Below are 63,068 nucleotides of genomic sequence, written 5' to 3' on the forward strand. Positions count from 1 at the left end.
GCTCATGAGAAAACATGGACAGAAAAAAGACTGTGTGGAAACAGAGCAACCCACTTTTTAAATGTTCTAATACACCTTAGGAAACGCTGTGTCCAGGACAGATTTAAAGACTTCCCTGTGCTCTGGGGAGCTCTGGAGATGGAGGAAAAAGACCAGATTCTTCTGTTACAGCCACTTTTAATCTTTGAGTATAGAAATAATTTACTTAGGCAGCATTTAGGTATGGCAGTCAAAAGCAGTGTAAAAAATTATGAAGTAGATTGGTTTTGTTAGACTGTGATTATACTTATTCACAACTCTTAATAGGTGTCATGTACTGTGAAGCATTTTTAATTTCCTGAGAACAATGTAACTTCAGATATCTTTCTTCACCAGGCCATTTGATTTATTAGAAAACTGCAAGATCCACCTAGTGCAGACTCTGTTAGTGATTGTTGTGTACCTTTCCTGCTGTGAGAAAGTAGAGGCCTGGTTGCTTGGATGCGTTAAGTTGTCGATGCATGTTTTAACATGCAACAGACAGTATATATTATACATGCTACATACATGATATATTTCTGTATAAGGTCTATCAGACATAAACAAAACATACTCAGTGCTATCCCTCCACAGTCATTGTAAAGGAGAGTAGGAGTTGCCTTACTGAAGTGCTTTTTCTTCCTACGCTGCCACATGCGAAAGAGATTTATGGAAAATAGAGAAAACAGCACTGATGAGAGAAACAGATTTACAGTGAAAGCCACTATCACAATATAGCTACACTGTTTAGCAAACACCTTATGGAAGACAATACAACGTGCCAGCAACGCTGCTTTTATTTTACAGTATTGCTTTACAAGCTAATAGACAGTGTGCTTGATTAAACTAATCCTGTTATGATAGATGTATTGTCATTACAAGTTTGTTTCGTTTACTCCTTACAAAGTCAATATGTTACTTGAGAATTAAGCAGTTCTTTGCTGTCAATATGTTAAATTATTATGGGGAGGAGTAAATAAATAAATGAACTAGTAAGAGATAAGATAGGCATCCACCAAAAAGAGTTAAAATTTTGTCCAAACATTGACAGGCACGGCTGCCTTCAGAGGGCTTGGATCAATTCCCATGACTCACAGTCTTAAGAAAAAAAAATCAAATTAAAAATGCCTGAATGTTTGCATCCACAAGCTTAATTTTATCCATTATAAATCATGGAAGGGTATTTTGCACAAAGTCAGCTAGTGTCCGAAAAGTTTATAGCTGTTTAATAAAACAAGTAATTGGTATTATTGTGTTGCAAGGATGCACTTTTTTTTTCCAGATAGTAGGCTTACATGATTCTGACTTGTACAGTTCAGGTGCTTTTATTGGCAACTTTCACGATTTATTACTTGCTGAGTGACATTTTATTTCCTATTCAAGGTAGTAACAGCTTAGAGTCTTCAATTAATCACTTTTGTAAGTAAAACTGTACTGGGTATTTCTAGAGTAATATTCAGGCCAGGTTCCTGGAGAGATTCAAATTGCCAAGAAAACCACGTGGATGAACACAACCTAGTGCATGCAGGTATATATGAGCCAGAGAGGATTAAAGAAGGAGGCTGTAGCTGTAATGTCTAGACTAGCATTTGTGACTGCTAATACACTGCTAATATGGGTCTGTTTTCTCAAACAGAGGTGTTCAGTGGGAGCTTAAGGTCTGTTATGAGTTTTCCTCCTGTGACACAAGTGAAATAACTCTGGGTGGGATCAAGCTTTGTGGATTTCAGCTACAAAACTCTCATTAAGTTTCATTTCACCTTTTGTGTTGGTTTTGAGACCCTGTCAGAATTGCATTTGGCACAGAGAGAGCAGTGAATTCATTGAAGAAATACAGGGTTTTAGAAAGCATGATTGCTTTTACAGTCTTGTGGTGTGTAGCCTGGCAGGACAAGTGTCTGTACCCAGAGACTCTGTAGTTCATATCCCTGCATTGATGATGAGATTTAATTTCTTAATAAAAACACTAAGTGTGGTTTAGGGAAAATGTTGTAGTGAGATGATTAATGGTGGTATTAAGACGTGCTCTTACTGGAATTCAAGTGCCTTCCTCTGATTTTAAGGCACACAGTGATGAATATGCTGCTGCTCATGTGTGTTTTTCACTCTTAGCCTTAGAAGTTGAGAAACACTGAAGAGGTGTGAATATAAAAGCCTGAGGAACTAAAGTGGTGTAGGTATCTGAAGGGAGGTTTGTTCATACTTGGAAGAATAATGGCAAGTTGAATGAACAGGTTATTGTCAGAGCTTCTGCATATCAGGATTCTTTATGTGGAAGAGAATAACCTCTGTGATCTCATGGGATTTTGGCTTCTGAGAGGGCAACACACTGGCTTGTCAAGAAGACCTTGACATGCTGCAAAGGACAAAATGTCAGAGGAGGAGTTAGGAAAAAAATGGTTTCCTTTTCATTTCAGTTCTTGGCCAGATTTCTTGCACTTTTCCCGTTATTTCCTCCTCCAGTTTATGGCGGTGGAGATTCAATATTGTAAAAGCTCTTTGTGGTCTGTGAATGGAAAAGTACTCTTAGTTCTAGTAACTAAATATTACAGTCTTCTTGTTTGCTATTCTCAAGTATTGCTGTATTTTTTTAACTATTTCAGTATAAAGGTTAGTGAAAAATCCTTTCTTTTTTTTTCTCTAAAGAGGTATTTCTGATTGATTTCATTGTGAGACGCTGCAACATTGAGGGAATGGTGGAAAAAGAGAAATGCTGTCAATCCAGTCTTTTGTTGGTTTAAGTAGGATTCTCTCTTGTGTATTGCCTCCATTTGGAAGAATCAGGGAGTACTTTTGCCTGTTGTAATATAGTGTTTATTTAAAGGCAGGATTCCAAATATACTTGTTGGCTTTTCTCCTGAATCATGACTGTAACAGGGACATGGATACCTTAGAGAGCTCAATATCCTGCAGTCTGGTTTGCTACTGATGTGCATACATAATTTCCCTGACAGTAATGGGAGTTACATGTGTATAGAAAACAAAACAGACCTTTAAAAAATGTTGGTCAAGTCATAAAAGCTAGTCTAAAGAAGGGGTGGAAATATCGAGTAGGAGGGAGATGACTTTTCTTTTTTCAACCTGCTTTGGCTTTAACTTATCTTCACCCTGCTCATGTTCGCTTAATATTATTTTTATGGATTCCATCCTGATCTATTACAGCATGAGGGGTAAGACCATCCATGTGAAATAGGTAAGCAGAAGATGATTTTAAAATCTATTTACTTGCTTTCCCAGCTCCCAGAGGAGTGAGAAGTTTCCCTGCGTAGCAGTGGTACCACAGAGGAGCCTGCCCTACCTATGTGCTGCTGAAACTCTTTTATTATGCAGGAAATTGTAGTGCTGGCCCTGCAGCAAGGGCAGGGCTGCAGAGCCCCCTTGCCACTGGTTAGTGCATCCCAGTAGCATCCAGCACCCAAATTGTGAAACTGCCTATCCCAGTGTGTTTATTGGGACCTCTACTGTCCTTTGCATGCTGTGAGTTATTTTGAACTCTGAAAATGAGAAACATAACTTCTTTGGAGGCTGTCAGGGCTTTGAGTGTTTTCCTTGAGCTCCATTGAGAAGGGAGAAGCAAATTCCTGGATAGTTAGACTCAGTGCTCTGTAGCCCATCCCTTAATTCAATTCTCTGCAACCTGTGTGTTTTCATTGTTAGTCAATGGGCATTTGTCCTCAGAAGTAACTGACCCCGGGGAGTGTAAGAAAGGATAAAGGATAAAACTGTTCAAAACCCCAAGTTACACAAAAGGCATAAAAATAAAATTGTCCTTTTCCAAAATAGCTGAGCATTATGGCATCTTAATAAAGGGAGTGCTAGAATATGTTCTCCTAATAAACCTCAGTAAAACATCTAAAAATAACTACACAGATATATTCTAAGTTGATTACCAGTAATTGAACTGACTTAATGTAGTTGGATGATGTCATGTAGAATATTCCTCTAAAGTAATTTCTGTAGACAAGCCATTTGAAGTCCTCTTGCAGGCAGCATAAACATCTTCATGTTGCTAAACTGAGCGCTCGGAGTGAAGCACTCAGCGGGAGAGCTCTGACATCTCTGTTTTATCTCGTTCCTTTGGGTGACCCTGGCTTGCCTGTTAGAGGCAGCTTTGCCATGACAAATATCCTTGTTTTAGTGAAAACCTGGAACAGGTTTATAACAGTTTAGATCTGTTTGTTGTAGAATAAGAGAGGCTAAAGACGGAAAGGAGTTTTGAAAAGTGTGTGGCTTCCAAGTTTCCCTGCAGTCCGCATTTCCAGTGTTCTGTCCAACTTCAGCCTGCCTGAGCAATGGGGGCTGTTCCATCGCCTAATTCATTTCAAGAGAAGGAAGCTTGGAAAATGATTTTCCTAAGTCTTGGTGTTGTTTTTGCATTTGTTTATACATTTTCTGGTGTACTGGCTCTTGTATTTTTATAGCCTTTTAAAGCTTTGTAGCTGGTTAATGCAGATAGTATCTTCTTCCAAAATTTGTTTCGCTTGTTTTGTTGCTTTTGTTGAAATGGTTTAGTAAGGTTCTGCATGAGGTTTTTTGTGTGTTTTTTTTTACTGGTTGTTTGGTTTTTGTTTGGATTTGGGCTTCTGGGGAGATTTTGGTGTAATTTTTTTGGTTGGCTGTGTTGGGTTTTTTGTGTTTTGATTTATTCTTTGGGGGCAAGGCATCCATGACTGATTCAGGTATTCAGGGTGCAAGTGTGGATTCCACAGAAATAAAACGCTGTGTCTTTGCTCTGAGATTTTTCTATTTGCTGATCTAGCTTTGTTTAATATAGAAGCATCTCGGAGTTTTTCTCCATCAGTATTACTGATCATTTCCTTCTTCATGCCCTGAGGATACTGGGATATCTGTTGGGCAGTTTGGTTTACTGGGGCACCCGTATATCAATTACTGAATAATCATTTTGCTGATACAATGAAGAAATTCAGTCTGAGATTTGCAGATGCTGCTCTGCTCTTTACCACATCTAAAGTTCTGGAGCAATACCCTGTGAGAAAATGCCATAATTTTACTGTCTTTTTTCCTAAGGCCACAAGATTTTTTTTTTTTTTGTCCAGAAAGGTTGGTCAGTGAGTGATTCAGTAAAGCACTGATGTGCAAATCCTGTCAGAAATTTGCACTAACCTCCTGAACCTGTCAAAGTGCCAAAGGCACTGTTAGTTACGATGCTGCCCTTAATCAAGAGGCCTGGAAAGGCCAGAGCTGTGGCTTCTGTTCTTGTATTATTAAATATCAACAGCTAATAGCATGCTTAGTTAGTACTAGTTGATTCTTTAAATGATAGCTTATGGGAGAAGAGCACATCCTGTGTGTGAGGGGAAGAGTCATTAACTTCCCCTTGAATAATGACATTTAGGAGCAGGCTTTAACATGCTCATGTTTTGCCCCTTCCCCTGTTAGCCTTTGAAGAGGAGATTTCCTCTTTCTCTTGTACATTGTTTTGCCAACTGTCCTGGGTTCCCTGCCTGGAGCATTGAGTTCTGTTTCCCCAGAGACCCTGTGACATGTTTTTCTGGCTCCTGCTGGAGCATGAACATAGCTGGGTGAATGAGGATCCTTTTTAAAACCTCTGTTCTCTGTGCATTTAAGGGACGTGTGCATTGTAACCTTTTGCAGAATCAGATGCATGCCTTGCAGGTTTGAGAGTTGCTGGTGAAAGCTATTGTCTTCCTAGGCATGGAATGCCAGCAGGATGAGGACTGACAGATTTTGGAGTCTTTCTGTCGCTTAAAGACAAGTCTTAGTCATTCAGATCAGGACTGAACCTATAGTGTTTTGAGAGAGGCTGACAATGCCATTTTTATGTGCAACAGTGCACTCTCTATTCATCAAGGAAATGACCGCAGAAATGTGTACCCAGCTGTCTCTGTATCAGTAGCATCTATGAATAGCAGCTGCTGATTTTTGGGATCATTTCCTATCAGGCCCTTCTTATTTTTTGGTGGATAAGCCTCAAAATAATTAGTTAAAATCTTGGGACTCAGGGACACCTAAGAGCCAAAATCAAAGCCGTGTCGGTAACTCTACTGTTGCATTGCCTTAATCCAGCGAATTTAAGCCGACGTTGAATGATGTTCTCTTTGAATGATGTCAATATTCCCTGCAGTCCTTGCCCTTGAGTATCCCCTGCTGCAGCCCTGGTCTCATGCCACTCAGCCCAGAGGAGCCTCTGGAGTCCCACAGCACCCTTCAGAGGCTGGGTTAGCCCCGTGTGCTGTGTGGCTGTGGGGTGCTCACATCTCCAGCTGCTCAGGACGTGCCTGTGGCGCTGGATGTGGAGCATGCCTTGGCCATCAGCAGATACCATCTCAGCAAAGTCCTGCTCTAACGCTTTGATTTTTTGTTGTAGTTTTTAAATCTTTGTAGCTGCCTTCATAAAGAGACCTTCTGGCTCTTTTAAAGTTGTTTTTGAAAGTTCTCTTTGTACAGTTTTACAAGAATCACATCAAGAAAAGAGATGATATTGTGGCCAGGGCTTTAATCTATTATTTATTAGACCTCAGTTCAGTGAGGTGCCTGTGACAAAGCAGGGTGCATGGTTTTGGTTAAGTCCCCTGGGTCCCTTGGTATGCAGTGTTTCAGAACTGTCAGTGCAAAGCACTCTTAGAAAGGAACTTTCTGTTCGGACATAACCCCCTTACTATATCCAGCTTCTCTTTGCAAAAGAAGTTGTATCCTTAAAAGCAGATTGTAGGTGGATTGGGTCTGTACTGAAGACACATCTGTGTTAGAGATTTTACCTGATGGACATAGTTTTGCCATTTAGATATATCCTTAACCACCTGTGCCCCAGTTCTCCAGGTGTAAAACAGGAATAAGAGTCTCGACAACTCAAAGAAGTGGAAATACATTAAACGTGGTGAGACCACTTAGTACTATGGTGATGGGGAAGAGTTCTCTAATGGGGAGATACAATTTCACATTTATGTCTTTAAGGGCTTGGTAATACTTATCCACACAGAAACTGCACTGCAAATTTGTGTCCATTATTCTGTGAGAACCTGCTGCAAAGAAGGAGCCTTTTGCATCTCAGAATAGCTTAGAGCTGTTGTAGACCTGCACATTCCAACTGTCCTGTGTTTTTCTGTTTGGGCCAGTAAATATTTCTCACCCTAATATTGGAACTTCTTTTTCTCATCCTAAGTCAGGTACTGTGAAAAGAGCATGAGGTCTGTGAAAAGGATGAAAGGAATATCCTGGTGATTCAAAAACTTCGTTTCTACCAGCAAACCATGATTATGTAAACAACCATCACTTCTTTATTTTCTCCCTGTTTGTGTGATTTTGAACCAAATAGTCCATTATTTTGTGCTGTTGTGGTTTGGGCAGGAGGAGATATGGACTGGGAGACTTTGGATGTGGAGATTCTTTGTGGGTATTTTGCTCATCGAAGTGGCAGTCCCCATCAGACACTTCTCAACAGCCTCAGTTTTTCAGTAGCCTTAATCATCTTTCAAAGGATGTTACTTTGAGAGCAGAACTAACACACTGAGTACTTACAGGGGATGGATTGATGTTTAAAACCGGGTTAGCCTTTTTTCCAACCCCTTGACACACTGTACACAGAATAGGTGTAGCTGACAGTGGTGTGATCCAGGAGGCTGCTCTAAGTGGCTGCTTTTTCAACCACTTGTTAGAGCTCTCAGTCTAGGCTTTGCTTCCTGAGCCATTGAAGCCTTCTCTCTCAGATCAGTGGCTTGGAACAGTGATCAGTGCAGCAGGTTTCTTATTTGCATGGTTTCCTGAGAGGAGGTAGACTTTCTTTATTTCTAAGAGTTGATAAAATCAGAACTCAATTGCAGGGCTCCCAGTCTACATCCGTGTAAGCTGTGTATTAGCAGGATACCTTTGTTTTCCAAGGTGTGTAGATTGATATTAGACATCCCCAGTGCACCTCACATGTTATGCTGACAACAGTTCTGATTATTTATTCTGACCCTCTTTTTTTTTTTTTTTTTCCTCATGAGTAATGCCACGCCAATATCAACAAATTGTCTTAATACTTCAGTTTCACGGTTGGTTGCTTGTTTTTGTTTTGAAGTTTTTCCCTTTAGTTCTTTGAACAGTTGCAGTAGTTGTCTTCACATGGAAAACAGGCAAATTTGTAGCCATTACAAATAGTTCAGAGAGCAAAGCCTAATAAAGGGAGGAATTCAACAGTATGCTTCTCATGTTTTAAGGATGTATAGAAAAATACAGACTGAAGAATCGGGAACACGTTAAAACCAGATAGTGTATTCTGATAAGACAGAGGCACTTTTCTATGCAGGCATACTCACTGATGATTTGTGTGTGTGGCCACCTAAATATACATCAGTATCTTTTGGATAATGCACTGCTAAAACTGTACTCTTTGCAATTACCCACAAGTTTTGAGAAAAATAAAACCCAATTGAGTAGAATAGTGTGTGGAATATAGCACTTTCCTGCTCAAGCTGGTGTTTTAGAATCAATGAAGATTGATTTAGTGGTATTTTCCTCAGAAGAAGAGTTCAGAACACCAGTTTCCCATTTTTTCCTAGTATGTTGTCCAGGAAAACAGAATTGGAGTAAATTCTGTTGTAGTTACTGGAAAAGTCATGGAGGCTCTCCTCCTGGAAAGAATAATGGCCAATTTCATTGGGACATCTGTTTGGTTATTTGAAAAAGGAAAAAAAATGACATGATGTAACTTGATTTTTTTCAGAGTGGTTATTTGAAATATTATTCGGTTGAAAATAAATATTTTGGATTTTAATTAAGGGTATATCCAGTGCTTTTCTCCATGCACATGTTTATATACATGCAGAGGAGTAAAAAACATTGTCTTACTTAGCTGCTCCTTTCTGACACAGTTTTATTCCATTAATGGAAGAATAAGTAGAGAAAATATAATAATAAACTCTATTGTGGTTAATGCCTGAAAGATTGGAAATCATCTGGAATCTATGATCAGATTACCAACTGTTATTATTTCAAGTAACCATTTTCTGTTTCCATGTAAATAGTGATGATCAGTAGGGAACTGCTATATTACTTAGCATGTTCATTAGCAATTTTTTCTTTTGATGGGGCTTAAAAAACAAAGGGGAAAAAAAAAGGCAGTAGGAACTGATATTTCCCTTTGGAATGTTCAGAGGAGCAAAGTACAGACCCAGATTAAACTGTATGTGAATTCAGCAATTTTCAAGGCCAAAGCAAAACAGAAGTTAAGTTTTTTTTCATGTCTCTCTATTGAATTGTGATAATTTCATGAAATTACTCTGCAGTTGATCTGGGCAGGAAACCAAAGTTCTCAGTCTGAAGTCTGATTCAGATCTCTAACTCTGAGACCAAATTTGTGAACATGGAACTCAGTATCACCTCTTCACTTGTTCAGAAAAAAATTAATTAAGGCATCTTTTTTGGCTCACTTGTAATTTCAGAAGCTTGTTCCTACTCGTTTGCTCATCTCCCTCTGTATCTTGTTTCTACCAGATTTATGTAGCCAATTATGCTCAGTATAAAGATACATTAAGTCATTTAAAGTATGATAGAATTCACATGGTATGACCAGCCAGAATATTTTTTAGATACTTAGAACATGTTTTCCAAAACTACTTCATAAAAAAAATCTCCAAACTCATGGTACCTTTCAGAAGGAGATCTCTGTAATTTCTGGAGTCAATGTTATTGAGATGTAATGCAGATAAAGGGATGAAACTTGTAAGAGTGCAGTCAGCCACTAAAATACTCTCTGAATTCATCCTTAGATCTTTGCTGAAAGCTGCTGCCTTAAGGTGAGAAAGGTGTAAGGTAGCAGTATCGACTGGCATTTGAACAGTCTGTAGATGCACTTTCCCTAATATAAATTCTGCCTCTCAAGGTCTCTTGTCGTGGTGGAGTTCATTTTAGAAGAGCAACTAGTTTAGCTGTTAAAACATGATGGAGAAATCTTTATCCATTATATCCAGATGATGTTTTCCATTGCTTGTGCTAAAAATCTGTCTTACTGGCTTTGCCCACCCAATTATTGAATTTGCTTAACCTTGGTTTACTAGTTTTCAATACTTTGTTTTTTCTTATGCTTTTTTGATTTTTTTAAGGACATTCGTAGATTTTTGCAGTGCAACTGCCTGGTTAAATGTGTTTCCTCCATGTGCGATTTTGTAGGTATCCAGATGGACTGTGGAGGATTTGGGTGTTTTGTCTGTTGTTTGAAGTATAAGAGCTGTAGTTTGTTCATTAGGAGCATGAGGTTCAGGGTTGCAGATTAACCAGCTGCACTGCCTGCATTCATGTGGTCACAACCTTCCAAATTTACCCCATCATGAAAGGAAGAATTAATTATAGTCCTAATTGACTGTTTCCTTGGATATAAGCAGGAAGGAACTGCTAGGAGGCAAAGTGATTAATCAGTTAAGCTAGTTACATCAATCAAATGTGTGAGAAAGTTTATCATCCCAAAGGCAAAATAAAGTAATGCCAAAATACAAAAGCCATCAACTCTTTCATTAGGGTTTTGCCGTGTTTCTTTTGTCAGTTTTCTGAGGAATTGCAAAAAAAAAAAAAAAACAAAAACAACAACAACAACAAAAAAACCCCACATGGTGACTGACCCAGTGTGCTTGACAATCTGTCTGGATTATGGTGGAAGAGGTAATGCAGCAATCTGTTCTCTTACCAGATATTGCATGTAGTCCTCATTAAAAGACCTTAGCATACGTTTTTCATGCAGATGGACAAGTCACACGTGTCTCTCAAACAAACAACTCGATGCCACTATCCCATAAATCCTGTCACTTGTGCCAGTCAGATGGAGTCTCTTGGTTGCAGTCTCGGTGAGATACTACCCACAGGGCTTGGTCCAGTGAAAGCCTGAAGCTTTAACTCTCAGTGCCTCGTAGTGCTCTCCCTGTGTCCCCTGGCTGCCAGCCCTTCCTCCCATGGGGGACATGTGGGACCTTGAGGGCAAGCAAAAAAATTCTGGAAAACCCCTTTGAAGCATTATCATCTTCAAGCGAGGATATTTTGAATAATTGTTATTGGCTGGGTTGTGAACAGCAGCTTTTAAAGAGCAGTGAAGTCTTCCTTGCTTTGGCTGGCAGCCTGTGTCAGAGGGGGACAGAGGCGCAGTTCTCCTTTGCTCTGGAGAGCCTTTGGCGGCCGAGGCCCCGTGCCCTGCCCTGTCTGTCCATCCTTCCTGCTGGGCACAATGCTTTAAGCCCAGCTGGCTCCTTCAGTCCCACACTGTTCCACAGCTGAGGTGATGGGGTCGGGGAGGAGGAGACAAATGTGGGTGAGAACAGCTTCTGCTGGAATTGCCAATAACAGCAAAGGTTGTGGCACAGAGGTCCCAGAGCCTCAGCCTCGAGGCACAAGCTCAGCACAGCCTGCCTGAGTACCTTTGCTTCACAGGAACCACTTGTGTGCTTATACAGCCACATGAGCTGTATTTCCAGGACTGGAAACTGCATTGTGGGGCATTATTTTAGGAAACAATCCAGTTGCATTCACTTTTCTCTGTCTACACCTAGAAGCTGGTAAATAGAAGGCTTTGGGTTTGCTGGAGCTCTGGAGGGCTATGGGTGCCAATCCCAAGATGACCAAAGGAAAACTTGGGAAACAGAGCTGTGCAGGAGGTTAGGAGGGGTGTGAAACTGTTGTAAGAACAAACAGACTTCTGTAAGTTAACACTGGAAAAACTGTTTGCAATTCTATAAGGTCTACTAGAAGTAGTAATGTATTCAGATATAAAATCTGTACACACTTCTGTCCTATCTAGAAAAGAAGTGTGTGAGCATTTATGCTGAACAGTTCTTGATTGTCTGAAAGATGAGGGTTCAATGTGTGTATGTGTATCTGTGTTACTGTTTTCATTAGATTTTCACGGTGATTAAACCATTCGTGCTTATGAATGAGCATATACCAGTCTGTGCATAACCAATATGAAATATAAGTGTTGATATGTAAAGGGTTTAGATCAGAAGAGAAATATGAGCAGTGTTAATTTTGTTCTTGCTTTGTTTCTATATCTGAAACATTGGACTATGTAATGAAGATATGCTGAGTGTTAGCTAACAGCTTTATTTATGAACTTTCTAGGGTAAATTAATTGTTTTAGAAAACAGGGTTTTCTCCATACTTAAGAAGAGACAGATGTAGTCCAAATTGGTCCAGAAAAAAAACATGATTACTCGTTAAAGAAGCAATTTGAATATTTTTTGTGATTATAATTAAGGCTAGGCAGTGCAGTTTTTATTAGCAGATATATTTATTAAGTGTGGATTCTATGTATATTGATTTTGTTTGCTTTTACAAATATCAAATCCATAGCAACTTCTTAATGCAGCTGCTTTTAATGTTTTATCATTATGCTAAATCCTTGGCAGATGGCTCTTACTTTGTAAAAGGAGACATTTCTAGGAAGGTCATCTTTCGCTTATGTACAACTTAATTTTCTTGAATCAAAAATGAAGCGTATGAAGTACTATTGTGACTGTAAATGTCTCTGTCTGATCAAAATGTCTTTTGGCTGGTGTACTTCTAGGCTTGGCATAAAAAAAGGTTATCTTGAGTAATAGGACAAGTGGCTTTAGATGGTGTTGCTTGAGTAGGAGCATTGGACCAGATGATCACCAGAGGTCCCTGCCAACCTCAAGCATTCTGTGATATGTTGTTTTTAAAAAATCTATAGCACAAGACCACTGTTTCTGATCAAATACCATCTGTTTGTGCCTTCTCAATTTTTCTTGAGAAGTGGAAAAATACTGGTAACTATGCCTGAGAGATGGTCAGGGTGTCTCAAAAATGCACTGACCTCCCATGATTAGGGTAGTGCTGAGGAAATGGAGTGCTGTCTGCAGGTGAGCAGGTGGATCCAGTTTTCAGTGGATCCAAGACATACGGCCGTGGAAGCTGCACAGTCTATCCTGGGCTTCAGCCTTACAACCGCAGGGACCTGATGTATAACTCTACTCTCTGTCTCCTGTTCCAGAAGAGACAGAAGAGAGCTATATTTTGCTCGTACAGCTGTATAAGTTGATTTGCTCTGCCTTTTTTCAGAGAAAAGTGGATTAAACCCATAATGAATAAATCTAATTTTAAAATTACATTGTTGATCTTCACTGCAGCAACATGTGAGATCCTTTCTGAGGTTTGCCAATCAAATGTGCAAAGACAAAACAAAATATCTGCAGCTAGGCATTCCCATTTGCAGAGTCAGAGCAATATGATCTTTGTAAAAAGTCGTATTTCAGCAAAAATTGGGTCAGCCAAAAAGCTTTTGAGTAGGTCCACAAAATCCTTTTGGCATTTAATAAAAAACAGTGAGCTTAATGATATATAGACTGATTGACTCCACTGGGCTTTTTGGTAAAGTAGCATTCATTCAAATGGATGGGAATCATTGAAAAATTGCAATTTATGTGCCACATTAATTTTGGTTTAAAAGGGAATATTATCCAACTTAAAAACAAAATATTGCTGAATTAAAGCTACAGAAAACCACATTAAATTCTTAGAATAGCGCTAATTTTCCAAATACTATTTCAAACCTAAATTCTGGACAAAGATATTTAGAACAACATAGACCAGTACCCAGGGACTTGTAGCTGAGACTTTTAAATATATTTTCCTTAGCATGAGTTTTTAAAACATAGCACTTTCTCATTCTTTTTGACTAAACATTTTTGTGCAATAGTCCCCAAGCATGCTTCTTTTTCTCCTTAGGTGTAACCCATACTCTCACACATTTATGTCACTGTGGGTATGATAAAATTTGTCTTCTTATCCTGTCAGCAAGTGTTTGCAAAATGCTGCCTGTAGTCTCAAAGCTGGTGAAGTCGTACAGGGTTCTTGACCTCAGCAAGTTTGGGTGAGGCAGTGCTTGTATTAAAAATAGGTGTTTTTGTGAGAAAACAGTTGTCAGTTGTTGTGCAGTTGTGCAGCTGTCAGTTGTTCTGAGCCTGTAGCCTGGTGCAGGCTCAGCACTACTTAGGCAGCAGCATGAATTAGTGTTCAGGAGCACAAACTGTGTTAAAGCATACGGTTCATGTGCTCTTAATATGTGCTGTCTGAGGAGAGCTGGAGTGCTGCACGTCCGGGTGCTCCGCTGTGAGTGTGGGCAGGCTTGGCACAGTGGTGCCAGCTGTGGTATCACAGAACTGGTGGGGCTGGGAGGGACCTCTGGGGATCATCCAGTCCCAGCCTCCTGCCAAGGCAGGGTCCCCTGGAGCAGGTGACACAGGGACATGCCCAGGTGGGTTTGGGATGTCTCCAGAGAGAGGGGCTCAGTGATGTCCCTGGGCTGCCTGTTCCAGTGCTCAGTGGAAAAAAGCTCTTCATCATGTTGAGGTGAAACATCCTGCCATTTTACCTGTATCTCCTGCCCAGCTCTTCCCAACTTGTTTTCAATCTGGGACATGACTACTGATGAAAAACACTTGGTCCTTAAAACTTTGAAGCATTTAAGGAAACTTTTGAGTCCGCTGTGCGTCCTTAAGTGGGACATAGTTGTTAGTGTATGGTTTTTATGGTTCTTCTCTTTCAGAAGGACCAGTCAGATGGTGAGCTTGGAAGTTAGTCAGAAGTGCTGGCAAATAGTAGGTCTGTTTCTATGAATCTTGCCCTATTGTACTGCTCCCCAAATTTCCATCTTCTCTTCAGCAGTAACTGTAACCCATGTACAAGCACCTGATGCCTACTGATTGTTTTCCTTCTTTCTGAAGCACTCAGTTCTGTATGAGCAAGTATGTAAGCTCATGCAGAAGGCCACACAGTGGTCAGTGCTTTCAGTGCTCTTGACATTTTATTTTTTGTATAGCATTAAAACGTATATGTGATGCCTAAATATAGTCCTAAATATAGCGTTCGTCTAAATTGCTTTCCACCATTGTCTTGTTTCTCAGCTTTTTTTAATGCCATGCAGCATGAGAATCCCAGAAGTTTAGTTCTGTAGGTTGTTTTTTTTCTATTTCTCGTCTTCTTGTCACACTAACTTCACAAATTCTAGGAGCATTTAGCTTCAGCCTTGAATCCTGAACCTGCTGGAAGGAGGAGTCCACCCTACTGTGAAGCATATTCATGGTAGCTGTGGCATAGAAAGAAATCTGCAAGTTGTAAAGATTTCTGTGTTGTCATCTCCTTTTGGCATGAAACATAACAAGTGTCATTAATGATAAAATTGGAATAGATAAGTGAATGCTATAAACTTAAACTTTGTTCAGTTTTTATAATAAAGAGCATCAAACCAGGCAGCTTTTTATTCATGATGCAGGGAAACTGTTTCGTGAGAAGCATACACAAGTCAACGCGCTTGAGTCAGGTACCAGGAGTTTAAAATTGAGCTTGTTTTGTTGATGACAATGTTTGTGGTGTGTGTGGGGGGTGTTCAAGGCACAGGTAAAGAAAGGTACTTCTTAACAGTTGCCCAAGTTTTTAATTTGCGTTTCTGTGGTATTCAGTAGAAATCTGAACTTGTATTTTCATTATATGTTACAGTCTTCTAGACTGTGAATATTGCTGCTCTGATCAGGAAAGAGGGGAAGCAGAGGAAATGAGAGTTTTTACTGACACTTAAATTTAAAACATGAGCTCTTGATGAAGTAGTGCAACAGGCACCTTTGCAGAGGAGCTGAAAAATCAAAATGCCTTGATAAAGTGTGCATGGAGATACTGTGCTGTAACAAAACCTGATTACTTCATTGTGACGGGAGATGTCACTGGAGGTGTTTCCAGCTCATGGACAGAGCAGAAAGCATCAGTTTCACCATCTGAGAAAAATGTAAATGTATAAACTTTGTGTTTCAATATTCTTTTCGGGTTGGGCTGCCCAGGAGCTAATCGCTGAAGGATGATAGCACTTCCTTTGACTCTGGGTCTGTCACTTACGGTTTGTTTATACATCAAAAACGTGTGATCAGAATGACTACTCTGGTAGGCTGAGTTCAGAATAAATGTCAGCATCAAGGATTATCTGTGTGCATCAGTGCAAGCCAGGGCTCAGTGCAGACCTTGATGTAGAGGAAAAAGCTAATAATTAAAGACAGTATGAAGTTACCCAACAGAGAAACTGCAGCACATGCAGCAGTGTTAGCAAAATCTTCATCAAAAAGTGACTGTATGTATCAGAGATGCAAAGAATTGCTTCTCTTCTGTTGGTGGTGGAGGGTGTAAACATGGGGCAAAGTTTTAGTTGTTACAGTGAAAACGTTTGTAAAGTAAAGGCATTGAAATAGTTATGACATTTATTAAGCAAATTCAGTCTTTGATAATCAGAGGATTGTTTTGTGCATGCACTCACTTGGCAGTCTGTGGTGGTTTGGCATGCCCTCTAGCAAGGGACTGGGCTGGAACCCAGAAGTCCACTTAAAAGGAAATAAAGCTCTTGTAAAATCCTGTAAAGACCCCTGCTATTCCAGATTTTACTGCTGCTTTTACTATTGTTTCTTGCAGACTTCTCCAGTTCATTCCTATCCTTGTCAGTGATGTGATGTAGTTCGTGACTGTCTCAAAGCCAGTGGAGAAGAGCTGTCTGGAACAGGCAGCAGTGCCCAGCACATATCATTAGTGGTCTGTCGGCCCCTTTCCAAGCCTTGTCAATACAATTGTGCCCTTCCCCTGACAACATTTATGCTTTAAGACAATAGCGTAATGAGTAGCTACTGTGTGGTAATGACTGAAAGTCCCCAAAGGAAAAGTTTTGTTTTATTAAACAGGGATGTTCCCAGTTGGGATAGTGGGGGTTCTTACCTTCCTTTATTATTATTATTATTATTATTATTATTATTATTATTATTATTATTATTAAATGATGGCAGGTGTAATATAGATTTTTATGAAACTGTTTTAGAAGCAATCTGCTGTGTAAGACCACTTAGTGGAAATGTATTCTCTGCCAGAGTGTCTTAAGGAAATAGAGATTCAAGTGAAGAAGGTGTCTTAACATTATTTTAGTTCTTTTATGTATATGCATTAGAATGAGATAATAAAATAGAAAAAACAATAGGATAAGAGCTTATGTTCTGCATTTGATTTCACAGACCGACTAAAATATAGTAATCTTAACCTAAAGTATAGTGATTAAACCAAAATGCTCTGTTAATTCAAGACAAAACTTTAAATAAATCAATAAACAAATAAGCTCACAGTTGCAGTGAGATTTCACTTCCTGGACTGAAAAATTGAACTGCAGGCTCATAGCTCCCTTGAGTGTTTGGGAAGAGAATAGCAGCTCTTAATAACAGAGCACTTTGCTGTGAGGGGTGGACGTTCATGTCATTACCATTTTTCTGGCAACTTTTCAACCACCAGCAGCAAAAGTTTTCATTGATTGCCTCCTGCTGTAAGGCAGTAATTATACTGCTCTGTCTCTCTCTTTCATGAGCTGCAGGAATTGGAGAAAATAAGGGAAGCAAGAGATACTAGATATAGATAAAACACAATTCAGGCTGAGCTATTTCCTATGTTATTACATGAGGTCTAGCACGCTAATTTTTACACATCTGCACTAAATATAGAAAATAGGTTTTCCAGTGCAACAGTGGAGAATCCAAAGTAAAAATTCGATCCAGATGCTGTGAAGTCACCCACTCCCTAGAAAATGAAAAGGTATTGCATGCAGCTTTTCTCTGAAAATCAGTCTCCTCTCATCACGACCCAGGTGCAGGGCCACTGGTGTTGATCAAGAACAATTAAACATTATGTAATTGTCCCAAACTGGTACTGTTAGATTTGGTCAAGGTTCTGTGAATTGTTGCATTCCAGTGGTGCTGAGGGGGAAAGAAGCTATTTGTGAGAAATATCGGTACTTATTTCACCTGAGCGTGTTTTCTCTCTGAAGTTGGCTGAGGCAGAGGAAATGGATGGAGGTGTTTGTGAACTGCACTGAGCTGTCAGAAAGTGATCCCTTATGTCTGACTTCATCTATTTATAATTGACAGGAAGACTTGTGTTGTTTTGGTGATGCAGAATCAAGTGCAGCTGGAGGAAGAGAAATAGGGAAATTTGAGCTTAGGTAGTTATGGAATGCAGGAGTTTGTGCATATACAAATCTTTGTCATAAATCAACAGTTAATCAGTTTTCATTAATTTTCATGACTTGGGATTGTGAAAATGTAGTTCACTATATTTATTAAGGAATCAGCACAGTGATCTAGATCTGTATCTTAATGTAGGAAATGTATTGTGATGCCGATATCCTTTTAACTAAGATAATTTGTCTTTGCCTTTACGGATCTTTTGATCCTGCCAAGTAGGCTGAACAATTTCTGCAGATTATTGTCCCGTGATTTATTTTTATGTTTTTATGAAACAAATATATTTGGTTGTCAGTACTTAGTTCTCCAAATTGCTACTATAATGTTTACCTTCTGTATGAGCTCAGCACTGTTAGAGTAGATATAGAGTAAATATATGGGAAAGCTAATTAAAGGATGTAGAGCACTTGCATGTCACTACATTATTAATTGAGGATTTTTATGGTGTTGATGCAAGTAGTGGGTCAGTTTTAGCACAGAACAGTGAGACACGTCACCGGTCTTTTCTAGATTCTCATCGCAATCTTTGTGTACATACAATATGTAAACACATCCTAGAAGGCACATGAGATCATACACACAGTAAATAAATTCTGTTCAGTATTTATTAATATAATTTGTGTTGCAACACAATAGTTTCCTTGTCTTACATTTCAGCTCTGTACTTCTACAGAGCAAAATCCAGAGCAAAATTCTCAAACAATTGAGCTGTACTTTAAAGAAGAATTATTAATCACACAAAGAAGGAGAAGTAGCAGAATGAGGAGCTAAAGAATTTTCTGAAACCCCTGCAATCTCTCACAGCAGCTTCCCATGCATATTAATTTCTACAAGGGATAGTTCGAATTCTACTAACACTGGTATTTAGAACAATGAAACATCAAGAATGTCTTTTTGCTAAAGTAATAAAAAACCCTAAAACAAACAGCAAATCATAAGAATGCAAGAGAAAGGAATCTTCAGACTTTTTTGGCACTAATAGAGGCATTTTCTCAAACTTACCTAGAGGTATAGGCTCTGGAAGGAAAGTGTAGACACAGGTTTGACCTCGATCTGAACTCACAAGGGAGGCTTTAGTAGAGGTACTGTCCTGTTCTCTGAGTTGCACGGATTTTCCAGTCTTGAATTGAGACAAAAATGAAAACTGTGGCAGCTTTCACAAATCAAAATTCTTTTTTTTTTATACATTTGGGGTCTGTCTTTGATCTGGACATTTTTTATATTTATGTTCAATATGCCTGATATAGGAAACAAACTTTTCCCAGATCCATCTTTATGCTTTACCATGTCTGCCTTATTTTCCTGTACCAGAAAATCTTTCTCATTTTTCTGACTAGCAGAATATTTACTACTATACCTAATTACATATTTGTATCTTATATAATTATATGTTATAGTCTACCATATTTAATAGAATATCTGATATAATCTTTCTTTCTATACCTAATTTCTGTATTTTCAGTCTAAAATTCAGGATTATTTTCAATATGAGCGTGGGAATCTGGTGAGGAAAATCGCAAGAGAGGCAATTAAGTTAAAGCAGAGCAGTTTAACAGGTCTGGAGTATATTCCAGTTAAGAACTGTTTCTGCTTACTGTCACTTTGTAAGGACCTGTTCTCCCTGGAGGTATCATGTTCTGTAAAGCACATGTATTTCAGTGAGGCTGCTGGTACTGAAATGTATTCTGTTGTTCTCCAGCAATTGTGCTACATGTAAATGTACACAACAGATGACATTTAGCAATTATCCAGCCCCATAAGTTTGACTACAGCCACTGTAAGAAAATTCTAGTATGAATCTCTCCAGTGGTCTTTCCCCAATCCACTCTAACCTAGGCTCCAGAGGGGAAGCTTTGTGAAAGAAAGGGAAAAAAAAAAAAAGATTTTCACAGTTTCTTTATGTTCTTGGGTTCAGACTACATCTGTTACAATTTCTGTAGTGATCAGCTTAAAAATGACACATCTAAAAGTAAATAACATCATGCTGCTGAGCTGTGTTACTGGCTTGCTAGTCACTGGGGGGATGCCACTTGTTCTCTTTGTCACTGTTGTAGTGATTCTCAGACCCATCAGGAGTTACAGCCAGGCAGGAACCCTTCAGCCTCAACTCGACGAGCTGGTGGCAGAATTTGACTGAACTTCTTGGTGTAAAACCAGGAGAAGTTTTATGACTTGTGCTTGTGCAAGAAACAGCCTCACCATGGTTCCTGTCTGGGTGGGCATTTAGGGCAGCTCAGGGTCCCAGTGCCGCGGCTGCTGTGTCCCCAGCTGGCACAGGCTGGCTCCTGCCTGACCCACCTGCTCACCTGACATTTGAATTCAAAGTGCTGTTTGTAGCTCTGATGTTCCATACTACTTTTCTGTCAAGTGACAGTGTTTTTCCTAAATTACAGACTTTCTGGCTTATGAGGGCAAGTTTATTTCCTAATTGTGTAGAGACTAGAAGGGAATTAAGTGGGCAAGTCCTTTAATTTAAAATATAAAAGTGTATTACTGGCCTTGTTCTCTGATGAATCGAACATTAGGTGTATTAATACTAGTAATGGAACATAATGGCTACTTGTCAGAAGTAAAGATAATTATTTCAGGAACACAAAACTAACCTTGACAGATAATTGCCTGTTGAAATCTGATGCTGTGCAACAAATGGAGGATTATTAACAACAGACTCCCATGTTCATCTGTTATATCATTAAATCCTGTATGTTACTTTGACAGGGCTATCATTGCATTAAAAGCGTCTCCCTTTTCTTGAAGATGCATGTCAGTTCTGGATTAAAGATTTTGATTGCGTGGGGCTGTTCAATTCTAAATAAATAGTTTTGTTGTCCTTCAAAATGCTGAGAAGCTCTGAGTAAATTTTGTCAGATGTGGGTTATATAGATGTATACTGCTTGCTGAATGAAAAACAACCATTTCCATTTTGCTGATTTTTTTCCTTTTTTCTTTTCAAAAAACCAAACTGGTCCTAGTGTTTTTAAATGCACGTTCATCCACCTTGGTATCTGTGAAGAATTTCATTTACTGGACAAAAGTGTACTAACATGAATTAATGAAAAGAAATTTGAAGGTAACAGACACTAATGCTCGAGAGAGTTTTCAGTTATGTGAGCAATGAAACCCAAAATAACTTTAGCCAGTAATGTTATGTTTCAGCCATTTGAATTTTTTAAATTAAGAATGAACCTTTTGTTCAAAGGCTTAGTGTAACTTTAACCAAACAGCGGTCATTCGAACTTTGAATTTTGACTGTGGACTCCATAAGACATCTGCTACTCCAAAACTGTTTGTTTGAAGTCTGTATCTGTACATTGAAGGATGGTTACAGACATTGTTTGGGAGAATGTCTAACAGTCAAGTCTTCCTCTGTATCTAATAAAAAAAAATTCCTGCTCCTTCATTGTGATTTAAAAGTTAAGCTGAATTTTCTGCCATCAAGGTTGACATTAAGAATATAATGTTGCTGTAGTCAACAACAGTTTAACAGTTGTCATCAAGAGCCATGCCCAAATGCTACCCAAGATGATAGTGGCAAGCATAAAAAGCAGTAGAAACAACTAAAGTTTTGTACAGCAAATTGTGTACAGAAAAAAATCAATTTGTATCAAAAAAGGCATTATTTACCTAATCGTTTATGACTGAAAAAGGCCACATGAAATACTGCCTTATTTCAAAAGGCAATCATGAAGGCTTTAAAGTCCATGTAATCTCATTTCTCTGCTCTCGTTTTACCTGCTTTCTCTCCCTGAACTGGAAAACTGCTGTCATAACTGTATCTATTTCCTGTAGCAGCTATTAGTTAGTAGCATTACATCCGCTTAAACGTGATCACTTTTCTCTTCTGTGTGTTACTGATATGCTGTTATCCCATAATATTGCTCATCCATCAGAGGTTGCCATGTTTCCTGTGTTGATTGTAGTATGGAGAGCTGAAGCATCCTCTAAAAAAATGTTCAGAGATGGCAGAATAGTTTAATGATTCTGTGATTCTCTCATGTTATGGAGCACAACCTTCTTGTGGTGCATTTCAAGCTTGTAACGCAAAATTTTTCTCTGCTTTTAATTCCTAACCAAAAGCACTTTAACCATCAGTTTGAATGTAACTGTCTCAATTCTTCTTTATTTAAATGGCAGATTCATTAAAAACTCCATCTGGCTTCCATAGGAAGCTTGCACAAGTCCATGGAAATGGATTGTTGGTTTTTTTTTCAGGACACCAGGAACTGTGGCCAGGATTAGAACCTCTTCCTCCTGCAGCATACTTGCCAGATGGCAAGTTTATTGAATCTGGTTTTAACTCACTAGGGCTTAAAGGAATGAGCACACTCTGAGAAGTGGGTGCTACATTTCTACTTCAAAGGTCTCCTTTAAAATTAGCCCCCAAAGATTTATATGCAGAGTGTGGTTGTGCCCTGGGCAGTCTGTTGCATATCTCTCATCTCTTTCAGTGCTTGAGTCAGTGACACAAACCACTTTACAAAATCCCAGTAATTCCACAATATTGGGTGAATCTAGCTACATGGCTAAATCAAATATATATATATATATATAAATTTTGCAGCATTGTAAAGTCTCTACACTTCAAATATTTGTTTCCTAAGTAAAATATGAAAATTGAACATATTCACTAGTGTCACTTAAAACTGTTCTTGGATATTGTCCTCAATATGGAAGTCTGCTCTGTACTAAAAGCTAACACTTTTGATGGAGAGAATTTAGTTTAATCAGTTTTAGGTTTGAATTGAGTAGAAAAAGATCACATGTCTATTTAAATCTCTTACAGCAGCTTTTTCTAATTTCTTGAAGAGGCTTTGAAACTTGTGAAATACATTTCCAGCTAATTAGTGTGTAAATGCTAAATTATTTTATTAACAAATCCTCCTCTCTTCAAAATACAAAGCCTGGTTTTGCATTTCTGTTATTTACAGAGAAATCAGGATTTTTATATTACAGGATTTTTTTCCCTTTCTTTCTGACAATGGAGAAGACTTCTCCTGTGAAGTGATGCCAAAGAACTTCAGAGGGTCTGCAGCATCAATATTAACCTTTTCTTTCAAATGCAGAGCAGTCAGGATGCTGACTCTGCTGAGAGGTAGTTGTGTGCCAGGTTTCAGGCATTTAAGTGGCCATGTCTGTCATAATTATTCATGTACTTGGTTAGACTGGACTGTACCTGTGTGTAGTGTGAGCCCTCATTTGTAGAGCAAATCATATAAAGATTAGCACACTTTTTTAAGATAAAGAAGCAAATCATTGCAACTCAAAATATTCCATTTTTCTCTCTTTCCAACTTCCCACGTTACTCATTGATATTGTTTATATATACCCTATATATGCTCCTTCTGCTGGAGGTGATTTTGTATCTCTGCAGTGGTGCTGGTTCTTGTACTGTATGATGTGAGCACACAGGACTCTTCACCTCAGTCACAGAAATGAAATAACAGCTACCATCATATAAGCCTCATTTTTATGCATTTGTGAGTTGAAAGTAATTTTTTAGTCTTGAGTGGTGAATTTTCAGCTTTTAATTTTTCATTAAGATTATTTTCATTGTTTTAAAATTAAGTTTTTACACAGAATACCTCAAGAGAGTCTGTTTACTTGCACTGGGACGTGGCTTTGTATTTGACTATCACCTTATTCCTCTTGTAACTGAATCCATTTGTTAGGAGTTCTCGCAGCACATATTCCCCAGGTTTTCCTGCACTTCAAAAAGATGAAAAAAATACTGGAAATTTAATACAAATATTCAGGAATCTTCCTTACAAAGAAGAGAGGGTGATAGTGCCAGAATCAAAAATAATATTTTTTTTTTGTGGACAGAGAATGTGAAGAGTTAATGCTTTTCTAAAACTCTCTATAAGTCTCTGGTTGGCTTCTCTTTGAATTAATTCCTTTGGAACAAATTCACCTACCGCATTACTTTGCTACTTTATTCATATATTGCAAAGTATATGTAGAAAAAAAAATAATGGGCCTCTGAAAACCTGATGGATGTAATTGCATCCAAGGATACAGATGATGTTGTGAATCATGTCAAGGTACAATAGTTTCTGTGGTATTTCTAAATGAACTTAGAGGTCTCTTGTTTGCAGTTCGTTTGCAGTGCACTCCATTCAGTAGAACAGTGTATGGATCCAATACTAATACATAAATATGTGCTATAGCCTGATGCTATTTTGAAGATGTTTTGGCATTATATCCCTAATTTGACTGCTGTGTTACCATCATTTCCTGTTGTATCTGGTTTGATTTAAGCTGGGAGAGTTTTGTATTAGTAACATATGGAAGTTGTTACTGTTTATATTTGTTGAGCAAATGAATGAGGGTTTTTTATGCCTGATTCCTTATCAGTTGGATTAAATGCTGCATAATTTTGCAGTATTCAAGTATTCAAGAGAACAAGTACTGACTGACAGTCCATGTAAAGTCCAAGAGTGGCAATTCCAGGATTTCAGTCTGTGTGAGCACAGCGAGCATCACTTTGTCCCCTCCTTGCTAATCAAGCATTCCACTGTGATCACATTTGCAAGAAGTGAAATTGGAAGGGAAGCACTGCAGGCAGGTAGGGAGGTCATTGCACAGCGACCTGGTGAAGTGAGATCCACTGAAGAAACTGGCACCAAGGGGCAGTTGAGCCTTAATAAATGTAAATGCCTTCAGTGGCAGGGTGGGAAACGGTCGGGTCAGTCACAGCCATTGTACTAAATAAGAAATGTACATTTCCTTTCACACTCACTTCTCAGCTTTCCTATCTGTCATGTTTAAAATACTTAAAACATTTCCAGCATTTTTTAACAACTCCCATTTTCTGTACCAAAAGTATCATGCTGGCCTGTTAAGAAAGGGGGGTGCTAAAAAAACTCTGTCAGAGGGGGTTGTGTAACCTGAAGAAAAGTGTGCAAGCCACTGATAAATTTTTGTGTTTTCTCTCAACAGAGAGTACGTGTAAAGGCTTTTAAAGTGTGTGATTTCATCAAAGATTTTTTCCCTTCTTTGAATATCATCTGTGAGGTGATGGAATTAAAACTGAGAGCGCCAGATAGGAAGGAACTTAAGCAAAATTTGGCAAGCAGAGCTTCCTTAAGTGTTCATCTTAAACTGAGCCATGTCTACAGCAAAGCAGTTTTGCTTTCAAAAAGCAGATAATTTTGTAATTGAACATAAATGATAGGCTATTTTTTTGGTGTCTGGGTCCTAGGCTTCAGTGAAGTAGAACTGTATTTTTTTTACACCAGATGAGGATCTGCCTTTTTCTACATCTTCTAAATGCTTCTTTACTTCTTAGAGAATGAAACCTTTGTTTCTTTGGAAACACATCTATTAAGAAAACACCAGTGCAAAAATCATTTAACTGGGACTGCCTCTTCTCTTGTGTGCCTTCCTTTGCAGTGGCCTTGGGTCTCTACTTCCCCAGGAAGGACTACTTGGAGAATGTGTACATTGACGAGCCAGCGGGAACACCGCTTCTGCGCATCCATGCCTTGAAGGATTCACAAGAGGAAGGGGTCCACTTTCATCTGTGCCAGAATCTCGTAATTTCTCGAGCAAGATCACATGAAAACAATTGGTTTCAAATCAGAGAAAAAACAGGACTTCTCTACCTCAGCAAAAGCCTGGATAGAGAGGACTTTAACATGCTGTGTAAGTATGAGAAGACAAACTTTTCTTCGCAAAATAAATTCAGACAATGAGATTTCTTCATTGGAAGATGAGCATCAAATTTAAAAGCCCTTTTAAAAGGAGGAACCAGACGCTATGAAACCCCACAGCAGTGTGCCAAAGTAGATGCCGACCTGGGACAGATTCTGTTACTCACGCTGGGAACTCCAGTTGGGTGGGACAGTTGCAAAATGGGAAATATTTTTTCTGCATTTCACAGCTGTATAGCTCACAGCTTTACACTGAGATTTACAGTTTGTTCCTCTACTGATCCAAGTGAGACCACTTTCATTGTGTTGGGGATTCCCAGACAAATGCTGTGAGAATGGTTCAAATTCTTACATAAATGGTCCTTGAATTCTGGTGACATGGATTCACAAAGTACATTTGCATGTAACACCAAAGAGCTCTTAGAAGAAATGCTTAATTGTACCTTTCTCCCTCTCTTGAGATTTGGCTTTGTTAGAGAAGCTTACTACAGAAATTCATTATCTCAGTTTTTTTTTTCTCTTTTATGCTCTAGCAGTAAATTGGTTTTGGTGATTTTGATCTATGAGGAAATTAGGTATCATTAGGAGGTGGAGGAGGAAATGGATGAGGAGTTAATGGCATACCACTGTGATCAGTTGCAGAAATTTTACTGTTGAAGAGAGTCTGTAGTAACTGTCTTCAGTTTGTAAGATCCATGTATCAGCACTACCTGCAGACTTAGGTGCCTTGATGTTGAAATTTTCAACTTCAGACACTTAATGCTTTATTTTTGAAGTGCTGAGTGTTTGATATTTCATCCATTTTTGGTACTTGCCATTCATGTATATCAAATATTTGTGCTGAACAAAGGAGGAATAGCTGCTTAACACTTGAGAGCCTTGTTTTGTTCATACAGATCAAAGTGACCTAGAACAACTTTTCAAGTGAGTTAGATCCTTTACAGAGATATTACTGTGCTGTCTGTAGTGAAGCCAAGGGAATCAAAACAAGGCTTGAGGATGTAGATGCCACAGGTTGATTTTGACTTCTGTTTTATCTTTGGTCCACCTCTTCATATTTCCAAAATGGTGAAGCAATCTGTTCTCTGAACCTAGAGACTTTGGTCCATACTGTTGGAATGCTGTGACTGAAATGTTAGTCCTGATAGAGGTTTGTCCTTAGTAGCTGTTGCCATCTCATGCATTGTGTTTCTTGTTTCCACCCCGCTCTTGCTCTAGCCCTTTTGAAAAGCAGTCCTGTCAAAGAGCTGATTACTGCCAGTGACATGGTTTTATGTCACTGTCTTACAGACAGAATGCTGATACTGGTTCTGAGATTCTATAATGCAAAATTGGTGTCAAGGCCTATAATTTTAGTCTTATTTGGATTATTAAGGTTTCAGGTCTTCCCACCAGCATCTGGCATATTGAAGAGTTGCTTTGCCACATAATAGGATGAAATGATCATTTATGGAATAATGGACTAGGGTAGAATATAGGGAAAAGAAATGTTGGCTTGTCTCCTGTAAAGTATTTCTTATGGTGATTTCTCCTTCCTGAAGCTGTAGGAAATTGGATGCCGTTATCCAAGGTGATGCTGTACGTCTTCCTTTCATCCCACCCTTTCCAAGAGAAGGAATGTGACTCCGCTACACGCACCACAGTTTTCCTCTCTTTGATCAATGCTACTGCCCCAGCTTGCAGTTCCCTGACAGCAAGGCAGCTTTGCTTCACAGAGATGGATCTCTCCTTTCACATCAAGGAGAATAAACCACCTGGTACATTTCATCAGCTCCAGTTACCCTCAGTTCATCATCTGTGTCAGAATCTCAGCATTTCCTACAAATTGCTTGCAGGTAAAACTAGATCTGAGCCACTCACATACTAGCAATAGATTCAAGCAGCTGCACTGTTAAAAGATCTCTTTTGTAGTAGATCCTCTAGATTTGATTCTATAAAGAAAGTTCCTTTGCAAACCTAAACTGAGCCTGAAGTTTTTGCCTTTGAGATAATACAGAGGAAATGGGAAGGAGGACTATCCCCTTCCCTAGAGAAAAGATCAGTTTTAGAATTTTTTATTTGCTAAAAGTAGACTGAGAATATCCTGAGTTTTAAACTGTGCTGGTTCTAAACTGGAGAATCTTCTCATATATTCCATGCTTTCTCCCTGCCCTAATATAACCACGCAAGTTCCCTCTGTTTCACTTTTGAGTCTTTTATTGTGCAGTCATGATGTCCAGATGGACTTGATGAACTGCAGAAGGGTACTAAAGCCATCAGGGCCCTGCACTGAGGAGTGATTGTGCCTGTGTATGTTGTGGTGTTTTGCAGCTGAGGGTGTTCCCTTCCGGTACAACGAGAACACCACCGGTGTGCGGGTGACACAGAGCCTGGATCGGGAGGAGAGGGAGCGATACGAGCTCATCGCCAAGTGCACCGTCAGAGAGGGATTCAGGGAGATGCAGGTTGAGGTGCCTTTCCTGGTGAACGTGTTGGATGAAGATGACTCTCCTCCCTTCCTTCCCAATGGCACTGATACTGCAGATGCTGTCGTGGAGTTCAACAGGAAAGAGGTAACGTTGGTGATGTTCTCCTTTACTTCTCCCTGAAGTATAAGCACAGCAGTGGGAGCAGGACTCCTGGGAAGCAGCATGTTCTGCCTGGGTAATGGATCTTGGCAACCAGCCCACCACTCTGCAGATCTGGGATTGTTAAATGCTGTTTGTAGGATTCTTCTGCACCGAGTTATGTCTTACTTAGATCCCAAAGAAAGAGGAGTTTGGGTTAGTAGTTAAAGAGTGTGAAAGATGTTGAGCAGTTTCCAAGGTCGGGATGGACAATTGCTGAATTTGTGGTCGGGGTTGCTCTGGATCTCTCCACGCTGAGCTGTGCTCCGTTTGTTACTTACAGGATTGCTTCCTCCAGGGGATTAAAACTGTGTTGTTAGAGCAAGTGTGTGTATGTATATCTGTCCCATACATTCGAATCTGTGTAATCTATCAGGACTGAAATCCTGAGTGTCTCTGGTGCCCCTGCACACACACACACCCCTTGCTTCTGCAGAGAAGTACACTCTGCTGTGGGTGGGCTCTTCAGCTCTTCCGTGGGAGCAATGACCCTTCATAAGTCAATGGTATAGGGAAGACTTTTTTGGGGGGCATAGAATGATGCGTATTTAATGAGAGAACTTCTGTTTCCTAACAACAAAATCTCTCGGTGGTCAGTTTTCCCTTCACAGTACATTTTGATCGGATTGGTGTCTAAAAGGGAAAGGACTGATTTTGGGAGTTTGCTGCCATCTCCTGACTAGAACAAGACTTGACAAGACACCTCTGAATACATTTGCCTGGGTTTCACTGAAAGTTGTAAACTCTTGTTTGATCAGTATTTCAGTCTTCAAAGCAGTTATCAGAAGAGGAAAGCTTCAGGTCCTTGAGCAGTGCCCTTTATTGTTTCCTACCAGGGCACTGTTCTCTCCACGCTGACTGTGTACGATGCAGACACCACACCTATTTATCCCCTTGAAAGCAGCAGAAAGAAATACACAGGAACCATCATTACTGACGATCCCTGGATCAGTGAAACGTTCCGTGTAGAGCACATCTTTGATGAAATCCACTTCAGCCCAAATGGCAGCCAAGTGAGGGGGACTCGGCACGAGTACAGTAAGGACTCTTTCTTCAAATAAAGGAGAAATTGCTTGTTAGTAGACTAATAATCTCTTGAATTTTTCTGAGCATTTTGTAAGTATTGAGCCAAAGAAAGCTGAGAAATTTCAAGTAAAAAAATCACTGAGTTTTAAATATGTACTGAAAAAATGTAGCTTGTGCATCTCTGTGATAGGGAGTGTATGGGATGATGATGTATAAACTGATAAGCAAGAGGTTTTGATTGTAGGATTCTTAGCTTGGTAGGTAGAAGGGAAGACGACCTCCCAAACATCTTGAATGACAGAGAGCATAACTCCATAAAAACATATTTCGTATTTAACTTGCCTTCTATTTCCTATTATGTGTATAATTAAATTTGTCTATCTGTTTTTGTTGGGCTTGCAGTATTAAAAGATACATTTGCAGATAATGTGAGTTGCTAATAGACTAATCTTTTCCTTTGCAGAGCTGGTACTGAATAAAAGCATTTCAGTCACAGAGCATCGTTCCTTCCAGCTGGATGTTCTGGTGAATGACACAGAATTTCAGGGCCCAGAAAGATCAGTGATGCTTCATTTCAATGTCTCCATCCTCCCTGTCAGCATTCAGTTTTCAAACATCACTTACCAGTTCACAGTGAACAGAAATGCCGAACGCTTCGCACAGGTAAGAGCCATGTGAATTGTACATCTCCTTTCTGATGGAGCGTAAGGTCTGGATCACTGGGGCCAGATGTGTACAGTGCTCATTGGGGTTAACTCTTTAAAGCAGAATCACTGAAAAATGTGTTATCAGTGTGATTGCTGGTGGATGTAGGAGGTAGCAGGCTGGGCACTACCTCTCCCACCATGTAATGACAGAGGAGGGGCCACACGTGGAAGTACTAGTGGAGAGAAATAACGTCTTGTGGACAGGAGGACTTGGAACCCTGAGTGGCTTAGGCATGAATAACTGCAACAGTGTCAAGGGCACAAAAAAGGAATTTGTCCAGCTATTGGAGTCTCAGTATATTAATGACTTTTCTTCAGGTAATGGCTAGTTAGTAATTAATGTGTTTCCTAATTTAACCCTTGTTTTAGCTTAATCACCACCATTGCCATTAATAATGCTTTCCAGAGACACTTCCTAACAGGTTGACATTAATCAGGTGAAAATTGCAATGTAATTCCTATGGAACATGTACATTAGTAAGGAACTAGTTCAATATAATTAATATTATGAAAGTGAATATTAAAAACATCAGTGACAAACCCTTTTGGGAGAGCTGCTGGAAAGCATGCCTTGTAACTATTGTAGGAGAGAGGAGGACTGAGATTAAAATATGGTCATCCCAATTGCAAAGAAAACCAATTCATTAGAAGAATTTTATGGAAGAATTAAGCTTTATTAATCTTTAAGCCTCTGGCTAATTTTAAAAAGAAAGAAAAAGGGAAGTTAGATATATTGCATGTTCTTATATCTAATCTGATTAAATGCATTGCAGCTTGATAGCTCTTCAGAGTACAGAACGGGCTGTACGTGACCAATAAAAATTCTTCGGCTCTGACAAGGGACATTTTGTCCATAGTCTGCACTGAATATCCTAAATAAGAAAAAGGTACCAAGTGTGCTCCTGTAGAAGCCTCACTACAAGAGCTACTCCTTTATGACATTTCATGATGCCTTGTGGCTGCAATTTTTTGATATCCAGTCTGTTAGAAACTTCAGAGGATTGTCTGTTCTTTTTGTGCAGATCAAATTATTTTTGATGTTAGGTTTGAGGCTTTTGTAGCACCAGACTGTGAAAGCTTTACCTTTGCCTGTTGCCTGGCAATAAGGTGAAACCTGGGTTTCCCCCTAAAAGAAATAACAGCACAGGTATGTAAGATACTCATAGTGTAACCCTTGCATCTAGAACTCTTGTATCTGTGCCACAATATGACTGTAACTGAAACAAATGTGGATACTTACCAGTTAGGTATGTATGAATTGAGATTAATGAATTGGTTGGGCTTTTTTCTGTTTGCATGTCTTTATATATAGGTGTATGCATACAACATTATTATGAATGAATAAGTTCCAGATTAAATTTGGACAAGCATGTTTATCTGTGCATACCCTAGATTGCTTGAACACTTTAGTTTTAAAATCTGGGAATATGTGGATTTTTTTAATATCAGGGCGCAAAACCAAAAAAAGCCAGTTGACTTTTAAAGCTACTGGTGTCGAATATTGTCATGAGAGTCAAACAACTTGAATAAAAAGGAATTTTAGGATCTTTGGAAACAGTGGCATTTCCAACTAATTGTGCAGTTTCACTGGGTGGCAGTAGTAGCAGGGAAAGCTGTTCCTGGCAAGAACTCCAAGTCTCTGGGAAGAGAACTTTTTCTTTGTGCTGCCTAAACACAAATTCACAAAGAGATTTTGTTCTGATTCTTGAGCAGCGAAGTGCAAAACTCATCCTGGCTCTGGAGATGGTGTTCTCAGTTAGTTAAAGTGTCATCCACTTGCTTCTGAAACTGGGTTTGAATTTACAGTGTGCTCAGCTTGGAGCACAAGGCAGTGTAGGGAGCTTAGTCTCCAGCACTGCACATTATTAAAGTTGGCTGCATAATTAGCCTTGATGTGCCAGAGTAGTCAGGGAAAGTACTGGGCCAAATCAATATGAAGACTGAACTGTCTCTTGCCCTAAGGAAAACACAGGAGCGTGAAGAAATTATTAACTGCTGGGCTGATGCCATTTGTCTATTTGAGCAGCTAAATGAATTGTGTAACAGAAGCACGGCCTGACAGAGCAGGCTTGCCCAGTGGCATTTAACTTATCAAAGGACTTAAAGCTTTATTGACATTTACTGAGACAAATGATGAATAACGTTGGCTGAGATTTTTAGAGAGGTTATATGTGGAAATGTCCCTGGAATTCAGTGAAGAGGAACAGTATCATTATCCAGACTTTATTAAACATTGGAACTTGAAAGATGGATTTTTCTGTTCTTATTTCTAATAATAGTATTTCTGTGTGAACTATTTGAGGGTCTTGCAAATTTATAGGTTCCTCCCCTATAAGCTGATGTTAAACCTGATGACCCTTTACCCTGATTACTTGGTTTTTCATCCTCACGAGAAGGGGGAAATAGCTGCTTTTATCTTTTTCCCCTGGAGTTGTACTCTGCTGCACCTGAGAGCTGATCTGGCTCCAGAACTTGTGGAGCAGGGCAAAGTTACAAGGTTGGGCTTTCCTTAGCGGAATAAGGCAAAAGGAGAAAGTCTAGCTTTCTCATCAAAATTTCTTGAGGGAGGCCTTCATAGGTTCTTGTCAAATTATACAGAGAGGGCAGAACTGGTCATTGTGCTATTCTAAGGATAATCTGCTCTTCAGTGACCCTGAAAAAGTTATGGAGTCTTCTCTAGCCCCATTGGAGGAAATAGTTGTGATCAAAAAAGTGCCTGGAAAGAGCAGTTACTACAGTAGGCAGAAAGGGCAGTTTAATGTAGTTAAAGGTTAATGCCATGGGTCATGACTCTGTTCTCCTGCAGTCTGGGAGGAGCACCATCAGAGTAGTTGCAGCGCGGCACCAAAGCTGTGGTGACGTGCTTCTGGAAGGGACGTGTCTAGACCTTGTGTCTAGACAGAGTTTATGAACAGTGGAAATCTTGTCTTCTTCCTGCCAGTCCCAGCATGTTGTCAGAGGAGACGGCCAGAAAGGAATGGCCTTGCTTCTGATGGCTTTAATAGTCTTTCTGTGTTATCCTGCCACCTAAAATCCTGACAGGAATGGTGCCAAATGACCCATCAGTGATGTAAATGGGAATAAGTTAAATGAAGTGGGATTATCCTATAATAAAGTGTGCTTCTAGAACTGCAAAGGCTTCCTCTCTGGCTTTGAATAGTCCAGGTTCTTGGGAAGAGGTCTTAGTACACAGAACCTTCTTTTTTTTCTTAACATTCTTAAGTAAGTGCTGAAACCAAGATGTACAGATATGCTTTTAACAGCAGTAGTGCTTCTTGGAAACATTTCTTCACTGCAACATTTGAAAATAATCCATCACCAAGTTCCTTTCAATAACACCCCACCCTTTACATTGTGGTTTTCCCTGCAAAGAAAGCCAATGCCTCTGGGCCTGATCGAAATCCCATTCTTGTAAATGGAAAAACCGAAGTGAGCTTTGGATAAGTTCCTTTAGGAGCTGGACAGGAGATGGGGCTTTACGTTCCTGTGCTTCTTAGATGATGTGTTTCAGACTGAGGAGAGGTCTAGCCTAGATACTCTGGCACACAGAAGTTCAAATATGGCAAAACAACATATTTTCATTTTGAGATTAAAATGTTTCAAAATTGAAGATGGGAAACAATGAGGTTCTTATTCCTTTTAAGGCTTTCAGAGAGCTCTTCTGGCTAGAAAATTTTTGACTGTAATATTATGAAAACTATGTAATAGCAATTTCTATGTTATTTGAAGAGAGTCTCAGCTGTGTTCATTCTGAACTTGATGATTTCTTGAAGACAACAGAAGTTTTTTTCAGTGGTCAGCCTGGGACAGAGCAGAGTTTGAACTCAGAATTTCCCAAATAACAGGGTCTTGTTCTCACTGAGCACTGCTGACCATCAGCAGTAGGTACCAAATACCACTGAGTCTGTGTCAAGGCTTTTTGCATTTCCACTGCTAGTCTGAAGACAATGCTTTACGTCTCATTTTTACTGAGAATAAATCACATCTAAAGCATTTACATACTGCATTTGTAGGAAAAGAACAAATCTGTGAACCCCAAATAAACACTGAATTTGGCAAGGTATAGTATGCTTCACTTAATTTTAAATATTTCTAAGAAGCACTAACTATTTTTTGTGTTGAGTTTTGTTCCTGTCTGTGATTTCTTTGTTGGTGTTTGAGCCTAGATAGGAAAGATCTGCATTGAAAACTGCATGAAATTCCGTGGTGTAAACATCACCTACAAGTTGCTGTCCCCCAACACCAGCTGCTATCCTGTCAGCATTCTGCAAGGCCGAGAGGACAAATTTGGGAGCCTCTATGTGAATGATTCCTCTGTGCTGCGCAAACCTGAGTGCAAGGAAATACAATACACTGTTCAAGCTACAGACAGGCAGAGCAGGAAACACACCAAAACCCTCCTCACTGTCGTCCTGGAAGGGACTCGTAAGTACCCCAGTCAGAACTATTTATTTATTAACAAGTGTTACTGGTATGAGATGATGCCTTAGCAGGGTGATCTTAAAATGATGGCATTGACAATGAAATTGAATCTGAGCTTCGAGATACAGGTCACGGAGCTTGGATTTTGAGTTTTGATTTGTACCTTCCTGTAATAGCTATTTGCTTGAAGAACTCATGCATAGAAAGGTGCGTTATATGCAATTCATAATGTTCATGATGACCTTTGATTTAGAAGAATCTTCAGTGTGCGTGTGACCTGTATTTTGTATTTGATATATTCCTGTGGAAGAAGATATAGTGTCTATAAGTATATGTGTGTGTGTATATCAGTCTATTTGAAGAAGGAACTATATGGCCTAAATAAGTTTGTTCACTAATTTTTCTCCTCCTTTCTATCTACAATTTTTTAATAGTTTTCCTAATATTCATGTAGCAATCACACTGAATTCCAGTTCTTTAGGGCAGTGTGATGACCCACCCCTATTGGGAAGGAAGTTAGAAATATCCTGTAACACCCACAGAGGATTTCACTAGAAACATACTCATTTCTCTGCAAGCTATATTGCAATATATGCAAAACTGTACAACTGGACCTGATAAACACCTGTTACATTTTATCAGATCAGAACTCCTAGGCCAAGAACAAATGGATCGAAGGAGAAAAAAAAAACAAAACATGCAGTAGACTTTTCTTTTTGTACAAGCCTCATATTGTCTGAAAACACACATTTCTAGCTGGTGCTCTTTGGGTTACTATTGTGTTAGCCCAGAAATTAAGTATTTTCCCTTAATCAAGTGTTCTGTATGAAGCTGTAAGTATTAGTATTCTCCATTCTTCTGTTATCAGTATGTTTGCACATATCTGTAGTTCTAGGCAATGACAGTGTGCTGTCAAGCAGACATAACCATGTCTTCATGATCTTGCTGTTTATCTTTTATTTCACAGAAAAGGAACACCTGGGCTTTTCTTTAATTGTTTTCTAAGTTTACTGATAATTGGGTCAGTCAGTTTTCAGGAGTTTTCACTGCTTTCTTCATCTTTCTTTCCTTCCTATCTATCACTGAAGACAGAGTTTTCCTGTTTTGAGCTGGCCCCTGATGTTCATTTCCCTTGTCCTGATTTTTTTCTCAACAGTTTTAAAAAAAGAAGAAGACTGCCCTGACTCTTGTGCTATAAGTAAGCACCGTGCTGAATGTGAAGAGTGTGGTGGCCTGGGAGTGCTAACAGGAAGATGCCAGTGGAGACAAGGGAGTGGGAAAGGTACATTTATGTTGTGTGAAGTCAAACTTCTGTTTAGTTGTAATGATGTATTTGACTTCCATAGATACAAACTAATTTATTCTGGATGGAAAACATGGTGTGGTAAACTACACAAGCTGGGGCTTAAAACAGTAATCATAATCCCCAAATGAAGTATGCACTAAAAAGGAAAATGAGGGGAAGTTGGAAGGACCATTCTTCATCTTGTCCCTGGCGATGCTGAACAGGATACACAAGCCAGCAGGTAGTGACCTGAGCTTGCAGCAGTGTGCCTGGAGTGGGTACACCCAGCAGACAGTGAGCACAAAGCAGTGTCTCCTTCTGTGGTCTGTGGCACAGATGTGACTGGTGACAGCACTCAGCTCTTGCAGAACAACGATTCTGTGTCGGTGCTTGATCCCTTCAAACTGTGTAAATGTCATAAATTCTCTTCAACCACTTGTAACCCTCGTATTCAAGTGGGTGAAATTGTGTGGAGAAATCCTCAGTCGTGAAAGCTGCTCTTCAGTCTCAAAGTGGTCAGCCAGCTCTTTTTCAAGCAGCATTCACAGTAACTGGAATTGACATGACCAGAGGGCTGTCAAAAGCAGAAAAGATAGCAAAAAATTGTTTCTTCAGCCTTTATCTGTCTTGCCTGTTACTTTAGCAGGTGTTTGTAGACATAGGTGTTCATTATAAAAGGTACCATAACCTGTGCTTTGGAGTGTTAGTGTACCCTGAGAAGATGCAATGAACTTTCTTTCCTCGTGGTATTAGTGCAGCTGTTTCTCTGTTAACAGGGATCACCACAAATTATTCCACGTGCACCCCGAGCATCAAGACTTGTCCGGATGGCATCTGTGATGCGGTGGAGGGCAGAGACCCGGCTGTGTGCCCCCAAGACTGCACAAGTAGGGAATGTTTTAGGATGGGCTTTTCTGTTTTACTTCTGATTGCTTCTCAAGTGTCACTTTCATAAGTGCAGATACCTCTACAAGCTCAGCATCTCTGCATTGTCACACTTGCATTTGAATCATAGAAGTGGGTTAAGGTTGTGGGGCTTAATGCTGACCTTTTCTGAGCCAGGCCTGTGGCACCCATAGGGTGAGGTTTTCTCAGTAATTCCCATTCTGCTCCTGCTCATTCACAGGCGGTGTTTTTCAGTGGAGGGACTTGCTGAAGGGGTATAGGTTCTAGGCACGTTAATGCCCCACTTCCTAACTCAAGTACAGTATGATAGGAACCATCCCTATTTGAACTCCTGGGTAAATAAATTAGGAGAAACAAATTTCCATTTAAAATAAATGTGTTTACAAAGATCATCTGGGGAAATGTACCTGCCTTTTTTGACAGGTAGCCATCAGAATGATCCAGTCCCTTACCTATTTGAAGATCCAGGCAGAGACTCATATGAGCAGAATTTATGAAGGAAGAATTGAAATGCTTTTTACTTGAGCATATATTTCTACACTCCACTCACATGCTTGTGAACACCCGCAAGTTCACAACTCACCTTGAAGATATATAGGGTAGAAAAACCAGTGTAATTCTCTTGAGCAATTTCCATCTTTTGTGAGATGATAATTTTTAAGTGGATCTTTTTATCTGACAGTCTAATTTAGGAATAAAGACATACATGTTTCTTGAATGCTTCTTTTGACTCTGACGCAATATACTCCAAGTTTAGATTTTAAAATGGAGTCTTAGAGGAACTAGCATTTTCTTACAGGCTGGGACTCAATGTTCTTCTTTAAAATTAATTACTAAAGAGGCCTTCTTTGTATTTCTTACATGCAGGAATGATTTGTGTATTGTAAATTAGTGTTACCAGAAAGATAATTATTTAATCTGAGTGAATAAAAACATTTCCTTAAGTGGCAGAAATGCTTGAAGGAAATGCAAGTAACTTCTCTAATCATCTGAAAGGAATTCTTTATTGGTAATAATTGCAATCATTTTTCATTTTGGAAGTGGAAATATTTGTGCCAGGGGCTGCAATGCTAAAATATGTACAACATATGCAACATCAAACGTTTTGCTCAACGGAAGCCTGAAAGAAATACTGTCTTTCTGGATAATAAGCAGGCGAGTAAGACAGGTTTTCAGGATGTTATGCATGCCCTTTTAACGCCTGAGTTGAATAATTGTGTACATGACTTGACACAATTGAGAACCTGGGCTGGTGCCCAAAAGCAGTATACTTGCAGACAAAAAAATGAGTGTGTTCTGGGAGCTCAGAGCTGCAGGAGTACCATTTTATCAGCTTTTACTGGCAGGGGACATTTCTTTGGGAATGGCAAACAATAAATAGGCCAAGATGTGTTAAGATCAAGGATATTCTGTAAGTACAGACAGTTGTGAAAATGCTTATTTTTGTAATTCATTTGTCATTATGATGGCTATGTCCTTGAGTCCCAAAATTGCTTTCTCACAGTAACGCTATGAATATTACATTCAAGGGCACTCAGCTGAAGCAGCTGGTGCTGTGGCTGTGCCTATCAAATAGAGGCAACCTAATTGCATTCTGAGCAAGAGACTTCATGTAGTAAACAACTGCTTAAGAGCAGGTTAGGTAGGACTGGTTCATTCCCTGCTTCCCTCTTCTTCCAGGTCTTCAAACATAGACAGATACAGATAAATACATATGATTTTCTGTGGCAAATGGAAACTTTATCTCATCACCTCTTCATGATGGAGGAGGTTAGCTGGGCAGAGGCAGGGAGGATAATGAGGAATTTTTGAATTTTTTGGAACACCAGTGCTTTTAAGTGTCAGCTCAAAGGGTAGTGACTCAGCAGAGTCTCTTCCAAAATGAACCACTTGAGCTGTCTGTAAAATGTTGTTTGTGGTTTAGGCAGTTTAGAGATAAAAATGTCACTACTAATGGTCGTTTTTATAACATACACAGAAAAAAATTACTTACTTGGAAATGCAGCTACTCTGCATGAAGAACTACTTGAAATCAAGAGTATGAGTTTCTGGTCTTCTTTTTCTAATATTAAATAATGCATATTTAGATAATAATGCATTTTTTAACACTCGTACTTGACATTTACTCTTAGAGCTTTGACTAGACTTTCCTGTGGCATTTTGCAGAGTTGGTTAAGTGTTGTTACCTTTATTTGACAGTGTAACAAATGATACTTAGAATGTAATAGGCTGACTTTTCCGAGGTAAGGGGAAATTTGCATCAGAAGCAACAACAGAATTCAATAACTGCTTATGAGAACTAATGTTCAAACAGTGCAAGGTCCCCCCATTTCAGGATGTCAGAAATTTCAGAATTTAGAGTCTTCCATGTCCCTCAGGAGTCCCTGTCATTATCTGTGCTCCCTGGTCAAATTTCACATTCATACTGGGGTAAACCCATGGAAAACAGCCTTTTCTTTTCCCTTTATTTACATGTAAGAATCTTAGCCTGTTGTCTATATTTGATTAGGTGGAAACATTATTGGTGGCCATGGGAAGGGCATTGGAAATCTTGGAATTAAGTCAGGACATGGGATTTGTTACTGCTTCCCAAGACAGAACTGTTATTGTGAGAAAGATGATATCAAAGGTAAGTCTGCTGTTATCATAGTAATCTTTTTCTCTGTATATATCATGTACCTATAGAACAGTTACACTTGTGGCCATGTTAATCATATCTCTGGTCAGAGACTGCTAATACAAAACTAGTGAGGGACTTGACATCCACTATGGAGCCTGAAAATTTCCAGAGTGGGTTATTTATAGCTTTGGCTAAGGATTCCTTTTTATTCATTACTGCTTGACAAACAAGTCGGTAATCCTTTGATTTTCAGCAACATTTGAATTTCAGTGAGACTTACCTGATATTTGCAGAGGCAGGTAGCAGAATTAGAATAATGATTTCTGTTACTTTCAACTAATTCCAGCTTCCTGATAATTTCTGAAAAATCTCACCTTCAAAATGTCAGAGATAACCATCACCCATGGTGTTAGGATGAGGGGTGCATTGCTTTTTATCTTGACCTTTGTTTAAACAGAAAAGCTTTATGCAGTTGTTTGAAACAGATAATTTATATTTTAGATTGTTTTTATTTTGGCTAATAATAAACATAACATGGAATAGTTTGATGTCGTTAGACGGACATGAAAGAACTATACTCACACCATCAGGTTGTTAGAGTAGAAAAAGAGGAATTGTATTTGGGATTTTAACTTCTATAGTCTTTGGAGTTTGATCAGGGATTGGGCAATGAGGTTGACACCTCTTCAATTTTACTGGTCAAACTAGAAGTCCAACAATTTTATTCCCCAGAGAGGTATGCAAAAACACCTAGAACAGTTTCTAAAGCAAGAAGGGCAGTTGCTATAACATCATTTGAAAGTCTCTGAGAAAACTAGTACAAAAACGTAAACATCAGAAGGCTGAAAAGATCAGGGTGACAGTTTGCATCTTTAAAACTGAACAATTATGCAGAAGTAAGAGACCACAAGGAAGGTTCTAAGAAGCTCTCCTTGGTCCACAGAGCAACTGTGCGATGAGGTGTGCAAGACTGTGATCACAGGGGCAGTGGTGCTGTGTTTTGTCATCTCGGTGCTGGTTTCCTTCTACTGCATCCACCGTTACCACAAGAACGCCCCGAAGGCGCCCATCGCCTCGGCCGAGATGACGTTCCGGCGCCCGGCCCAGTCCTACCCCATCAGCTACTCCTCCAGCAATGTCCGCCGGCCGTCCCTGGATTCCATGGAGAACCAGGTGTCCGTGGACACCTTCAAAATCCCAGTAAGCCTGATGCCGTTTTGCATGCTCTGTTTTGGTGTCAGCCTTGTTTATGCATGCAGACGGTGTTACAGGAATGCAGGCCGTTCATGAAAACACCCATTACCTTGAAATAACAGCATTGGAAATCATGTGCACTGAAGATACTTCATGAGTAATTGGATAAGCATTTTAATTTGCTCTATAAGGCCAGTATGTTCTTCATTTTTTGTTATGCTTTAATATATTGTAGCAATTTAGGTCTAATTTAAGCCGATGATTTTTACTAATTTAACTGCATGTGACAGTACTGTGGTTTTACTTTTAACATTGTCTGGTTAAGTACAAACGATCAGCAGGTTTGTACTCTCTATGATGTGTCAAGGTACTACAACAAGGGTAAGTTTAAAACATTGCAAAAAAATCTCTCCTGAGATCTCTTCCTGTTTTCTGATACAGATTGTAGATCTCAGTTGGTGTGGGAGTTCTACCCACATTAAAGGACTTTTGCCCAGTCACACTGTCATACCTTTATTTTTTCCTGCTTTAAATCACACACTACCCAGGATTCTTAATAGATGGGGTGTTTTCATGAAACAACATGGTAGAGACACATGGTTACTTTACATGACACCATCAAATCTATTTGAGTGTTTGCTAGTGAGGTCTTCTTCACCAACCTTGTGTACTGTTTGCCTTAGTTTCTTGACTGGTTTGTACATCTGTCATCATTTGGCAACCTTAAGGCTTATTAGCAGTACTTTTATAAGAGGATGAGTTCTGTCTCTCATCAGTTCTTAAGAGAGAGCCTTACTCTGTGAGTAAAACTGATTTACTTCTCCATGAAAGTCACATATTCATGGTTACTCTGAAAGCAAGCATTTATCCTGTATCACTTCATTTTTCATTTGTACTCAGTTTCCCAGACCTATAAATACAATCCATTATCCCTAGGCTTCATGTACAGCCTGTTTTGAAGGAGATGTTTTCAGGTAGGGGAAAGTACATTTGCAAAATATCTCAATATCCAAAAACTTTTATAAGAACACACTGATACTAATCAAAAGAGGAACCAAACACTGCACACTGCAGTGCACCTAATCGTGAGGAACAGCCACTCCTTTCCTTGCTTCATCTCACAGGGTTTCTTTTCTCTCCTACAGGAAGATCCAAAGTGGGAATTCCCTCGGAAGAACCTGGTTCTGGGCAAGACTCTTGGAGAAGGAGAGTTTGGAAAGGTCGTCAAGGCGACAGCGTTCCGACTCAAGGGAAGGGCCGGATATACCACTGTGGCAGTGAAAATGTTAAAAGGTACCTTCCTATAGGAGCTTGACTTGCAAACTGTTTGTGCTAACCTCTGAATGGACTTTAAGAGAGGCTACTGTGAAAGCAAAAGGTCAGCTAAAAACCCAGCAGTGTCACAGCCTCTCTTTCTTCCAGTATGCTGATATATTCTGACTGTCACAATCTGCAGACTTGTGACTTCAGCAGCTAGGATCACATTGATCCAAGTAAGTAATTCTAAATCATGATGTGCAAGGAGCCTCTGTCTTAACATAGCAAATGTATTCAGTTTTGTTTGGCATTGATGGAAATACTGCAAGGGTTTGTTAAAGCTTTCTGATTCTTTTCCTCTATCAAGTTTCTTTGGTCAAAGCTTTTTAAATAAATCATGTTATAATCATGTGAAGAGACAGAACAGACCTGTTAACTTACTCTTGTGATTGAGAATTCTGTCTAGTTTTACCCTTTCTGATCTGCTTTTCAATCAGTAGGAGCTCTGTCAAGATGGCTTAAATAACCCAGTGCTGTCTCCTGCTGTCTTCAGTTTTCCCTAAGACTTTAAACCTGGGGGAGACAAAGAATGCAAAGATAATGCTAAGATTATAATATGAGATGCACTGAACCATTCACTGCTGCTTATAAGTAAAAGCATGTCATTACAGGAAAATGTTATACTCCTTATTATCATTTCTGTTCTATTCAAAGCACATTTGCTGCTCCTTGAGAGGAAAGATGCTGCATATCCCACCACTTCACCTAAGAAATAAATGCATTATGCAGTGCAAGCCTTCCTTGCAAGAGGTTCAGTGCACAATAGGTCATATGCAGGAAGTCTAGGAACTAAGATTTTTCAGCAGTGAATATTAATTAACTATTACTTGTGATACTCAAGTAATGACCTGTATTGTATTACATTGTCAATACAATAGTCACTACTTCATCTCGTGTTTATTTGTGCACTTAGTGACACTCCTTTTTCTAGCAATTTTCATGAACATGTGACTGAGTTCAGATTCCAAGACACAGTGGTAAAAAAGTTGCTTTTCCTTGCAGCTGGTTTGACATTCAGTTTTCCCTAGCTATTATGAAGGAAAGAACTGACAATGCGAAGGAGTAAACCTTTATTTTAAGTACCTTATTTTAATAAATTGATCTGACATTTATAGTAATGCTTCAGGCTCTAATGAATCCCTCTGCAATGTAAATGAAATTGCAGGTAGTCACCTGAAATACCATTTTCCAACTTCACTGTAGAGAACATTTGTCATTCTGCAGATATTTATGTGCTTATTATTGGCTTAACTTTACTGCTCACACATGACAATTGAAGTGCATTAGCTTTCAGTGGCCTTTGCAAGCTTCCAGGAAGGACAAAGTGTTGGATCAGACCAACACTACCCATGCTTTCTCTGTACCAGATGCAGAGCAGGTCATTTGTCCAAGTGTTTTGGACTGCTGCACACTGACTGACCTTTCAAAGGCAATGGAAGGCACACCAGTGTGTTAATGGAGAAGCCTGTTATTGCATAAAAGAGATCTCCTGCCTCAGCTGGGTAAATGGGCACAATCTGCTTAAGAACAGACCAGGGCAGGAGTCTCCCTACTGTGACAGCTTGGCGTTAGGTACTGGGGAGGAAACAGGAAGCAATTAGCTGAGCTGAAATAGTCTTGGGAGATATGAGTGAAGGTTTAAAGGAACAGATGGATAATTTTTTTCAGCCCATTATTGCCACTTTTCTCATATGAATTAAACTTGACCTCCTGCTTGATATGAATGCCCTCATTACAACAAAATTAAAGGAGAAATACATAAATACATAAATAAAAATTTTTCACAATTTGTTGTAACAAGTGGCAGAAAGCTTTAAAGCTAAATGTCTCCATTTGAAGTTAGTTACTTCAGCAGACAAACAGGCGTGGTACATGGGGAACTTTGCTCTTGCTGTTTGTTCACATCACACAGCTCCAGAACAACAAAAATAGGACTTTTCTTACAGGCATTAAATTGACATTTTTAGTTTTTTGTTTTACATTACTCTTTGTAGTCTTTATCAGTAGTGAGAAGCCAACTGATACTGTGCTCCCTTGCAGTAGAAGATTCCTTACTCTGAGTGCAGATTCAGATGACAAGATAATGTAATGCAGATACAAACATACAGTTCTGATACAAACTTAACAGTAGAACAGAATAACTATTTTTATAAGGAGGGCAAACTGGTCACTCATGACAAGGCAAATACATCCTTTGGTGCTCACAGTCTTTATGGAAAAAACATACAGCACAGTACCAAAGAGCAGAACCCAAACTTGTTTTTATTATCCTTAAATCAGGATGAACACATCCCTGTCAATGCCCAGTAATGACACAGGAGGAACTATCCAGGCCTGGTCTGTGCGTCAGAGAGATTAAGGATGAGGAAGAAGGAGGGTTATCTCCGACCTAGGCATCTCCTTCAAGCCCCAGTGCACTCAAAGAGGAAGCTTGTCAGTCTGAAGAATTCTGCAAAAAGGCAGAACACTTGAAAGGCTAAGCAAGCCTCTTGGGGCCATACGTTGCCACATGATTCTCACTGGCCTCAGTGAAGTCTGCATACATGTCCCCCAGTAAAACCAGTCTGAACTGTACATTTAGCTTCTGAACTCTAAATCTGGATCTATGCTACAAGAGTAAGCCAGTAGATTCATAGATTTTTACTCTGCTGGAGAATGTATTTAGGAGAAGGAGTGAGTCTGAGTCTTTTTTTGTTTGATCAACTAGAAAAGGTCTATAATAATTTCATTGCATCTTTAAGACATTACAGACTCTGCTCCTGAGTCTTGCCTGACCTCTTTGTTCTGCAGTCATTTCTATCAGTACAGAGCAATGCTTAGTACTACCACAGCAGCAGCAGTCGTGTTCACTTGGTTCTAATATGAATGCCTTCAGGACTCTGGAGATGGAAAACATTCTCTCCTGTGGGGAAGTATGGAGTTTTCCAACCTCTTGCTAAGTCCAGGAGAGATGGTAGATCTCATACTTCAGACTGTACATGGAGAACTCTTGAGTGATGCTTTCCTAACCAAAACTGTGTGTTTGGTCACTTTCTGCAGAAAATGCTTCCCAGAGTGAGCTGCGAGATCTCCTGTCAGAGTTCAACCTTTTGAAACAAGTCAACCATCCTCATGTCATCAAACTTTATGGAGCCTGCAGTCAAGATGGTAAATGCTAAAAGCCAGTTATTAAGATGAAACTATCTGGAATGGAAATAAAATGCAGTTTGTTGATGGATTTCAACTACTGCTTAATAATTGCTGAGCACCTTTTAAATTTGCTGTTGGCTGAAAAAAGAGGGCAATATAAAAAAAGAGTACTTGAAAGCAAAGGGAAATACTAATGTAGTGTAACTTAGCATTCTTCCTGTGGTTTTCCTCAATGCACATTTTGATTCTGGAGCTATTTTAAACTAACAAGTTTAAACTGATTTTTTACGAATTCTCTTCAATCAATATATATATATTTATATTACAGTGATAATCAGTTTTTTCAAATATGGGGTTTATATTTCAAGTTTAATTGAGTTTTCATTATTGTTGTTATTATTTATACTAAAGCAATGTAAATAGGCAACTCCAGCCATATATAGACAAATATAGCTGGATAGTTAAGTCAATACTCAGTTTTCCTCCACTGCAATAAAACTGTTGTCTCCATCTGGTTATGAAATGGCTTCTAAAAGCCACAGTCATCAACAAGTACGTTTCAAGGGGAAGAATCTGCAGACGTGTACTATAAATTGCCAGTGAAACAAATTTTGTTGTGCATGGGAATTGCTCATTTTAAGTGAAGTGGCATGGCAACATTCTCCTCCTTTTGCATCTGTAGTTGTGCAGCCTAAAATCACAGCATGGCTTCTGCAACCTTGGGCAAAGGCCTGCCTTCTTAGCCCACCCAGTTCTGTTGCAATTGTCACTTTTAGTTGTAGACAGAGAATGTAGTTCAGGAGTGAGTCATCTCTGAGTCTTAGTAAGGTAATGAACCAGTGGGGAGGGTTAGATTTTTTTCTTTTCAGTACAATGTATTTTTCATCCCAAAGGAAGTTAAATGTTTCTGAGTCACAGGCTTTTAATAAATACCAAGTTAATTCAATAGTGCATGAGGTAGGAGGGCTTTGATGCAGCAGACAAATGTATTTAGCATTACAGCACTGAGTAGGTATTATTCACGTGGGTAATGGGGAGGAGAAATTACTGGATTGCAATGCCAGAATGTTTCTAAGTGCTCTCACATGGCACCTTAAACACAGTGCTGGAATTAGCAGATGATTTGAGCTCAGTGTCACAAGCTCAAGAAGATTATTTTTATTTTAAAGTTTCTCTAAGGCTGTTTCACAGATCCAATTTGTATGAAGGTTGTCTGTTTTTTTCATCTCAGATTATCTAGATGAGGGATTATAGGCAAGAGCCAGCATTCTGCTTTGATTTAGCCTGGAACTCATTCTCTTTGCATAAAGGATCTAAGCTAAAAATACTCTTATAACATGGCTGACTCAGTGCTTTTTACATAAAGGGCAGAGGTGTCCGGAGCCTCTGACTGTTCAAAACAATGTGCTGATTAGAAGAAACTTGTTTGAAAAAACACTCCTAAAATGGTTATCTCTTAATTGTTTACTGACCTGTGTGTTTGTTGATTTCAGGCCCACTGTATTTAATTGTGGAATACGCCAAGTACGGCTCCTTGCGCAGTTTCCTCAGGGAAAGTCGGAAAGTCGGCCCGAGCTACGTGGGCAGTGATGGCAACAGGAATTCCAGTTATTTGGATAACCCTGATGAGAGAGCCTTAACGATGGGAGACCTGATCTCGTTTGCCTGGCAGATATCCCGAGGGATGCAGTACCTTGCCGAGATGAAGGTAGGACAGGGCAGTGGTGATCTCAGTGTGTGATACACATGGAGCAGCTGATTCCTCAAGAAGCATAAACATTCCTGTTGTTTCCTTCCAAAAGCTGGTGCATCGGGATTTAGCAGCCAGGAACGTGTTGGTGGCAGAAGGGCGCAAAATGAAGATTTCTGATTTTGGCCTCTCCCGTGATGTTTATGAAGAAGATTCGTATGTAAAGAGGAGCAAGGTACAGTGTGTATTAAAAGCAGTAGTGGAAATTATTGCCTGATGAAGAAAATGAATTTATGCTGTGGGAGTTGAGCATGGATGAAAAGGAGAATGGCTGTTTTTATTAACTTAAGGTAATTATTTTAAGGAAATAAAAGTGACAATGAAGCAAAATCAATGAGCTTAACCAGTAGGACAGAAATACATACATATATATATGTATGTAAAATATGTATCATCTTTAAATAACTATTACCTTTTCCACTTCTCATTTATCCAGTCCTCTCGTTTCACTCTTTATTTATCCAGTTTCTCATCAAACTACATGCAAACACAAACAAAAAAACCCCCACTTTTTTCTTTCTCTCTTCCTACTTATAATTAAAAATATAAACTAAAATTACCAAAGAGTTGAAAAAGATACAGACAATTTATAGCAAGTTCCACACAACTTCCACAAGTCAGTCCTGGGCTAGACTGTGGTGTTCATGAACACAGCTTCCCACTGACTATGGCGAATGAGCAGTGGTGGTTCAGTTCCCTCTGTGGCTTTATTTGAAAGAGTTGCCAACAGAATGTTTTTCCATGTGAAAATTTTAAAATTTTATGAGAAGATTTCCATAAATACTTTGAATTTTTAGTTTAGCTTTCCCTGTTTTTTAAAGGCCAGCTTGTGTGAATGTTGCATAAGTCAAAACGAGTTGTGAAGAAAAGAAAAACCTTCTAAAAGACGTGATCTTATGTAAAAGAGCATTGCCATGTTCATTTAGCTGTCTTCTGATGGTTGTGTTTTTACACAGATTTATACCAGTTACTCTGTATTTAAAGAGTATTGCATCTACATAAAGACAGTTTTGCAGTTTGGTTTCATTTGGTGGGGCACGATGTACTGAGTGGATATTTGCTCTTTACTTCTGAGATGCTCATCAGTATAGTATTATTCAGAGCCTAACAAGCATCTGTCTGCTTGGATGGGGAGACAGGGAAAAGAAGGATTTGAGAAGGAAGAAGTTTCCAATCCTACTGAAATGCTTTCTGCGTAGATATTTATGGATTTAATGAGAAGGAGAAGTAAGGCATGTGAATGCTAATCATACTGGGAAAGTTATGAAACATCTTGGAAATTTTGCAAACCTAGATTTTTATGAATATTTGGGGTGGAATTCTCAGATTTTCTCAGTGAATTTCTGCCAGTGAAAAATAGCTTGTAGATTCCACTTAGAAACTAGGAACCAAATGTGACTGTCCAGGTTTAGTTCTGAAACTAAGGGGATCTGTAACATCTAGGTGCTTCTATTTATGCATCATAAATGAGATAGCTCTTCCTCTTTAATCATCATTCCTCATCATTTTTGCATCTGCACATTTTCAAAGTTTTTTGTTCAGATAAGGGTTGAGTTTATCTGACTTAAACTGGTGACCACCTGCAGAAAGCCACACCAGCTTGTTGCATGTAATTAGATTGCTGAAGTGTGTGAAAAGACATGAACTAAGTTTTAAAAAAACTCTTAAAATTATCCTTCTCACTGTTTTTCTTATGCCAAATCATAAGTGCATTGGCAAATGCTGTAGTATGGACAGAGTGTGTTTTACCATTTTGAAGATAAATACCTTGGTTTTTCACTTGGAAACTTCCTTTTCTGACCACTACTGCTTTTTTTACCTCCTAGGGTCGAATCCCTGTGAAATGGATGGCCATAGAGTCCCTATTTGACCATATCTACACAACACAAAGTGACGTGTAAGTGTAAATTCTGAAACACTTTCTGGTTTGTGTGCTTGTTTATGGAGCTGGGGGAGGAAGCAGAGCAAGGTACACAGGAGCCAAAGCCATCACTCTTGTAAAGAAACATGGGAGAAGTCTGGATGGCGCCATCACCTCGTAATGGTACCTAAGATTTTTGCTGTTGAAGTCAATCTAAATAAAAGGTAGTTATCATCAGAGGTAGTTATGTACATAATTCTTGTTGAAATTAGCAAGCACGTTCATGTGACATGGTTGACTTTGAATATATAGACACTAGTTAGTAGAGTTTGCTGCAGCTCATGGTCATACCTGAACTTCTCAGTTCTGTTCATCACTTGTCAGTAACACCAAGTGGCAGGTGAGGGATGTAGTGGAAGAAAGGAAGGAGAATTTAATGCCTGACCTCTCTCCCGTTGAAATCAATGACACGACTCCAGTCAGCTCAGTTCAGTTTCAGTGCCAAGATACAAGCTTATTTCCATGGTTAGGGAAACAGAGACCTTGAAGATGGATATGCTGGAATCTCCACCTGTGATGGAGAGGAGGCAAAGCAGCCACAGCTAAGCTGTTCCCATGTCTGATAAGCATGGTGCAGGAATGTTTGTAGACATTTTTAATTCAGGATCAGATACTTAAATTTCTTTCTCTCTGGGGTGAATAATGCTTGTGACTAGTCACCAGGCAGACTCTAAAGCTAAAGATTATTTATTTAGGAGAAAAACCTCTAAAGGACTGTAAAAGCAGCAGTACTTAGGCCTGATTTTCTGCTAGATAGCATCTAAGTTTGTCTTGAAAAAGAGTATCTGGCAAAAGTAATGTTTTTGTTAGCACTCAAACGGACTAAAACACCCATTTGGCGGCATTGCACTTCGAGGGGAAAATCACTTCGATAATAGAAGGATGTCAAAATATGCGCCTTTAGATTTCTGCTTCTAAAATTATTACTGTTCACTTTTTACTCTTCTGTCTGCAGATCAGAGCAGTTTTAGTGAGATAAAATATTTTGTATGCCATGGAAATTCCTTACAAAATGAGTTTCCAAAGTATTTTCCTTTACTTTTGTTTCTGTTGGAGTAAGAAAAGAAAAAAAATCACGATAATTCTTGAGAGAATGTCACTTTTACTTAGGTCAGCTTACAGGTTTTTCTGGGTCCCTTTTATCCTCCTCAGAGCCCGTTGTGCTGACTTACTTCGCTAAATTTACTTTTCCCAAAGAATCGCTAAAATTCCTTTAAAAACTTCTTAGCAAATTTTTGATTGCTTCATTTTCTGCAAAACAGTTTTGTCAGAATGGTTTGGGGCCAGAACAGATTGTGTTTTCATGTAACTGCTTCTTCTTTGTTTGCTGATTGATCATCTGGATCCAATAGCATTCCTCCCATTTTGTTTTCCTGATGGGCTGCTATTAAGTAAGCCCAGGAGCCTGTTTCCTGTCCATGGGATCCAACACCATGCAGAGATTGCCCAGCTGGCATCAGGCAAGCCAACTCAGAGCCCTGGACAGCACAGTGTGGTGCTGTGTCACTTCCCTGCTTCCCAGGGCTGGATTGGGATCTCCATGTAGAGCTGTGCTTGTTGCCCACTGTGCTGATCTTCACTGGATACGGAGCACGGCCTTGTGCTGTGCACATCTGCTCCCATACGGTGCCAGAAAGAGCCCAGGTGTCTGCTGTGCTTACACTGTGCCTTTGTCTCACTGCTGGCTCCCCTTTCCTGGGTCTTTGTACATGAAATAATCCAGGAGTGCTGTACAGCAGCTCCTGATTTAGCAAGAGCAGTTTCCTGCAGAGCAGAACCGAGACACACACACAGAGTTGCAGAGCAAATCTCTGCAGCACCAGGTTCCACGATGGCATTTCAGCAGCAGCAGACTGATCAATGAAGTACTCCTTTTGCAGCATTGATTGATATTTTAGATCATTGCACTCACTGAAAATATTATTTTATGGATATTCCTAGGTGTTGGTGGTAATGCAGTTATATTTTTGGTGAACATATTACTCTACAATCATTCCAATATGCTTTTTTCCTAATATTCTGTGTTTCTGTTTTCCACCCTTTTCCTTCTCAAGCTGTTCTGTGTAGTTAGTGGTTATCAGAGCTTAAAACAGTACCACTTGCCAGCATTTACAAAAACCCCATTTTTGCTTCAGAGGTCGATGACATCAGTGGAAAGCTAACCTACTATCTTCCTCTTCACATACTTTTCTTTCCTGGCTTTTGTGATCCTGTTTTTATTCAGCAATAGACATGACACAGTGGGAAGTTCTTCATCTCTCATTTCTCCTCACACAGTACTTAATTTGTATAACAGTCTGAAAGTACTGCAGCGTTTTACAGCATTCTATTATGTTCACTTACTGAACAACTTGAGTTAAGAAATCATTCATCTGATCCCTCCTTCCATATTGCATAAATTTCCTCTTAAGCAGAAGTGGATTTTAAAAATAAAACCTGCCATGCTCCAAAGTTTATTTGAATTAATCATGGACAGAATTGTAACCTAATGGGAGAGCATAATTGGCTTCAAAAAGAGTATGAGAAATATTAATAAAGTATATGAAAATGCTATAAATATTCATAAGCTTTCAAGAATGTGCAGACTGATTAAAATTTAATTCAGGGAATGGCATTAGGGAGAAGAATGGCAGCATACCACTTGGGACCATGTGAGAGTCACTTTGAGTTCCCTGACAATTTGGGAAGTTCTACTGCTGTACCTTTGGGGTTACTGCTGCTCTTTAAAGTGTGAGAAGCGCAGGTGGAAGGGAGTCAGAGAGGAGGTGAGGTATTTGGCTAACATTTGGAGATGGAATTTTCCTAGGGAATTAGACACGGCTGTTTGGTTTGGAAGTAGGTGTCTATCACTTCCTAAAATTTTCTTAAAAATGCAGTTTACAGAGAAATTGCCCAAAGCTAGCATTTTTCATAAATTGTATGCAGTTTTGCTTCCAGATGCATCCCATTTAGCAGCCCCAGTGTTGGCTGGTTTCCTTCCTTTTGAACATCCAGATTTTGTCAGTTGTCAGTTGAGCAGATTCAGAGTGATTTGTAGCTTCTTTGTGTCTCAAAAAGCCTTTCACTAAGAAAAGAAAAATATTTTTGCCTCTTTTCTCCTGGCTTGCTCTCCAGAAATGGACTAATTTATCTAAGTATTTCTCACCCATCGTGCAAGGTCTTTTTGTGTGAGCTCAGCAGTAAAATGGGTTTAAAAATTCACCATTTCTTCTGTTCATTTCAGAAAATGGTTTCTTCTGTTCTGTATCAAAGTTCATTTTAGGCATTTGGTAATTCCAGAGGAAATTCTTTCCTCTTCTTTCATCAACTCTAAGAAAAAAATTAAGTCCTGAATCACTGAAATGGCCCAATAGACCAGCTGAAATCAAAGGTGTTACTTATGATTGAAATAAACACTTTGTGTTTTCTCATAGTCGATACAACAAACCAGTCTTGTGGTAACTCTGTAAATTTAATTTTGAGTGAATTCTGAATACAGTGGCTAATTAGGGAGGTTAGATTGCTGCAGGAGCACTGTGCAGCAGAGGAACAACTCTTGAGCTGTGCCACCAGAGGAAGGACATCCTCTTTCTGCTGTGTAGAGAAGGTGGACTTTCCCAGGGTATAATTAGCTTTTGTCAAAGGATAAAAGAGGGGTATCTGTTTTCTCTACTGTCTTGGTTGCTAACCTTTTCAATGAGCAGCATTTGGGGACAAGGATGGCCCTACTTGCATCTGTACAGCCCCTCTGGCTTGAAGCATCTTGAATTTTGTTGGGTTCTGAAAATACTAGGAGGAGATTTGTTGCATAAATGCCACACTAAGCTCCTGAATCCTACCACTCTATATAAAAGCTCGTTTTGTCTTTTTCAGATGGTCATTTGGAGTTCTGCTATGGGAGATCGTTACTTTAGGAGGCAATCCTTACCCAGGTATTGCTCCTGAAAGACTCTTCAACCTCCTAAAAACAGGCTACAGGATGGAGAGACCAGAAAACTGCAGTGAAGAAATGTAAGTAATTCTTGATCTGATTAGATTCAGAGAACATTAATAAGTATACTTGGAAAAATAAAGGTTTAAATAAATACCTCATAAATACTATTCTGTATTTCTTATAGATATAGTCGTAATATTTTGTGCTTTAAAGAATGTCATTAAATTAGTGAACAGTAAAGTGAGGGGAAAAAATTGCCCACAGAACGCCTACAGCTATATCCAAACCATTTGTAGGCTATTGAATAACGTGCTTGCCAAACAATTAAAAGAGTTTCTACATTCAAAACTTCTGAGTGTGGGGGAAGGAGAGAACTTCCATAAAACACAGTGGTAGCTGAAATAGTCAAGAAAATGTCATAGTACTTTCTGCAAATGAAACAGATATTCCATGCACGGTCATTGTCTGTTAGTTGTCACAGCATTCCAGAGGAAAACTGATACCTTGGCCCAGAAATCTACACCCTTGAAGATAAAAATTTTCTATGATTTGATAAGCCCATGGCTTTGGAGACAGTTCATAATTTGTTGGCTGATTTATTAAAACACAGTCAATGTGAAATACCTTTTGTCTGTGATCTTCCATGGCATTTGGAGATGAGGCACGATTTTATGTTCAGCCTGCAAATTTGATCGTGGTTGTGGTTTTCTGAAAGTTCCTAAGCTTTAATCATTGTGACCAGTCTTTTGACTGATTCTCAGTTGGAAGGATGCTTTGACCACATCTGGGCTGAGAAAATAAAGGTTTAAATAAATAATAGTATAGATGATAATTTTTTTAACATACAGGGGAAAACATTAAATACTTCCAAATTTAAGCACTGTAGAAGATTACAAGAATGATTGGCAAATATTGTCTAAGAAATGTATAATACTATTTTTTTATTTGTTTCATTTCAGTGAGGAATGCTAATTCTGCAAACATGTTATGTCATTGATAATTATAAGTTTAGGTAGGCTGACCACATCTGAGTTTCTGGGATTTTTTTTTTATTGAAGCTAGATCATGATTTTCTGACTTCCTGAAGATTTTCTTCTGTTTTACTCAGGAATTCTCCTGACAGCTTGTGAAAGCCCACTTTAATGACCATGTTTTTTCAAACTGCCTTCTCTCCTACACCCAGTCAAGTACGAGAGGGATCATGGATGAAGGCATAAAATGCAGTGCTTTTCAGTAGCTTCCTATAGTTCTCATAGCCCACTGTTTCCACCATTAGAGCACTTAGGTGGACAGATCATTCAGTCCTGAGAACAGCCGAGGCAGAAAAATGACATGAATGCTACAGGTTGGAGAGTTACACTTACAGAACTTGCCAGTGTCTGTCTGATAGTCACTTGACTACAAAACTTAAATTCTGTTCCCTTTCCTTTCTATACTCTATGCTATAGAAGGCAGCTAAAGAGAGAATAAATGTAGGTTTAATCAAAAGAACATTAGTTTCTGCAAATTGTCTTAGGCTAGGTTTGCTTCGAAGAAAACTTCCCAGAAACTTAAGAATTGGAACAAATGAAAAACAAAATTCTGCTTTTTGGTATAACAGCAGAGCTTTTCAGGTTGATACACAAATTTCTTCAGTGTCATATACAAAGTGGATGAGAAATCTGGCACGCTGCCCTACACTTGAGGTGGTCCCTTGAGAAAATGAAACCTACGACTACAGTCCTTCAAGGACAGCCAAGTGCATCATCATTTAAACTCATGGAGGCTCTTGAAAATAAAAGCCCATTGTTGTGAGTGGCAGTTGTTAATTCCAGGGAACATTTAACAGAACTCCCAGCAGAGATTGATGTACTTGTGGATGGCCTTTGTGCCACAGTTAAGTTCAGTACTGTAAATCATTAGAGCAGAAGCGTGACCCATTTCTAACAGTTTGGGGTTTTTTCTCCCTGTGACGGGTCCCAGGTACAACCTCATGTTGCGCTGTTGGAAGCAAGAGCCTGATAAAAGACCAACATTTACTGAGATCAGCAAGGAGCTAGAGAAGATGATGGTGAAGAGTAGGGTAAGTGTGGAAAGCATGGATTTTGAAAGTTTTTGTGGTCTTCTGAATTTGAGTGTACAGAAATAATTGCCCTTTAATTTTATTTTAAATCAAAGTAACTTATTTTCCATCAAATCTTGAAGCATTTGCATATCTAGTTCATTCCACATGCATGCACCTTTATGAAAGCAGCTTCTAATAGCTTTGGTGACTTCAGCCCAAAATGTGGATGGATTATCCTTAACCTGTCTATTTTCTTTAAATAATAGTAATAATTTAAAACCTATTGTGAAAAGTTACTCCTAAATTTGACTCCTGAATAAATAATGTTAGCGAATTCTAGAAGAATGTAGTATTTCATGCATTTTAAATTAGTTGAAGATGCTGCTGCTTTTTTTTTTTCATCAAAGCAATTCAGCAACATAAATAAAAACCAATGAATTCTTATCAGTGACCTAAATATCTAGTTTTAGAACAGCAACCAAAGCTTTATTTGGCAATATTTACGTGGTTATTTTATGCATTGTTATGTATTAGCTTTTTAAAAAGTTATTATGAGATCTGACTACCTTGTCCTTTAAACATGCATATGTATCTCCATATATATATTTCAGCCATACACAGATCGGAAGCTGAAGGTCAAACAAAGCAGCTAGGACAGCTTTTCAGTTTGTTTGGTGTTTTGCTGGTGTGCAGAATTAAGCAGGGGAAGTGTTCAGATGGTTCCAGAGCTGCTGTGGCTGCTGGAAAGCAGAGCCTCCTCAGGTGCCAGAGATTCTAGAGAAAGATCAGTGCAGTGGGTCTGTAGTTCCTTGCTGTAAAGAAAGCAGGTGCACATTTATCCTTTTTACCCAAACAGCATTAACACAGCTTTTTGTGCATTCATTTCTCAGGACTACTTAGACCTTGCAGCTTCCACACCCTCCGATTCCCTACTGTACGATGATGGGCTCTCAGAAGAGGAGACACCTCTCGTGGACTGTAATAATGCTCCCCTCCCTCGAACCCTCCCTTCCACATGGATTGAAAACAAACTCTATGGTAGAATTTCACATGCATTTACTAGATTCTAGCAACACACAAAAAAAGTTGATTTTTCTTCTGCACTGTTCTCAGACTCTGTAACCCCATTACAGTGTTTCTTGTCTGAATGAAGCCAATCAAAATTTGCTTGGAAGCTTCTTTTGGGTTTTTTTTTTTTTATTTGTTTGTTTGTTTTTTCTTTTGGTAAATGTCAAAGTTTGCATCAGGATCATTCTTTAGTCATTTTGCAGCTGTGTCTAAAATAAACATTTTAAAAGGATGTGAAAATAAGTAAAATGACTAAACATCATACAGTAAAAGCAAAAAAAAAAGATCAGGGAAGTATTCTCAGGGGAAATATAAAATGCTAATGAGTATCTAATTCAACTATCCTGTTGGGGGAGGCTACAACATTTAAAATATGTTAGATTCTGCACCTCTAATTTAAGCAATAGACTTTCTTTTTTGTTAATACTGTTTTTTGCCATAACTCAGTGATGGGACTCATCTACAACATTTTTCATATATCAATAAGGATGTCTAAATTTCAGCTGCTATTAGTACATTTTGGATCTATAAGCTGAAATGTATTTAATGTATCATAGGATGAAAACAGATTATTATATACAGAAGGTAGAAATACTGTATATAAATATTATATACAGACTAAACTGACATGTAAAATCCTTTGAATACTTAATTAACAATGGGCATTTTGAAAATATCACCTGTTTTCACGTCCTTTGATTTGTTATGAACATGTTAGTACTAAACCTCGACTGAATGATGTAGCAAGTGTTTTTAAAAAGAACATATGCTTTCATATTGTGATGGTGAGATGGACAGTAAAAATGGTTCTTGCCAAAACTCCTATATTTTGTCTTCTGATTAAATATTCTACATGGTTTTAGATACTTACTAACATCACAGATACTTTTTTCATTCTTCAAGCAGTATGACTTTTGAAAAGTTGGATCTTTTAGTTTAAAAGTTGCCATTAATACATGGCTTTGGGTCTATTTTTGATCTGTGCCTTAGCTATTATTTTCTTCATTTGGTTTTCTCGACTCATGTTGATTTTGGGGCACTTAGTGGTCAGATAGTTAAGAGAATGAAGTAGCAAAAAAAAGTTGCCACAAGGTTGATGGCAGATGCTGAATGCTTAATAAGCAACAGACTCAGATTTCTGTTTTTGAAAATCTCAACCCTGCTGCGGTTCTGTGCTTGCACAGCTGAATCAACATGGTGCTAAGCACTCTGCATCCATTTGGGTGATCACTTGTGCCTAAACACAGAAACAGTTACTGCACTCAATGTGAGTAATTACAGGCCTGAAATGCAACTTTAAATGCTTAATCAAGACAGGAGTGCTCAGCACTTTGTTGGACTTTACTCAGTTGCGCTCCTGGGATTTCCTGAAACTAAGCAGGGGATCCCTGCTGGGGGTGTGAAAGTGTCCCCAGAACCTCACTGAAGCCAAAGGAAAAGCGCCCATTTAAATAAATCTCTATCACTGAAATGGACTTTGGATCCTGTCCCAAACAGGTTTATTAATTCTTGGAGCATTTCCTGTACAGCAAGAACTTTCTCTTGCAAAGCAATATATTGCTACGTGATTATTAAAATATAAAATTATGGAAAGCTGGAGGCTTATGAGAAGAAACAGTTCTTAGCTTTTTATTATGCACATGTGCATGCATGCACACAATTTTTTATTGAGTAAGCACTTTAATTTATCCAGGATTTTTGCCTGCATCTGAATTTCTGCTTCAGGGATTTCAAAACATCATTTATGTGAATTGATTTGGGACAAAATCCAGTGGACTGGCTTAAAGTATTGAAGGGAGTTTTGCCAAGGGCCTTACTGTCTGCACATGAAGTTATGGTTCTTCAGTGCAGAAAAAATTATCTGTTTTCATTTTTAGGCATGTCATACCCGAACTGGCCTGAGGAGAGCCCCGTTCCACTCACAAGATTCGATGGCACTAACTCTGTGTTTTCAAGATATGCAAATGATAGTGTATATGCTAACTGGATGGTTTCACACTCAGCGGCAAAATTTATGGACAAGTTTGATAGCTAAAATTTTCTTTGTGAAAGGTAATGGACTCCTGAGGAAAACAAGGAGGCAAAGAGTGGGAAGTCCATTGGCTTGTTCTTTGTACAGTCAACAACTAACTTTTAAATTGGCAATTCCCTTTATTGGTAGTTTTTAAAGTGTGTTATTTATGTTGAAGGCTATAATTGGTTCTCTCCCCTTTCAGAAAACATATCAAGCTGGGTAAGAGTTGTAGTTCTGGTACTTACTTTCTAAGTTGCCAGTTTGCATATGGTTCCATTTGGCAACTTCTTGGTGCAAATGGCTTTGCACTTCATCCTCTGTGTTTTTTAGACTAACCATCCTGTGTTACAGCGTCCTGGGATGGTAAAATGTACTTGAACTGCTACTTTTATAGCGGCTGTTAGCATACAACCGCTTGATCTAAGCAGGAAGCACAAACAATATATAGAAGGGAGGAGAGAAACAGGCTCCCAGATTACTGAGCTTGCTATCAAATGACAAGTGTTAGAATGATGTTGGCACTAACAAAGCCAATATCTTGGTTTGGAAGCAAACATTTAGTAACTCAATAGAGGACTTGAGATTCAACATTTGAAGTCTTGTAAAATGTATTGTCTTGTCTTAATAAGAAGAGAATTTGTTTTATTAGTCTTAACTTCTCTTACCTTTAGCACAATGGAGATAAATTTGATACAAGATAAGCTGTATAGACTGATGGCAATCAAGAGTGTTCATCTGACACATTTACTTTCCATCACCAACATATTAGTAATGCTAAAACGTACAGTCTTGTACAATCATAGTTTCTTTTATGAGTTAAAAATAGGCTATACAGGATTTTTAGACTGAATTCATAGAGTAGAATAGTAATATAGAATGGTTTGTGTTGGAAGGGAACTTGGAGGTCATGTAGTTCCAACTCCCTTCCCCCCTGCCCGCTCCTCCATTCTGGGCAGGGACACCTTCCACTAAAACAGGTTGCTCAAATTCCCATCCAACCTGCTTGAACACTGCCAGGGATGTGGCATCCACAACTTCTCTGGGCAACCTGGTCCAGTACCTCACCACCTTCACAGTAAAGAATTTCTTCTTAATATCTAGCCTAAACCTGCCTTCTTTCAGTTTAAAGCCATTCCCCTTACCCTAACATTACAATCAGCACCCCCAAGTCCTTCTCCCCAGGGCTGCTCTCAGTCCATTCTCCAACCCGTCTGTCTTTGTGCTTGGGATTGCCCTGACCCAGGTCCAGGACCTGGTCTTGCCTTGTTGAACTTCATGAGGTTTGTGTGGGCCCACTGCTTTGAAAAGCCTTTCAAAGTCCCTGTGGATGGCATCACTTCTCTCCAGTGTGTCAGCTGCACTACAGAGATGACACCAAGGTGTCACTGAAAAACTTGCTGAGGGTGCCCTCGATCGTGCTGTCGATGTCGCCAACAAAGGTGTCAAACAGTGCCAGTCCTAGTACCAACCCCTGAGGAACAGCACTCATCACTGGTCTCCACTTGACACTGAACTGTTGACAGCAACTCTGAGTGTGACCATCCAGCCAATTCCTTATTCACCACATGGTCCATCCACCAAATCCATGCCTCTCCAGTTTCAAGACAAGGATGTCATCTAAGACAGTGTTGAATGCTCTGCACAAGTCCAGGTAGATGGTATCAATCACTCTTAGCCACCAGCACTGTCCTGTCATAGGAGGACATTTGTAGGGTTTGCCCTTAGTGATGCCATATGGGCTATCACCAATCACCTTATTTTCCATATTTTGTCATCAGGTTCCATGGACTTGTGGACCCTCAGGTTCCATAGCTGGTTTAGAACCTGATCTTCCCCTATGGTGGGTGGTTCTTTATTCTCAGAGTCCCTGCCTTTGCCACATCAGCAAAGGGGCTTGTACAAACCTGGGCTTGAGTGGCTCAAGAACTTGCTGGTCAAGACCGAGGCAAAAATGTCATTGAGTACCTCAGCCTTCTCCATGTCCCAGGTAACCAAGTGTCCCATCTCTTTCTGGAGAGGGTTCACATTTTCACCGATATACCTGTAGAAACTTTTTTTTGTTGCCCTTGATGTCCCTGGCCAGACAGAATTCTATCACAGCTTTAACTTTCCTAACCTGATCCCTGGCTGCTTGGACAATTTCTCTGTCTTCCCCTCAGGCTGTCTGTCCTTGCTTTCACCCTTTTTCTGTGGAGGAAGCACAGGCTTCCTTTTTGTGTTTGAGTTTGTCCAGGAGCTCCTTGTTCATCCATGCAGGTCTCTTTCCTGATGTTTTTGCCTGACTTCTTTGTTGCATCGCTCCTGACCTTGCAAGAGGTGATCCTTGCATATTAACCAGCTTTCTTGGGTCACTCTTCCTTTCAGGGCTTTATCCCATGGTACTCTACCCAGAAGATCCCTGAAGAGGCCAACGTGTGCCCTCCTGATGTCCAGGTTAGTGAGCTTGCTGTATGCCTCCTCGCTAGCCTGAGGAGCTTGAAGTCCACCATTTCATGGTCACTGCAGCCAAGGCTGCTCTTGAGATTCACATTCCCCACCAGCCTCTCCTTGGTGGAAAGAACAAGGTCCAGCATGGCAACTCTCCTCATTTACTCCTCTGTCACTTGGTTATCCATGTATTCCAAGAATCTTCTGGATTGCTCATGCCCTGCTGTGTTATCCCTCCAATGGATATTGGAGTAGTTGAAGTCCCCCATGAAGACCAGGGCTTGTGAATGTGAGGCAGCATCTCTCTGTAGAGGGTCTCATCTGCTTGGATCCCATCTCCTGTTTGGGTGGCCTTGGACCCCCATATAATGCCACTTATCCTTACCCTCCCTTTCATCCTGACCCATAAACTCCTCATCCAACGCCATTATAGCTCCAAACACTCCATGTGGTCATGGACTTAGAGGGCAGCACCCCTTTCTCCTGTTCCCTGCCTGTTCTTCCTAAAGGGCCTGTATCCGTCCACTGCAACACTCCAGTCATAGGAGCCATCCTACCACATACCTGATGCCAGTAAAATCACAGCCCTGCAGCTGTGCACAGTCTCCTACTGCTCTTGTTTGTCCCCCATGCTACATGCATTTGCATAGGGGCATTGTAGTTAGGCCCCAATGGAGCAGACTTACTGGCAGGAATGGCTGGAATTCCCTTTGGGTACTCTCTTGCTGATTTGCAATTGTTCTCCATACTCTGGGCATCCCTTGCTGGTGCTGGCATCAAACAAGTAGGGGTGGAATAGGTTGAGGATTCCCTCTCCCAGCAACTTCAATTTAATGCTTTCTTCACCAGCTTGGCAAACCTGTGACTGGAGATGCTCTGCCCATTCCCTGGCAGATGGGCCCCCATCAGACTCCATCAGACCAGGTTTTCAACATGAGTTCCCAGGAACAGCCAGACCTCTGGCTGTGGCACTAGACCTCTAACCATTTGCTGATTTCCCAGATTCACCCTGGCCCTTTCAAAGCCCTTTCCTTTGACAAGGGGGACTGATGAAAAAGCTGCTAGCACTTTAGTCCCTCATCACCACTCCCAGCCAGGATCTGTGATGTCCTTGGTCCTCCTTAGACCACTCCTGGCTGTGTCCCTGGTGCACACATGAAACAACAGCAGCAGATAATGGTCAGGAGACTGTACGAGGCTTGGCACAAGACTCTGGGTGACATCCGTGCTGCAGCTCTCTGGTAATCAGTCAGGCTGATGAGTGAGTCCCTCCGTGCCTCTGAGGAGAGTCCCCTGCTGCTCTCACCAGTCACCTTTGCTAGTTGTGCTGGTTGTTACACAGGGAGCAGATGGAGCTGCCTTACTCAGCTCCAGCCTCACTCCTGATGTGATGGGTCCTCCCTCTCCGGCCTGCAGAGTGCTGAAGTGGTTCTGCAGGGGCATCTCAGGCTTCAGGGAAGTCTCTTCCTCCCACAGGTCCTTGTCATTTCAAGTGTCCATTCTTCTGCCTTACTGACACCCCTCCTCCCTTCTGTGTGTGCATGGTGGGGGAGTTTTTGCCACTTTGGCTGTTGGTTTACTGCAGGCTCTCCTTGGAACCAGACATCCAACTCCTTCACAGCCTGAAGTTATGTAGCCTTCTCACCTCCTCCTGCAGCTCTGCCACAGGACATCCTCTGCCTCAGCACACCTTTTGCAAATACTCAAATACAGAGGTTTTGTTTGTAGTCTTGTTAAGTGGGTTGGAGACCTCCTCTCGGCTCCAAATTGCATATACTGCCATGCACAGGACACTGCCATAAGATAATTCCAAATAAAGCTATTACTTTGAAAGTAACAAATAAAAAAAACAGTTGCACAGCAAAATTGGTCTAAAACTCTGCTGTTGAAACTACACAAGGAAAATGTCACTGGAATTTGTTAAGGTGAAATACAAAAATGTTGTCCTTACAAAAGCGACTTGATATTTGGGAGAACAGTCAGAGTGTGAGTCATGTTCTATGTGGAAGAGTAAATGATCAGCACTACTTTTGTCTTTATTTGTAATCTACTATGGTTAAGGGTAACCTTTTGTTTGCTACAAATGTTGGGATGTAAATCCCGAGTGACTCGTTGTTAGCGTTGTGATGGTTATTCTAAATAATCCAATTCTACCAAAGCTTGCTCCTGTCACTTACAGTCCAATTTAGATGTTTCAGATCTGTTTTCAGATGTTGTTTTGTGTATCAACTTTATGTTTCCATTAAAGTCTGTGATTTCAGAAACATAGTCTTGAGTCAGACTGCCAAAACCTGAACACAGATTTTCAGTTTGCAAAAAGTGGTGTGTTGGAATTGAAGGAGCTTCCCTGTTGGATTGCATACTCGATCCTGGTTTCAGACAAGCAGTAGGCACAGCAGCTTTTCCTTTGCACAGACATCTGCCATGTTGAGTAATGCTTATGCACAGCAAACACACAGCTCTGTATGCAGGAGGGGCTCCTCTGTGATACCATGGGGATCTTCACTGGCATGACACACCTGTCTGAGTGCATACTTGGAAAACAAAGGGCACTGAAAATTAAATCCTTTATATGGGCTGGTTTTACTATTGAGAGATCTGTGAAAAAAGAGAGGAAAATCACACTTGTGGTAACTTTGTGCTTCGTCTAGTCGTTTTCCGATATTTTATGTCTGTAAATGGGAATTCCTCACTTGCCATGAGCAACCAAGGCATCAAGATTTTTGGTTTTGTTTGGGTTTTTTTTTCTTCCTCAAATGAGGAATGTAACTTTATCCAGTATCTTCAGCAACAGTTTGCAGCTGAGAGATGTGAAACCTCCGTTTTCTAACTCGACAGCCCTGTGACAACATTGCTGGATGGCAGGTGAGTGGGACAGTAAGTGATGCTGAATAACCAGTGGGTGCAGGGAGTAGTGTGTGCTTTAGACTTTCAGCATAAGTCAGTGTCAACCATTAATTTGTGTGAAAATTTCATTAATACTTAGTGCTACCTATCCTAATGAACACAGGTTCCTGCATATAGAATACATACACAGTTTCCATGCACAGTTA

At 39.6% G+C, this 63,068-nt stretch overlaps 1 protein-coding gene across 1 annotated transcript; it reads left to right on the top strand.

The window, feature by feature from the left end:
- The first annotated feature begins 25,576 nt into the window (after positions 1–25,576).
- Positions 25,577–56,393, top strand: RET (ret proto-oncogene). The gene is made up of 18 exons (XM_066324156.1): positions 25,577–25,658; positions 27,208–27,501; positions 27,977–28,218; positions 29,109–29,310; positions 29,762–29,961; positions 34,172–34,430; positions 35,584–35,709; positions 36,489–36,599; positions 39,128–39,247; positions 40,182–40,438; positions 41,578–41,725; positions 44,789–44,896; positions 46,372–46,586; positions 46,681–46,803; positions 48,455–48,525; positions 52,402–52,539; positions 54,425–54,524; positions 55,397–56,393. Exons 1-18 carry the CDS (start codon positions 25,652–25,654, stop codon positions 55,574–55,576), a joined length of 2,901 nt encoding a protein of 966 aa, XP_066180253.1. The 5' UTR covers positions 25,577–25,651; the 3' UTR covers positions 55,577–56,393.
- The last annotated feature ends 6,675 nt before the right edge of the window (positions 56,394–63,068 follow it).

The sequence above is a fragment of the Sylvia atricapilla genome, chromosome 8, assembly GCF_009819655.1.
Source record: "Sylvia atricapilla isolate bSylAtr1 chromosome 8, bSylAtr1.pri, whole genome shotgun sequence".
Classification (NCBI taxonomy): Eukaryota; Metazoa; Chordata; class Aves; order Passeriformes; family Sylviidae; genus Sylvia; species Sylvia atricapilla.

Excerpts from the sequence above, each read along its gene's own strand:
- RET (XM_066324156.1), top strand. Across the intron at positions 27,502-27,976 it reads TTCCTACAAATTGCTTGCAG|CTGAGGGTGTTCCCTTCCGG; the intron begins GTAAAACTAGAT and ends GGTGTTTTGCAG. Across the intron at positions 29,311-29,761 it reads GGGGACTCGGCACGAGTACA|AGCTGGTACTGAATAAAAGC; the intron begins GTAAGGACTCTT and ends TTTCCTTTGCAG.